This window comes from Diceros bicornis, chromosome 28, assembly GCF_020826845.1.
Source record: "Diceros bicornis minor isolate mBicDic1 chromosome 28, mDicBic1.mat.cur, whole genome shotgun sequence".
Lineage (NCBI taxonomy): Eukaryota > Metazoa > Chordata > Mammalia > Perissodactyla > Rhinocerotidae > Diceros > Diceros bicornis.
The window spans coordinates 30,007,011-30,079,099 of record NC_080767.1 but is presented as its reverse complement, the minus strand read 5'-3'; the positions used below and the strand labels follow the sequence as shown (position 1 = coordinate 30,079,099).

Sequence of the window (72,089 nt, the reverse complement as noted above, 5' to 3'; positions counted from 1 at the left end):
GGAAGGATATACACAAGTTCAAAGATTAGAACATGGACTATTTTAATGATGCTATTGTCTCCAAATTAAACTATAGATTCATTAAAATCCCATTCAAAACACAAGCCGGTGTTTTTGAAGGAGTTGGTAGGCTAATTCATAAACTTATATGGAAAGGAAAATGACCAAGATTAGCTAAAACTGACTTGAAAAAGAACAACAAGTTGGGAAACTTATTCCACAAGATATCAAGGGTTATTATAAAATGACAATCAGTAAGTTAGAGTGATATTAGCTCAAAGGTAGTCAAATAGACCAAAGGAATAAAATAGAGACACCCCAAAACAGACCCTCACATATATAGATGTTTGATCATGACAAAGATGGCCCTGCAAATCAGTGGTTGTAGGATATCTTTCCAAGAAGTGTTTTTGTGTTATTTGGATATCCATGTAGGGGGGAAGCCCCTATCTCACACTATATAAAATAATTAATTCACACTTGTAAACCTAAGTGTAAAAGGTAAAACAACAAATTGTCTAGAAAATATAATAAACAAATATCTTTATGCCCTGGGAATAGGAAAAAAATTTCTTAAATAAGATACAAAATGGAGTGACCACAAAGGGGGAAAAAAGGATAAATTACATTAAAGTTGATAACTTCTATTCATCAAAAGATATCACTGAGAAAATGAAAAATGAAGCCACAGAGTGGAATAAATTATTTCTGCTACACACAACTACAATAGGGATACAGATATATTTTATCCATGATATGTTAAAAAAAAAAAACCTTAAATCAGTAGGAAAAAGATAGCCCACTCAGTACAAAAGTGGGCAAGGAACTTGAACAGGCACTTCACAAAAGAGGATTTGCAAATGGCCAAGAAACAAATGAAAAGGGGCTCAATATCATTAGTCCTCAGAGAAACTGAAAATAAAGCCACATGTGTTGGTGAAGAGAGAGCACTAGAACTCATATGCTACTGACTGAAGGCAAATTGCAACAAGCACAAAGGAAAAACGATTTGGCACTGTCTCTTCTAATTGCATACATCCCTATCCTATGACCCTGGTAGATACCCAACACAAAGCCATAAATGTGTTCCAAACAGTTACAAGACAGTTTATAGCAGCATTAGTAAGAACCAACAACTGAAAACAATCCAAATGTCTATTTACGATGAAATCATTAATTATATTGAAATACAGCAATACAGGAGAATACTATAAAACAATGAAAATGAACTAGCGACAGCTACACAAAGCAAAAAAACGAATCTCTGAAAAAATAATTTTTACTAAAATCTCTAAAGCATAATCTTGAAAAAAAGAGGGTAGGCAGAAAAGAATGCACATGATATCATTTCATTTATATGAAGATCAAAAATAGAAAAACCTAATCTACAGTGTTAGAAGTCAGGAGAGGAGAGGGAGAGTCAAGATGGCGGTGTAGGCAGACTCTGAACTCACCTCCTCCCATTGACACAGCCAATTTACTACTACTCATGGAAAAATTAGACCTGAGACAGAACTGAAAACTGGATAAGAGGAACTCCTGCAACAACGGATAATCCTAACTGAGGTAGAAGAGGCAGAAACTCCCTTCTGGAAAGGAAAAACGCCACCTTCACAAGCCGCAACGCCTCACTGCCGCCGGGAGCAGCCCAAAGGTATGCAACCTCCATGGAGGCGCAGGACCCTGAGCCGGGGAGTGCCCCCGCTGTGGGCATTTTGTGGACCCAGCACAATCCAGACGAGTGGCAGAATAACTGACTTTGCCTGCTACTAAAACATTGGGGAGTACCCCAAGAAAGGCTGGTTCACACAGAAATGAAAACTGGCCCTTAAAGGGCCCACGCACAAACTCACCAATTTCAGAAAGCAACCTAAAAACACCAGAAAGAAAGGTGCACAGTGCTTTGGTGAAAGGGGACTAACCTGATAGGCCCTGAGTGCATCTCAGTGAGAGGTGAGACCTCTCCAGGGAATGGGACATTGGCGGTGGCCATTGTTGTGACCTGGTGTGGGGGTGCTGACACAGACGCCTTTGGAGTTCTCCTTGGGGCCTGCTAGCCCAGGGTCTGCCCTACCCACTAGAGCACCAATTTAATCCAGCTCAGCCAGGGCAGGCAGCCCACCCTAGAGACTGGCCCCACCCAACAACAAGCCCTCAGGCGACTTGTGGGCCTGCATAGATTTGGTGACTGGATTCTCTGTAGCCTGGCAACTGAGCCAACTTCAGTGGGGCAGGGTGTGCACAAGGAGCTGGTGGAGAGTGTGGGGCAGTGGTGGAGTGTGTGGGGCTCCCGCCGTGGAGAGACTGGGTCTGCTTCAGGAGGTCTGGGAGCGCACACGGGGTAGGACTGTGTTGACTGTGTGTGTGGACCGGTGGGCGGCAGGTCTTGTCAGCTGCAGAAGACTTGTGCTTCTCAAAGACACACATAGGGGTTTTGCCCCACCTTCCAAAGCCTGAAACAATTGGGTGCTCCCAAGCCTGAGGCCAGTACCACCCAACTGCAATCCTCAGAGATCTGACAAGTGACCTAAAGGTTGGAGGCTTATAGCAATTGTAAGGCCCTGAGCCTAACAACCTGCCACGCTGGGGGCCTACTTACTTAAAAGAAATACTGCAACACAAATGTGGTATTAGAACTTGCAGCCAACTGTGCTGGGGCTCCCCAAACCTGATAAAGAGACTGAAGGGCCCACAACAACTACAAACAGCTGAGCATTACAACAGCTGGCCAGGAGCATAACTGAGCCTCCCTGGGCACCTACAGGGACAGCAAACAGGCCACAACAGAACACATGTAGCCCACGTAGGGGTCACCCCTGGAACATTGAGAACTGAGGGAAGCACACTGCAGGCCTCCTAAGCCATCAATTACATAAGGTCACCTATCCAAGAGCAGGAGACGTAGCTGACCTACCTAATACGTAGACACAAACACAGGCAAAGAGGCAAAATGAGGAGGCAAAGGAATACATTTCAAGTAAGGGAACAGGACAAAACCCCAGAAAAGGAACTAAGTGAAACAGAAATGAGCAACCTACCCAACAGAGAGTTCAAGCAAAGAGTGTTAAGGATGCTCACTGATCTGGGGAGAAGAATAGATGAACTCAGTGAGAATGTCAACAAAGAAATGGAAGATATAAAAAAGAACCAACCAGAAATGAAGAATACAATATTGGAAATGAAAAATTCACTAGAGGAACTCAAAAGCAGAGTAGAGGATACAGAAGAACGGATCTGTGAGCTGGATGAAAGACTAGAAGAAATTACCCAAGGTGAACAGGTAAAAGAGAAAAGAATTAAAAAGAGTGAGGACAGTCTAAGGGACCTCTGGGACAACATAAAGCACACTAACATCCGTGTTACAGGTGTCCTGGAAGGAGAAGAGCGAGACAAAGGGGCAAATAATCTATTTCAAGAAATAATATATGAAAACTTCCCTAGCCTAAGGAAGGAAACAGACATCCACGTACAGGAAGCACAGAGAGTCCCAAACAAGATAAACACAAAGAGGCCCACACGAAGGCACATCATAATCAAAATGTCCAGAATTAAAGATAAAGAGAGAATCCTAAAAGCCGCAAGTGAAAGTCAAGTTACATACAAAGGAAACACCATAAGGCTATCAGCTGACTTCTCAGCAGAAACCTTACAGGCTAGAGGAGAGTGACACGATATATTTAAAGTGTTAAAAGGAAAAAACTTATAGCCAAGAATACTCTACCCAGCAGGGTTATCATTCAAAATGGAAGGAGAGATCGAAAATTTCTAAGACAAGCAAAAATTAAAGGAGTTTGTCACCAAGAAACCAGTGCTACAAGAAATGTTAAAGAAACTGATTTAAAGGGAGAAGAGAAGACCACAAATAGGAAAAATGATCTATTTCTATGATAAGAGGGTAATGGATACAAATGCACAAAAACGAGGTTAGATATGCTACCAAAAACATAAAAGGAGGGAGGAGGGGAGTTAAAGAGTAGAGCTTTCAGACAGAGGTCAAACTAAAGAGACCATCAATTCTGTACATAAGAAGAAAGGAAGAGAGAAGGACTAGTAAAACACTGAGGAATAAAAGTTAAAAATGGCAGTAAGTACATACTTATCAATAGCTACTTTAAACATCAATGGACTAAATGCTCCAATTAAAAGGCATAGGGTGGCTGATTGGATAAACAAAACAAGACCCATATATATGCTGCATACAAGAGAAACACTTCAGACCTAAAGACACTCACAAACTGAAAGTGGAGGGATGGAAAAAGATACTCCGTGCAAATGGCAATGAAAAGAAAGCTGGGGTAGCAGTACTCATATCAGACAAAATAGACTTGAAAACAAAAACTGTAAAAAGAGACAAGGAAGGGCATTACATAATGATCAAGGGAACAATCAAACAAGAGGATATAACACTTGTAAATATCTACGCACCCAAGGTAGGTGCACCTAAATATTAAAGCAATTATTAACAGACATAAAAACAGAAATAGACAGTAACACAATAATAGTTGGGGACTTGAACACTCCACTTACACCAATGGATAGATCATCCAAACAGAAGATCAATAGGGAATCATTGGCATTAAATGACACACTAGAACAGATGGGCCTCGTAGATATACACAGAGCATTCCATCCAAAAACCGAAGAATACACGTTCTTTTCAAATGCACATGGAACATTCTCCAGGATTGATCACATATTAGGCCACAAAACAAGTCTCCATAAATTTAAGAAGATTGAAATAAACCCAAGCATCTTTTCTGACCACAATGGTATGAAACTAGAAATCAACTATAGGAAGAAAATCAGAAAAGCCACAAATACGTGGAGATTAAACGAAATGCTATTGAACAACGACTGGGTCAATGAAGAAATCAAAGAAGAAATCAAAAAATACCTGGAGACAAATGAAAATGAAAATACGACATGCCAGAATTTATGGGATACAGCAAAAGCAGTTCTAAGAGGGAAGTTTATAGCTATACAGGCCTATCTCAACAAACAAGAAAAATCTCAAATAAACAATCTAAAAATGCACCTAAAGGAACTGGAAAAAGAAGAGCAAAGCAAGCCCAAAATCAGTAGAAGAAGGGAAATAATAAAAATCAGAACAGAAATAAATGAAATAGAGACCAACAAAACAATAGAAAAAATTAATAAAACCAAGAGTTGGTTCTTTGAAATGATAAACAAAATTGACAAACCTTTAGCTAGACTCACCAAGAATAAAGAGAGAAGGCACAAATAATTAAAATCAGAAATGAAAGAGGAGAACTTACAAAGAAAGAGCTGTACACGGAGGAGTATAAAACATTGCTGAAAGAAATTGAAGAAAACACAAAGAAATGGAAAGATATTGAGTGCTCTTGGATTGGAAAAATTAACGGAGTTAAGATGTCCATACTTCCTAAAGCAATCTATAGATTCAATGCAATCCCTATCAAAGTTCCAACAACACTTTTCACAGAAATAGAAAAAGAATCCTAAAATTTATTTGGAACAACGAAAGACCCCGAATAGATAAAGGAATCCTGAGAAAAAAGAACAAAGCTGGAGGTATCACACTCCCTGATTTCAAAATATACTACAAAGCTATAGTAACCAAAATAGCATTGTACTGGCACAAAAACACACACACAGATCAATGGCATAGAATAAAAAGCCCAGAAATAAACCCACACATCTATGGACAGTTAATCTTTGACAAAGGAGCCAAGAACATACAATGGAGAAAAGAAAGTCTCTTCAACCAATGGTGTTGGGAAAACTGGATAGCCACACGGAAAAAAAAATGAAAGTAGACCCTTACCTTACACCATACACAAAAATTAACTCCAAATGGATAAAATATTTGAATGTAAGACCTGAAACTATGAAACTTCTAGAAGCAAACACAGGCAGGACGCTCTTCGACATCGGTCTTAGCAACATATTTTCAAGCACCATGTCTGACTGGGCAAGACAAACAATAGAAAAAATAAACAAATGGGACTATATCAAACTAAAAAGCTTCTGCACAGCAAAGGAAACCATCAACAAAACGAAAAGACAACCTAACAATTGGGAGAAGATATTTGCACTTTATAAAACTGATAAGGGCTTAATTTCCAAAATGTATAAAGAACTCATGTATCTCAACAACAAAAAAACTAACAACCCAATTAAAAAATGGGCAAAAGACCTGAACAGACATTTCTCCAAAGAAGATATACAGATGGCCAACAGACACATGAAAAGATGTTCAAAATCATTAACTATCAGGGAAATGCAAATCAAAATTACAATGAGATATCACCTCACGCCCGTCAGAATGGCTATAATTAACAAGACAGGAAACAACATGTGTTGGAGAGGATGTGGAGAGAAGGGAACTCTCATACACTGCTGGTGGGAGTGCAAACTGGTCCAGCCACTATGGAAAACAGTATGGAGATTCCTCAAAAAATCAAGGATAAAACTACCATGAGATCCAGCTGTTCCACTGCTGGGTATTTATCCAAAGAACTTGAAAACACCAACGCATAAAGATACATGCACCCCTGTGTTCATTGCAGCGTTATTCACAATAGCCAAGTCTTGGAAGCAACCTAAGTGTCCATCAAGGGACGAATGGATAAAGAAGATGTGGTATATATACACAATGGAATACTACTCAGCCATAAGAAACGATGAAATCCAGCCATTTGTGACAACATGGATGGACGTTGAGGGTATTATGCAAAGTGAAATAAGTCAGAGGGAGAAGGTCAAATACCGTATGATTTCCTTCATTAAGTAGTAGATAATAACAACAATAAACAAACACATAGAGACAGAGATTGGATTGGTGGTTACTAGAGGGGAATGGGGGAGGGAGGAGGGCGAAAGGGATAATTCAGCACGTGTGTGGTGATGGGCTGTAATTAGTATTTGGGTGGTGAACATGATGTAATCTATGCAGAAATAGAAGTATAATGATGTACACCTGAAATTTTTGCAATGTTGTAAACCAATGTTACTGCAATAAACAAAAAATTAAAAAAAAAAGAAGTCAGGAGAGAGGGAGGAGGGAAGGATAGTGATGAGAAGGGGGCATGGGAAGGAGGGGCTTCTAAGGGGCTGGTTAGAATTCAGTCACGGTTAAATGAGTGTTTTCATTTTTTGGCAACTCAAATCTCTTGTGACTTGCATAATTTTCTGTGTGTGTATCACACTTTCATAAAATCTTTTTTAAATCAACAAATTATTTGGAAATTATTAAAATAATTTGACAAAGCATTTGCTTTTCAGCTTGTAATGATATGTTAAGCAACGCTATGATATTTATCAGGGTTCAGCAAACTTTTTCTGTAAAGGGCCAGATAGTAAATGCTTTGTAGGCCGTACAGCCTCTGTCACAATTACTCAACTCTGCCACTGTGGTGCAAGAGCAGTCATAGTCAATGCATAAGCTAATGAGTGTGCTGTGTTTCAATAAATTTTTTTATTATGGTAACATTGGTTTATAACATTATATAAATTTGGGGCATACATCATTATATTTTGATTTCTGTGTAGTTTACATCATGTTCACCACTCAAAGATTAAATGCAATCCATCACCATACACATGTCTCTAATCACCCCCTTCACCCTCCTCCCTTGCCCCTTCCCCTCTGGTAACCACTGATCCAATCTCTGTCTCTATGTGTTTGTTGTTATTTTTATCTTCTGTTTACAAGTTACATCGTATGGTATTTGACTTTCACCCTCTTACTTATCTCACTTAGCATAATACCCTCAAAGTCCATCCGTGTTGTCACAAATGGCCAGATTTCATACCTTTTTATGGCTGAATAGTTGTCCATTGCATATAAATACCACGTTTTCTTTATCCATTCCTCCCATGATGGACACCTAGGTGGTTACCAAGTCTTAGGTATTGTGAATAATGCTTCAATGAACATAGGGATGCATATCTTTAAGAATTTGTGTTTTCATGTTCTTTGGATAAACACCCAGCAGTGGAACCACTGGATCATATGGTAGTTCTATTCTTAATTTTTGAGGAATCTCTGTACTGTTTTCCATAGTGGCTGCACCAGTTTGTAATCCCAGTACCAGTGTATGAGTGTTCCCTTTTCTCCCCATCCTCTGCAAAACTGATTATTTCCTGTCTTGTTAATTATAGTCTTTCTGACAGACATGAAGTGATATTTCATTGTAGTTTTGATTTGCATTTCCCTGATAATTAGTGATGTTGAACATCTTTTCATGTGTCTGTTGGCCATCTGTATATCTTCTTTGGAGAAATGTCTATTTAGATATTTTGCCCTTTTTTAAATTGGGTTGCTATTTTTGTTGTTGTTGAGATGTATGAGTTCTTTTATATGTTGGATATTAACGCCTTATCAGATATATGGTTTGCAAATATATTCTCGCAATTGTTAGGATGTCTTTCCGTTTTGTTGATGGTTTCCTTTGCTGTGCAGAAGCTTTTTAGTTTGATGTAGTCCCATTTGTTTATTCTTTTCTATTGTTTCCCTTGCCCCATCAGACATGGTACTTGAAAATATGCTGCTAAGACTGATGTTGAAGAGCATATTTCCTATGTTTTCTTCTAGAAGTTTCATGGTTTCAGGTCTTATTCAAGTTTTTTAATCCATTTTGAGTTAATTTTTGTGTATGGTGTGAGATATGGTCTACTTTCATTCTTTTGCATGTGGCTGTCCAGTTTTCCCAACACCATTTATTGAAGAGATTTTCCTTCCTCCATTGTAAGTTTTTGGCTCTCTTGGTGAAAATTAGATGTCCATAGATGTGTAGGTTTATTTCTGGAATCTGGCTTCTGTTCCATTGATCTCTATGTCTATTTTTGTTCCAGTACCATGCTGTTTTGATTACTATAGCTTTGTAGTATATTTTGAAGTCAGGGAGTATGATGCCTCCAAGTTTGTTCTTCTTTCTCAAGATTTCTTTGGCTTTTGGGGGTTTTTTGTTGTTCCCTATAAATTTTAGGGTTCTTTGTTCTATTTCTGTGAAAATTGTCATTGGAACTTTCATATGGATCACATTGAATCTGTAGATTGCTTTAGAAAGTATGGGCACTTGCACTATGTTAATTCTTGCAATCCGTGAGCAGGGAATATCTTTCCATTTCTCTGTGCCTTCTACTTCCTTCACCAATGCTTTATAGTTTTCAGTGTATAGGTCTTTCACCCTTTTGGTTAAGTTTATTCCTAGCTATTTTATTCTTTTTTTGCGATTGTAAATGAGATTGTATTCTCAATTTCTCTTTCTGCTACTTCATTTTTAGTGTATGAAAACAACTTTTTTTGTATGTCGATTTTTTATCCTGCAACTTTACCATATTCATTTATTATTTCTAAAAGATTTTTGGTGGATTCTTTAGGGTTTTCTATATATAAAATCATGTCATCTGCAAATAGTGACAGTTTCACTTCTTCCTTTCCAATTTGGATCCCTTTTATTTCTTTCTCTTGCCTGATTGCTCTGGCTACGACTTCCAATACTATCATAAATAAGACTGGTGAAAGTGGGTATCCTTGTCTGGTTCCTGTTCTTAGAGGAATAGCTTTCAGAATTTCTTCAATGAGAACGATATTAATTGTGGGGTTGTCATATATGGCTTTATTATGTTGAGATAATTTCCTTCTATACCCATTTTATTCAGGGTTTATTATAAATGGATGCTATATCCTGTCAAATGCTTTCTCTGCATCTATTGAGATGATCATGTGATTTTTATTCTTCATTTTGTTAATGTGGTGTATCGTGTTGATGATTTGCAGATGTTGAACCATCCTTGCATCCCTGAAATAAATCCCACTTGATCATGGTGTATGATCTTTTAAACGTATTGTGTTTGATTTGCTAGTATTTGGTTGAGGATTTTTGCATCGACGTTCACCAGTGATATTGGCCTGTAATTTTCTTTTTTTGTTTTGTCCTTGTCTGGTTTTGGTATAAGAGTAATGTTGCCTTTGTAGAATGAGTTAGGAAGCTTCCTCTTCAATTTTTTGGAAAATTTGGAGAAGGATATGTATTAAGTCTTCTTTGAATGTTTGGTAGACTTCACCAAGGAAGCCATCTGGTCATGGACTTTTATTTTGGGGGAGTTTTTTGATTACTATTTTGATCTCCTTACTGGTGATTGGTCTATTCAAATTCTCTATTTCTTCCTGATTCAGTTTTGGAAGGTTGGATAACTCTAAGAATTTATCTATTTCTTCTAGATTATCCAGTTTGTTGGCATATAGCTTATAGTACATTAATTATATACAGCCTTTTGCATGTCAATCATACCTCAATAAAGTGGTTTACAGAAAACAAAATTGTGCTGGAGTCAATGAAATAATTGGTATATACAACTTTGTATATATCACTCATATATCAAAACAAGAATGTATAATATGTGTGCTAAAAGATATATTCAAGAATTTTCATATTCTTGTCACCATCCTGTCCTTCCCCCTGGCTTCCCTCTGGAATTCAAAGTGATCACCAAGATCAAGTTGCTCCAGTCAGTATGCAATAATTACAGCATCATGCCAGATGAGGGCTTTGGGGTCTGGTTCCAGGCACTGGAGCTGTTCAGGGAGACAGAAAGGTGAAGCCAGGGAAAGAATTGGGCATAGCAGGGGTGGGCTCTCCCTGGGGGCCAGCTTCAGAGATCTGTGTCTATGGCCCCTAGGTCAGTGTCCAATCCTGTTGCCTGGTGACAGCTGGTCACCTGGACACCAGCTTCTGGATAAGCAATGGGAGAGAGACTTGAGTGTGTCTACTGGTAGACTTGTAGCTGACCTTCTGTCCTGTAGCTACAACCTGTCATGCAAGCTGTAGCCCCCATCTGAGTTGGTGAGCAACATCTTTAAGGCCAAGAAAAACATGCCATCCTGAAGCTCTGGAGCAAGTGAGTATCCAGACCAGTGCTGGCAGGAGGGGCTCCTTGGTATTCAGAGACACTGTGTGTCTAAGTGCTGGCATGGGGTGTCAGACAGCCTGGAGCTGGGATCCCAGCTCCACTGCTGGCCAGCCCTGTAATGTGGTGAGTTACCTCACCTCTCTAGGCCTCATTTTCATTCCGTTTGAAATGGAGTAATGCTAAATGATCTATCAGAAGATTGGAGAGAAAGAGGCACTGGTGACCGACTACTTATCACCAGCTGGAACAGAGCACAGTGAGAGGCAGAGGTAGGCTGTGTCATTGGGAGAGACACCCCAAGTTAAGCTGGCCCTTTCATGGAGCAGCCAGGCCCCCAACAAGGAGCTCAGTATCTGTAGCAGTTCTCACTTAAGTCCTGTGACCAGCTCAGATGCAGTCCCTAGCTCAGCAGCAAGGACTTGACCAACACACCCAGTGTGTGCTTGGCAAGTTCTCCAGCTCCAATGTGGAGGAGGAGCCCAGTTGAGAACCATTAATGTCAAATGTCATGCAGCTGCAAGTGCCATTTGTCCAAGTCTGTGCTTTGGTTTTATCATTGGTGCATGAGCCTTTCCCATGGGGAGGGCTGAAGGATAAGGAATATGAAGGAGGAGGAGTGCCATCAAGACTGATAATCATGGACACCCATGGACACAGCCTTATCATTTACATATTGAAGCACGTCACATCCAGGTGGCAAACAGTCATTGAGCTCACCCAAGTGCCCTCCCTGAGTTTCCCCACGATCAGGGACTAAAAGATTAATGCCTGGCCCAGGAGGGAGCCGCTAGGACCATGCACAGCCTCCAGCCTGCACCTTGTTAAGTTATTTCAACTTCATCCCCCGGATACAACACATAAAGGCAAGAGCCAGATGAATTGCCGATGACACAAGTTATCTCCCCTACTTCCCGATGGCTGCAGGTGTCACACAGACACACAACAGGGATCACCTCTGCCAGGGAGGCCACCTCAGTGCAGTGCAGGGGCTGAGCATACGCCCAGATCCAAACAGCACTGGTCTTTGCTGATGTGGCATAGGTGTACAAGGATGTGATTTCCTGAATGACAGGCAGGCACATTACACCAATATGGCAGAGGAAGAGATAAATCGTTGCATCTTTGGGCTTCCATTGCCCAAGAAAGCAAGGACAGTAACCCAGAAGAGGCCTGCATTGGAGTGAGGGTCCATCTCACTCTGTCTTTGACAGGGGGTATTTTCTTTATGCCTGAACCCCTTGACCAAACCAGAAGGCCCGGGGCAGCCAAGATAGTCACAAGCTAGCCCAGGGTGTCATCTGCTTCTGTGGTGAGATGCTTTCTGCTGCTCACCTCTGCTGCAGGGGGCAGCAAGACTCCTTCTGTCCTTGATTCTCAATGGGAAGGTGTTCCATCGGGTCTGGTAAAAATATGGGTGTCCACACAGTGACTATTGGGCTGGAGGGAGAAAGGGGTAGTAGTGACTGGATGTCTCCTATGGAGGCCCCTCCTCAGGAAATGTCAACCCTCCATTTGAGGTGGATCTTAAGTCTCTAGCTATGGGAAGTGTGTACACTTCAGTCTGATTTCTGCACAAAAGTGTCTGTTTATTCTGATTTTTTCAGAATTCCATTCTGGGTACCCATTCCCCAAATAGTTCTGCACAAAGTGGAACATGAAGGCAAGGGTGAATCCAAAAGGCTTTACCAACATCTATCCTCTCCCATTTGCTTATAAATTGTACCTGCAGATATCTATGAACAGAACTGTGGATTGGAGGCCCTTTCTGCCTTGGCTACCTTTGGCTGGTGGCCCTGGGTCATTCTGTTGCATGGGCTTGCACCCCTGCATCCAGGATGGTCTTGTGACCAACATATGCACAAAATCAGCCTGAAATTTACAGAAAAACCTCGAGGGAGGAAGAGTTCCAAGTCAGTGTTTTCCTCCTGAGGGTGTGACCAGCATGGCAGCTCTTAAAGTGACTTCAATTACTCTGGAAAGATGTGGAGCAGAATAATCATGCATGGTGACTCCTGTAATCCCCTCTTTATTCCCTTGTTCTTTTCCATAGGTGAGACAAGCACAGGGGAGAGCAAACCTCTGCTGCTACCCACCCAGTCATGGTATCATTTCTACATTTAAATAAGGAAGATTTTCCATTTAATTACATTTAAATAAAGCAATCCAGTAGAGCCCTAGGTTTTGTTTTGCCTCTGTGCCTATGGAAGACAAGAGAAGCATTATCTTTCCAAAGCCAAGATGTTAATTTAAATATCATTACCTGGACTCAAGTTAACAAGTTCAGATTCTAGAATTCTGTATGAAGCAAAACTATCCTTTAAAAGTGAAAGAGAAATAAAACTCTCTCAGACAAATAAACACAGAGTGCATTTGTCACCAGTAGACTTACCTTGTAACAAATGTTAAAAGAAGTTCTTCAGAGAGAATGATATAGGTCAGAAACTAGAATCTACATAAAGAAAGGAAGAGTGTTAGACAAGAAATAAATAAAGAAAAAATCTTTTATTTGTTTTTAATTTATCTATTAACTGTTCAAAGTAATAACAGCAACAATGTAAAGAGAGATAAATAACTTATAGGTAAGTGAAATGAATGACAACAATGTTCTAAGTGATGGGAGGGAAAAATTGGGAATACTTGTTTATAAGGTACCTATACTCTGTATATTGTTATTTGAAAGTGGACCTAAATTAGTTGTAAACAAATATTGAAAACTCTAGGGTAAAAGTCAAAAACATATTTTAAAGAAGTATAATGGATATGCTAAGAGAAGAAACGGTGTAGAATCATATAAAATGCTCAATTAAAAACAGAGAAGACATAAAAATAGGAGAAGATAGAAAACAAATGCAACCAATAGAAAACAGGTACAATATGCTAGATACTAATCCAACTATATCAATAATGTTTTTAAAGGTCAATGCACTAAATACACCAATTAAAGTATAGAGGCCATCAGAGTGGATAAAAAGTCAAGACCCAACTGTATGTGCCTAAAAGAAAGCCACTTTAAATATAAAGACGCTACTAAATTAAAAGTACAAGGGTGGACACAGAGAATTATAGAAAATATATACAAATCACATATCTGACAAGAGATTGACACCCAGAATATAAAAAGAACGCCTAAAACTCAACAGTAAAAGCAACCACCCAATTAAAAAATGGGCAAAGTTCTTCAACGAAATTTCTCCAAAGAAGAAATACAAATGGCCAATAAACACATAAGAAGATGCTCAACATCACTATTCATTAGGGAAATGAAAACCAAAACCACAATGAGATACAACTTCATACCCATTAGAATGATTAGTATCAAAAAAACAGGAAACAACAGATGGCAAGGTTCTGGAGAATTTGGAACTTTTGTACTCTGCTAGTGGGAATGTAAAATGGTACAGCCACTATGGAAACATTATTTAGTTCCCCCAAAATGTTATAAATAGAATTACCATATTCACCAGCAATTCCAATTCTGGATGTATATACAAAAAAGTTGAAAGCAGGGAATCAGAGTGAGATTTGTACACTCATGTTCATAGCAGCATTGTTCACAATAGCCCAAATGTAGAAGCAAACCAAGCGTCCATCGACAGATGATTGGATACAGAAAATGTTGTGTATATGTATATGTATATTTATACATGTATATATAATGGAACATTATTCAGCCTTAAAAAAGGATGAAATTCTGATAGACTCTAAAACATGAATGAGCCTTAAAGATATTATGCTAAGTGAAATAAGCCAAAAGGACAAATATTGTATGATGTCACTTACACAAGGTACCTAGAATAAAGTGCAGAGAGATAGAAAGTAGAATAGTAGTTACCAGGAACTGGGGGAGTGAGAAATTGGTAGTTATTATTTAATAGGTACAAAGTTTCAGTATGGGATGATGAAAAAGTTCTGGAGATGTATAGTGGTGATAGTTTTCAAACAATGTGAGTATTAAAACCATTGAACCGTACGCTTAAAAATGATTCAAATGGTAAATTTTACATTATGTATACTTTACCACACACAGTAGTAAAGGGATAGAGAAAAATATACCATGCAAATACTAATCAAAAGAATGCTGGATGAGCCATATTAATGTCACACAAAGCTGACATCAGAACGAAAGATTATCAGTGATAAAGAAGCCATTGCATAATGATAAAAGAGTCAATTCAGCAAAAAGACACAACAATCATTAATGTATAGACACCTCACAACAGAGTGTAAAAAACTGATAGACTGGCAAGGAGAAATAGACAAATCCACGATTATAGTTGGAGATTTCAACACCCCTTTATCATGGAGCAACAGATCCAGCAGGCAGAAAATCAGTAAGGGTGTGATTGAACTGAATGGCACCGCCAATCAACTGGATCTAATTGACATTTCTACAACACTTTATCCAACACACATTTCATTCATAACACATTTTTCTCAAGCCCACATGGAATATTCACAAATATAGCCCACATTCTAGGTTATAAACACACCTTAACAAATTTAAAATAACAGAAATCATACAAATTATGCTCTTGGACCACAATGGAATTAAACTAGATATCGATAGCAGACACGTAGCTGGAAAATCTCAAAATATTTAGAGATGAAAAAACATATATATAAATACCACATGGGTCAACAAGAAGTCACAAGACAAATTTTAAAATATTTTAAACGAAATGAAAATGAAAACAGAACTCATAAAAAGTTATGGGATACAGCAGAGGCAGTGCTTAGAGGGAAATTTATAGCATCAAATGCATATAGTAGAAAATAAGAAATATCTAAATCTTGTCATCTAATTTTCCATCTTAGGTGACTAGAGAAAGAAGACAATATAAAAGCAACAGAAGAAAAGAAATAATAAAATTTGGAGCAGAAATCAGTGAAATTGAAAACAGGAAATCAATAGAGAAAATCAATGAAACCAAAAATTGGTTACCTCTAGCCAGGCTAACTAAGAAAAGAGAGACCTTTACAAAGCACAGTGGTTGGCTCAAGGAAGCTACAGGAAGGTCAGAGCATCTGGCTGGGGGCCTTGGAGCTGGGACACACCCAAAATATTCCAGTCTCATAAGCTACAGGTTGAGGTGCCACAAAGACCTTGTGAAGCTTTGGCAGGGACATAGACTCTGTTCCCTCATCTGTCAGATATTCATGGAGCACCTACTGTCTGCCAGCACAGTGCAGTGAACAGAACAGACACCACGCTCCCCGTTCTCATGTAATTTATGTTTTAGTGGTGAGCAGGGGCAGGGAAGACCTACAGAGAATTATGTCAGCCTTACAGAAGAAGGGGAGGGGTGATCAGACCATTTACTAAGGGCTCCTTCTGATGGAGGCTCTTTGTCACCCTCTGCCAAGTGACCAGGCCTGCTATTGCCAGGACAGACAGACTCAGGATGGGGGAATGGGCCTGGCCTCTGGACAGGCAGGGGACAGCATAGGAACCCAGCCCCCCACAGAGGTGCAGTGGGAGAGTGATGTGGAAGGAAATGCCAGGCCTTTGACTCTGTTGCACATCCACCTACCCCCACTACCATTTCCTCCATCCTAGGCACCTGGCTGGACCAGTACTAGGAGGATTTCTGTCAGTCCCTGGACTTCATTGACCTAAAGCAGTTGATGGCCTCTGTGCAGCTCATCATGCCCAGATTGGACCCAGAGCATCAGGCCCACCTTCTCCCAGCCCAGATGCAGCATCCAGAGCCTACTGGGACAGAGCCTGATGGAGAGGAATACTAGGGCACATGTGCACATTCAAGGAGGGGTGTGGGGTTGGGCCACCCTAGGGGAAGCCTCCAGAGGATTTTTTGGGCTAGGAACAAAACGTAGCCTCAGGGGGCCGGCCCCGTGGCTTAGCGGTTAAGTGCGCGCGCTCCGCTGCTGGCGGCCTAGGTTCGGATCCCGGGCAAGCACCGACGCACCGCTTCTCCGGCCATGCTGAGGCCGCGTCCCACATACAGCAACTAGAATGGATGTGCAACTACGACATACAACTATCTACCGGGGCTTTGGGGGAAAAATAAATAAAATAAATATTAAAAAAAAAAAAAAACATAGCCTCAGACCACTCATCCGGTAGACTGCAATCTGAGAAGACTTCCCAGGGTGGAGTCTGGACTGAGACTTCTCTTAAAGGCAGTGTGATGTTTTCTGTCTTTGGAAAGGCAATGAAAAGCCATTCATGTTGGTGAACATATCTCCTCTTTAACTTCTAGTTCCAGCTCCAGGGTTTGGTCTGTTACCAGCTACAGAGCTAAAGCCAGCTACAGTGCCAGTTCCAGCATCAGCACCAGAACTAGAATCAGTCCAGAGCTGGAGCCAGCTCCAGATCTAGAGTCAGATTCAGTACCAGCTCTGCTGCCAGCTTGAGTTGGAGCCAGCACCAGTTTTAAGCTAGAGCCAGTCTCAGAGCCAGAGCTAGCTCCATCACCATCTCTAGCACCATCTCTACAGCTAGAGCCAGCTCCAGTGTCAATTCTGTCTTCAGTGCCAGAGCCGAAGCCAATTCAGAACTGTTTTAACCTATTGTGAAAGCAAAGAGATTAATAGTTGCTTTTGGAGGATATTGACTCGGAAGGAGCTCAAAGGAACCCTCTGGAGTGACGTCAATGCTTTGTGTATTGATACGTATTTGTCAAAATGAATTGACCAGTTCAATAATATCTGAGCATCATTGCATCAAAGTATATATTATAGTAAAATATACAAATAATACAAACTGTTCTATTTCTTTTCATCTTTATGAAGTAAAAAACAGCCAAGAGTAGTATATGGTGATAAAAATAAGAATAAGATTTACCTTTGGAGGGAATAACCTGGAGGGGCATGATGGAGGATTATTTCTTTATCTGGCTGATAATTTCATGTGTGTTTCTTTTGTGATAATTCATCAAACTGTGCACTTAATGCATGTTAATTTTTTGCTACGTATGTTACACGTCCATTAAGAAATACTTATTTTTTAAAAAGCATCATTTGAATCTACCCATGGTCTCCTCCAAATTCTAAGTCCCTCTCTCCTCTCAAGAGGAAATGAATAGCCTGAATTTTATGTTTATGATTCCATTAAATTTCTACAGTTTTATTTCTATGTGTATGTATCTCTCTTTCTCTGTCTCTGTCTCTCCCTTTTTCTCTCTCTATGTGTGTGTAGAGATATTTACATATGTATGCATGTGTGTATAGACACATATATACATATAGACACATGCCTACATATACATATACACATATACATACATATACATGTCTTAAGTCTGCTTGTGCTGGTAAAACAAAATACCATAGACTGGGTGGCTTCCATAGACTGGGTGGCTTAGAAAACAAATTTATTTTCTCACAGTTGCAGAGGCTAGAAGATTCTGGCAGATTTGGGTTTTGGTGAGAGCTCTCTTCCTGGCTTGCAGATGGCTGCCTTTTCTTGGTGTCTGTGCATGGAAAGAGAGAGCGAGCTCTCTTGTGTCTCTTCTTATGAGGACACTAATCCTGTTGAATCAGGACCCATCCTTATGATCTCATTTAACCTTAATTATGTTCTTAGATGCACCCCCCCATTTCCAGACACAGCCACACTGGGGGTTAGGGCTTCAATATATGAATTTTAGAGAGACACAAACATCAGCCCATAACAATACATATACATATAAAATCTCTGTTTGTTTCTGCATTTTGTCATATTGTTGGAGTCTGGCTTTTTTCTCTCAACATTTCATTTCTATAATCCACTGATATGGCTCTGCAATATTCCTTATGTAAAAATACCATAATTTATTTGTTGTTGAACTTTTTTTCCTGCTATTATGAACAATGTTGATATGAACTTGCTTATTTATGTCTCCAGTTGTACACGTGCAAAACTTCTTTAATATATAAACATGAGAGTGGAATTGCATGGTTCAAGGCAATGCACACTTTCCAATGTAAACCATAACAGTGTGCTGTTTCTCTAGCAGAGGTGAATAGGCTTCCAATAAATACACACTGTTGTCAACAAAGAGCAGCTTCTAACTTAAGTTTTCCAATCTATTAACATAAAATGGAACCTTATTGAGGTTTTATTTGTCTTTTCCTGATTATTATTGAGGTCGACTATCTTTTCATATGTTTATTAGCCCATTTGAGTTTCTTTTCTCTGAAATATCTATTAATCTCATTTTGCCTATGTTTCAATTTTGCTGTATGTGTAGTGTATTTTTCTGATTAAATTGTAAGCTATTCCAAGGGATATGTTTTGAATAGAGTTCAGAAAGATGATTGGGATCAGAATAACAGAGGATAGAGATGAAGATCGTCTAGGAAATGTTATCTGGTACCTGGGGAAATGGTAATGTAATTTCTTAATTCAAAGAGACACTTTTCTTCTCATATTATTTAATCAAATAGAAACTCTAAAGAGTCTTTGATTTTATTTTTATCTCCATGCATGTAGGGAAAGAGGGAGGTGCTCACCATGTTCTTCTGGTTTGAGAAGGAAGTCTTGTAGACTCTTGACTTTTAGGAACACAGGCATGTCAATTGTAGAATTATAATCAGAGCAACAGATTATCAATCATGATCCACAGGACCTAGAGACAATTTCTGAAGTCTAAACACCTTACAAGACTCTTCATTCAAATAGCAGTTCCAAGTACAGATTGATTTTAATACAAAACAGAACAAATTAACAACACATGAATATTCACACTTCTTTGCTTCAAATAAAAAGCATGTGGTATTCCTCTCCTACCTGGCTTTGAAGAAATGGAGCTGGAGATGTATGCAATATATTTGGAATCAATTTTGTAAGGAGTTATTGAAAGACATTTCTTGAATGGTTATTCAATGATATTGTGATAAACTTGCACCAAGAGAATGCTGACTCCACAGCTTTTGGGAAGGAGACAAGTATTTATAGAAACTGTGGTCCATTCCCCAGGGTCCAGTTGTGGTGATGGGGTATAAAGTCCCTCAGTCTTTTGCTCAGAGAGTGAAAGTATGAGAGTGTTTCTGGTGTTCTTGCAATGGCATGGAGTTCAGAAACAAGAGACTTTGGTTAATACACTTGATCTTTAGCTTGGTTTATTAGAGACTCTGAATCACATTTTCTCCAATGTCCACCAAGAAGGCAAAAACTTCGTGAATCACCAAGTTCCTAGTAGCTGCCTTGTGGTTATTATCATTATTCCTCCAGGTGTGAACTCTCCTGTTGCCTGCTATCAACAAACAGCTCTTCCCTCAAGGGAACCAAAGATAAGGAAGCAATTATTTCCTGCTTGTCTCTAATCTGTAGCTGGGGGTGGAGCCCCCCTCTTCACCCCCAGTAATCCTCTCCATGACTGGTAAAGTTAGAATCTACACCCATCACTCAGGATTTGTAAACAGGTGTGTCTCCATATACCTATCTTGTTTGGTTTTGAACTGATAATGCTTCTCCCTGTTGCAGTGCATCTTTGAGACCTTTAGAGACTCCACCTGATTCATTGTGTCCTGTGTCTTCTAGAGAGAAATGGAAGAGCCTTCCTTGGCCTTGTCGCTGAAGGTATATGTGCTCATCATCTAAGAGGCAATGTCAGAGCAGGAGTAGAATTCATATTCAGTTGTGTGATTGCATGTGTTTATGTGTTTATGTCTGTGTGTGTGTATTCAGTCTGTGCTACTGATCACAAGCTCGACTCTACCACTCCTCACACCAGGGTATAACAGACTGCTCCATGTAGAATAATTTATCTCAAACTGACATTCTATCTAATTTTTGAGAGAATAAAAATCCTATCGCTTCTTGCTTATCTTTCATCCCCTGTTAAATATTGTTGGTTTTTCCTCCAAATTTTATCCCAAATTGTAATTATCTTCATCTTTGCTGCTATGATCTGGGTGTAAGCAAGTACCATTTTGTACCTGAACTACTGCAATAGCCTGCAGTTAAGATTCGTGCTGACACTCTTGCCTGTAATCTGTTCTCTACACAGTAGCCGGCATATTGTTTAAAATTTTTCATTCACTCCTTTACTTACAACTTTTCATGAGTGTTCTATTGCTCTGAGAATAGAATCAAAACTTTCCATTATAGCAGAAAACAATTTACATAATCTGGCTTATTAATTAACTTTCCCATGCTGACGTTGCTCCTGAATTTTCTCTGTTCCTCAAATACCATAGCTCTGTTCTCTGCAAACAACTAGAATGCCCATTTTTATAATCTTCACACAGCCGGCTTTTATTATTCACGACTCATTGTAAAGAACCCATAAGAAAAGGCTTCCTCACTACCTTAGCCTCTTGTAATTTGACAATATCTATCAAAATTGTGAGTATACATATCCTCCAATTCCATTTTTGGAATTTGTCCTACATATATATGTGCTAATGTGAAAAATGGCATATAGACGATATTATTAATGAAATATTGCAAGAAATAGAAAGATATTAGAAACAACCTAAATGTCCATCAGAGAGCTAGTTAGCACTTTCATTGTGACAAACTGGTTATTATTAACATGGTAATGACTAGCAACACTGATTGTGTAATTTATCTCAGGTAACAATATTAAATTAACAGGATTTTTAATGTAGTGGACTGAAGAATGTAAGAACTGTAGAGATAATTTCAGTCAAATTGGGAGGATTGGTACATAATGTAAACTTCAGTTAACCCCAAGATGAATGATGAGTCCTACAATGAAGACAGTTTCTCAGCTTTCAAAAAGAAAATCCTTTAGACTGAATGTCTTTATATAGTGTGTGGATTCTATTTTTTAGTAGATAGACCAACATGTTCTCTTTTCCTATCATTTTGTGAATGTTCACATGGGCAAGTCTAAGATTAATTGGCCTGAAGAAGAAAGAAGGAGAAATGATAGTATTAGCAAAGTATAAGAAGTATTAGAATATAACAAGAAAAATATCAGTTATGAATCATTGGCATAAAACTTAGGTTAGGAACTGTGAAATAGGAGATATTATTAGGTAAACTATGCCGGACAGACACTTACAAAGAGCTTATTCTTTTGCAGATCCAGGATATGAGTGGAGAACCCGAAGTATTTCCTGGTGTTCTGAGAACTTGAATAAGAGTGATCTGGTTAGAACTGAGGGAATGAGGTGAGAATTTGGAAGAGAAGCAGACTGTTTTTCTTCACATTCCATGAAAATGCCTTTAGAAAGAGTGATGGTAGACTGAAAATGTTGAGGAGTAGGAAGAAATTTTCTAAAAGGAAGGACTGATGACTATATTACAAGTTATGTCACTAGATCTTTTATGTTATTGACATATATTCTTGCCCTTATGCTCCTGTCTAGACCAGTTACATATGATGTTTCCAGCAAGTCTCCAAATCCTGATTTCTATGAGATCCGGAGCAGCCCACTGGGTTATCTGACCTTGATCCAAACCATGTAAATAAAGCATTAGCCAAAATATTTGTGAGAGTCATGGGGAAAGTTAAGAAAGGCCAACACACCAATTGGAGAGCCTCTACTAGTGTTTCTTAGCCTTGCACCACAATTTCCTAAGCTCATATTTCTGTCATGAACTCCTGGACTCCTCAAGTTTGAACTTGATCTGATCTCATCACCATTCTCATGTTTCACGGTTTCTCCAAAAGAGACTGTGCTGGTTTCTAGGTGAATGCATAATAATCTGATGTCAGATCATCATTAGCCCATTAGTGGGGCAAAAAGCATGAGCTATTCAGGTTAAAATTCATGTACTGGCTAGTCAAAAACCATGTTTCCATTATGTAATAGTCATAATCACTTCTCATTCTTTCACATTTTCATCTCTTTTTATACCTCTAGCAAAAGAGAAGAACATGAGGAGGGATAATCAGAGCAGTGTGTCTGAATTCCTCCTCCTGGGGCTCCCCGTCTGGACAAAGAAGCAAGGCATGTACTACACTCTTTTCCTGGGCATGTACCTGACGACAGTGCTGGGGAACCTGCTCATCATCCTGCTTATCAGGCTGGACTCTCACCTCCACACTCCCATGTACTTCTTCCTCAGCCACTTGGCCTTCACTGATGTCTCTTTCTCATCAGTCACAGCTCCAAAGATGCTCATGAATATGCAGACAGAGAGTCAATCCATCTCATATGCTGGGTGCATTTCCCAGGTGTGTTTCTTCTTGTTGTTTGGGGGTCTTGACAGCTTCCTTCTCACATCAATGGCCTATGACAGGTATGTGGCCATCTGTCACCCCCTCCACTACACCACCACCATGAGTCAGAAACTGTGTTTCCTGCTAGTAACTGTGTCCTGGGTCCTATCCTGCACCAGTGCCCTTTTGCACACCCTCCTCCTGGCCCGTCTCTCTTTCTGTGGAGACAACACTCTCCCCCACTTCTTCTGTGACCTTTCTACCTTACTTAAGCTGTCCAGCTCAGACACCACAGTCAATGAGCTGGTTATCCTCACTGTGGGAGTGGTGGTCATTACCCTGCCATTAATGTGTATCTTGGTCTCCTATGGCCAAATTGGGGCCACCACTCGTAGAGTCCCCTCCACTAAGGGAATCTGCAAAGCCTTGTCCACATGTGGCTCTCACCTCTCTGTGGTGTCTCTGTACTATGGAGCAATTATTGGACTGTATTTTTTCCCCTCATCCAGTAACTCCAATGACAAGGATGTCATTGTATCTGTATTGTACACTCTGGTCACTCCCATGCTAAATCCCTTTATCTACAGTCTGAGGAATCGGGATATGAAAGGAGCTCTGAGGAATATACTCAGTAAAAGAAAATTTTCACCATGCTGAGCATTGTTTTTCCTAAAAGTGGATATAAGACCTGCTCCATCCTGCACATGCAACGTGAGCATCCTTTCCTCTCCGAATAGCTGCTTTTTAGTGAACCTTGATGTGGTACTCTCTCTTCAGTCTCTGTTTCAGCTTGGACTTAGCTTTCTTAGCTTTCTTCTCCGTTTAGTTTTTGTTATTATTGTTGTTCATTTTAAAGGGTCATGGGAAAGGTTTATCAAAAACATACCTGCACAACTGTCCTTTCCTAATTATTTTTTTCCTTTTCATATGTTATCTCTTGTCCTACAAACATTTAAAATTTTTATGCAGTCACAGCTTTGTCTTTTTATTTTATTTTATTTGTAGTTTACAACTTTTATATAGCAAAGCTTTTCCCTTCTCAAGATAATAAAAAATATTCCTCCTGGCAGTTTTATGATTTTATTTTTGTGTTTAATTTAGTAATACATTTGAAACTTATTTTTATGAATGACATAAATTAGATATTGAGTTTTATTTTTGTTTTTAATTTCTGATTAGTTGTCCAAATTTTGGTGTCAGCTATGTTTATAGAGTTATGATAACTTTGTATGTCATTTTTTTTTACCTTATATTGAGCGGACATGGTCACAAATTGACCTGAGACGGTTTTCTGTAAAAGTCCAGGAAAACTGTCAAGACAGGACTGGTACTGGCCCGCGGTGGTGAACTCAAACTGACCATAGCCCTCTGTGTCTTAGGGTGGCCAATTGGGTGCGAAGCATGGTAGTGACAGTAGAGATTTTAAAGTGGCTTTGCAAGTGATGATGTGATTTTGGGTGATCAGTTCAATCTGCTAAGGGGATTCAGCCTTTCAGGGTATGAGACTAAGAATGGCTATTAAGAATATCTGGAAATATGGGCAACCTGAATTGAACTCAGGCAGGACTACAGTGTAGTTTAATCCAAATGTATTTGATTTTTTAAAATAGTACTTCCCTGCCCTAAGTACATAAATATAGTGTCCTATGTTTCCATCTGAAATAGTAAAGTTTTGTTGTCATTCCTTGAGAATCTACCTCTGCTCAATGCAAATGTAGCTAATTGCATGGCTATGGCTGATCTCTGTGACAAATATTTCTGTATCCATTATTTCACTGGATCCTAATAATTGGTATAAAGGCGGGAATTCATATTAAGAGAGGTTTAGTAAGTTGCCCAGCGCCACTAAACTGGCAATATTCAGTGGAGGTAGTACTCAAACTACTCTATGTGTGAGGCCTTATCTTGAGTCCTTTAAATAATTTGATTATATGTCAAACTTGAGCAATATTTTTACCCATTTTATTTGGAAATTTTATTTAAACTTTAAAAAATATTGAAATAGTATACAAACAAAAAAGCATATATGATGTGTATACAGTTTAAATATATACATGTCTCTATATATATAGTATGTTGTGTGTGTATATATGTGTATGTGTTTTTATATATATGTGACATATAATCACACTTTAAAGAATACTATGCAAAGAAACACTCATTTAACAATCTCTAGGCTTAGCTAGTAGAAAACTGAGAATGTTGTTAAGGCCCTTGTGTCTCCTCCTCAATTGTATCTTTCACTTCTCTTGAAAGTACCCAGTATCTTTAATATTTTAATTATTTATTTACTTTTCCTTAAAGTTTTAACATTTCTGTGTTGAGCCTTCAATTTCTCTAGAACTGCATATAAATATAATAATACTATATTTATTCTTCTAGGCTTTGCTTTTGCTCTCTAATACTGTCCTTGTGAAATTCATACATATTGTATAATATTCCGCTGTGAGGCTACAATGCACTATCTGTTCTATTTTCTATGGCTATCTTGTTTGTTTTCAGTATTTTGCTACTACAAACAATGCTACTAAAAAATTCTTTTACATGCACCTAGTGCATATATGCAAGAGATTCTATAAATTCTATACCCAGAAGAAGAACTACTGGATTGTAGGCACGTGTATGTTCGACTTAACTATCACTTCTAAACTCTCCTATAAAATAGCTATACCAAGCAGCCAGTCTGAAAAGGCTACTTAGCGTATGATTCCAATGGCATGACATTCTGGAGAAGGCAAAACATAGAGACAGCAAAAGGATCAGTGGTTACCAGGGGTTCAGGGCTTGAGGGGGAGGAGGGTAAATTTTTAAGCAAAGGGGATTTTTAAGACAGTGAACTGTTCTCTATGATGCTGTAACAATGGATACATGTCATTATGTATTTGTCAAAAATTTAAAAAATGTACAACATAAAGTGTGAATTCTAATGCCAACTATGGACTTGAGTTCTGATATATCAATGTTAGTTTAATCATAACAAATAAACCACAGGGATGCAAGATAATAATAGAGGAACTGGGTAGGGGTGGGGGAGAAATATATGGAAACTTTCTGCTTAATTTTTCTGTAAACCTAAAACTTCTCTAAGAAATAGTCTATTAATTTTTTAAAAGTTATACTAATTTACATCTCCATCACCCAAGGATGAGAATTCCTATTACATTACTTCTTCAACAACATTAGGTATTGAAAAATTTCTTTTTTTTTTAAATTTTTTGTTTATTGCAGTAACATTGGTTTATAACATTGTAAAAGTTTCAGGTGTACATCATTGTACTTCTATTTCTGCATAGATTACATCATGTTCACCACCAAAATACTAATTACAACCCATCACCACACACATGTACCGAATTATCCCTTACACCCTCCTCCCTCCCCCCTTCCCCTCTGGTAACCACCAAGCCAATCTCTGTCCCTATGTGTTTGTTTATTGTTATTATTATCTACTACTTAATGAAGGAAATCATACGGTATTTGACCTTCTCCCTCTGACTTATTTCACTTTGCGTTATACCCTCAATGTCCATCCATGTTGTCACAAATGGCTGGATTTCATCGTTTCTTATGGCTGAGTAGTATTCCATTGTGTATATATACCACAGCTTCTTTATCCATTCGTCCCTTGATGGGCACTTAGGTTGCTTCCAAGTCTTGGCTATTGTGAATAACGCTGCAATGAACACAGGGGTGCATGTACCTTTACAAATTGGTGTTTTCAAGTTCTTTGGATAAATACCCAACAGTGGAATAGCTGGATCATATGGTAGTTCTATCCTTGATTTTTTGAGGAATCTCCATACTGTTTTCCATAGTGGCTGGACCAGTTGGCACTCCCACCAGCAGTGTATGAGAGTTCCCTTCTCTCCACATCCTCTCCAACACATGTTGTTTCCTGTCTTGTTAATTATAGCCATTCTGACGGGCGTGAGGTGATATCTCATTGTAGTTTTGATTTGCATTTCCCTGATAGTTAGTGATTTTGAACATCTTTTCATGTGTCTGTTGGCCATCTGTATATCTTCTTTGGAGAAATGTCTGTTCAGGTCTTTTGCCCATTTTTTAATTGGGTTGTTAGTTTTTTTGTTGTTGAGATGCATGAGTTCTTTATATATTTTGGAGATTAAGCCCTTATCAGATGTATGGTTTGCAAATATCTTCTCCCAATTGTTAGGTTGTCTTTTCGTTTTGTTGATGGTGTCCTTTGCTGTGCAGAAGGTTTTTAGTTTGATGTAGTTCCATTTGTTTATTTTTTCTATTGTTTCTCTTGCCCGGTCAGATGTGGTGTTTGAAAAGATGTTGCTAAGACCGATGTCGAAGAGCGTACTGCCTATGTTTTCTTCTAGAAGTTTCATAGTTTCAGGTCTTACATTCAAGTCTTTAATCCATTTGGAGTTAATTTTTGTGTATGGTGTAAGGTAAGGGTTTACTTTCATTTTTTTGCATGTGGCTATCCAGTTTTCCCAACACCATTTGTTGAAGAGACTTTCTTTTCCCCATTGTATGTTCTTGGCTCCTTTGTCAAAGATTAGCTGTCCTTAGATGTGTGGGTTTATTTCTGGGTTTTCGATTCTATTCCATTCATCTGTGTGTCTGTTTTTGTGTCAGCACCATGCTGTTTTGGTTACTATAGCTTTGTAGTATATTTTGAAATCAGGGAGTGTGATACCTCCAGCTTTGTTCTTTTTTCTCAGGATTCCTTTAGCTATTCGGGGTCTTTTGTTGTTCCATATAAATTTTAGGATTCTTTGTTCTATTTCTGTGAAAAATGTTGTTGGAACTTTGATAGGGATTGCATTGAATCTATAGATGGCTTTAGGAAGTATGGACAACTTAACTATGTTAATTCTTCCAATCGAAGAGCACGGAATATCTTTCCATTTCTTTGTGTCTTCTTCAATTTCTTTCAGAAATATTTTATAGTTTTCAGTGTACAGATCTTTCACCTCTTTGGTTAAGTTTATTCCTAGGTATTTTATTCTTTTTGTTGCAACTGTAAAAGGGATGGTATTCTTAATTTCTCTTTCTGCTACTTCGTTGTTAGTGTACAGAAATGCAACTGATTTTTGTATGTTGATTTTGTATCCTGCAACTTTACCATATTCGTTTATTACTTCTAAAAGTTTTCTGGTGGATTCTTTAGGGTGTTCTATATATAAAATCATGTCATCTGCAAATAGTGACAGTTTCACTTCTTCCTTTCCAATTTGGATCCCTTTTATTTCTTTCTCTTGCCTGATTGCTCTGGCTAGGACTTCCAATACTATGATAAATAGGAGTGGTGAGAGTGGGCATCCTTGTCTGGTTCCTGTTCTTAGAGGGATACTGTTCAGTTTTTCACCATTGAGGATGATATTAGCTGTGGGTTTCTCATATATGGTCTTTATTACGTTGTGGTACTTTCCTTCTATACCCATTTTATTCAGAGTTTTTATCATAAATGGATGCTGTATCTTGTCAAATGCTTTCTCTGCATCTATTGAGATGATCATGTGATTTTTGTTCTTGATTTTATTAATGTGGTGTATTACGTTGATTGATTTGCGAATGTTAAACCATCCCTGCATACCTGGAATAAATCCCACTTGATCATGGTGTATAATCTTCTTAACGTATTGTTGTATGCGATTTGCTAGTATTTTGTTGAGGAATTTTGCATCGATGTTCATCAGTGATATTGGCCTGTAATTTTCTTTTATTCGTGTTGTCCTTGTCTGGTTTTGGTATCAGGGTAATGTCAGCTTCGTAGAATGAGTTAGAGAGCTTCCTCCCCGCCTCAATTTTTTGGAAGAGTTTGAGAAGCATAGGTATTAAGTCTTCTTTGAATGTTTGGTAGAATTCCCCAGGGAAGCCGTCTGGTCCTGGGCTTTTATTTTTGGGGAGGTTTGTGATTACTGTTTCGATCTCCTTACTGGTGATTGCTCTATTCAAATTCTCTACTTCTTCTTGATCCAGTTTTGGAAGGTTGTATGATTCTAAGAATTTATCCATTTCTTCCAGATTGTCAAATTGGTTGGCATATAGCTTTTCATAGTATTCTCTTATAATCTTTTGTATTTCTGAGGTGTGTGTTGTAACCTCTCCTCTTTCATTTCTGATTTTACTTATTTGTGCCTTCTCTCTTTTTTTCTTAGTGAGTCTAGCTAAAGGTTTGTCAATTTTGTTGATCTTTTCAAAGAACCAGCTCTTGGTTTTATTAATTTTTTCTTTTATTTTTTTTGGTCTCTATTTCATTTATTTCTGCTCTGATTTTTATTATTTCCCTTCTTCTACTGATTTTGGGCTTTGTTTGTTCTTCTTTGTCCACTTCCTTTAGGTGCATTGTTAGATTGTTTATTTGAGATTTTTCTTGTTTGTTGAGATAGGCCTGTATCGCTATAAACTTCCCTCTTAGAACCGCTTTTGCTATATCCCATAAATTCTGGCATGTCGTATTTTCATTTTCATTTGTCTCCAGGTATTTTTTGATTTCTTCTTTGATTTCTTCATTGACCCAGTCGTTGTTCAGTAGCATTTTGTTTAATCTCCACGTATTTGTGGCTTTTCTGATTTTCTTCCTATAGTTGATTTCTAGTTTCATACCGTTGTGGTTAGAAAAGATGCTTGATATTATTTCAATCTTCTTAAATTTATGGAGACTTGTTTTGTGGCCTAATATGTGATCAATCCTGGAGAATGTTCCATGTGCATTTGAAAAGAACGTGTATTCTTCGGTTTTTGGATGTATATATCCACTAGGTCCATCTGTTCTAGTGTGTCGTTTAAGGTCAATGTTTCCTTATTGATCTTCTGTTTGGATGATCTATCCGTTGGTGTAAGTGGAGTGTTAAAGTCCCCTACTATTATTGTGTTACTGTCTATTTCTGTTTTTATGTCTGTTAATAATTGCTTTATATATTTGGGTGCACCTACATTGAGTGTGTAGATATTTAGAAGTGTTACATCCTCTTGTTGGATTGTTCCCTTGATCAATATGTAATGCCCTTCTTTGTCTCTTTTTACAGTTTTTGTTTGAAAGTCTATTTTGTCTGATATGAGTACTGCTACCCCAGCTTTCTTTTCATTGCCATTTGCATGGAGTATCTTTTTCCAACCCTTCACTTTCAGTTTGTGAGTGTCTTTAGGTCTGAAGTGTGTCTCTTGTATGCATCATATATATGGGTCTTGTTTTTTTATCCAGTCAGCCACCTTATGCTTTTTAATTGGAGCATTTAGTCCATTGACATTTAAAGTAGCTATTGATAAGTATGTACTTACTGCTATTTTTAAACTTTTTTTTTTCTCAGCGTTTTAGTAGTCCTTCTCTGTTCCTTTCTTCTTCTATACAGAATTGATGGTCACTTTAGTTTGACCTCTGTCTGAAAGCTCTACTCTTTAACTCTCCTCGTCCCTCCTTTTATGTTATTAATATCATATCTAACCTCTTTTTTGTGCATTTGTATCGATTACGTTCTAATCATGGAAATAGATAATTTTTCCTATTTGTGGTCTTCTCTTTTCCCCTTAAATCAGTCCCTTTAACATTTCTTGTAGCACTGGTTTCTTGGTGACTAACTCCTTTAATTTTTGCTTATCTGGGAAAATTTTGATCTCTCCTTCCATTTTGAATGATAACCTTGCTGGGTAGAGTATTCTTGGCTGTAAGTTTTTTCCTTTTAGCACTTTAAATATATTGTGTCACTCTCCTCTAGTCTGTAAGGTTTCTGCTAAGAAGTCAGCTGATAGCCTTATGGGGTTTCCTTTGTATGTAACTTGACATTCTCTTGCGGCTTTTAGGATTCTCTCTTTATCTTTAATTCTGGACATTTTGATTATGATGTGTCTTGGTGTGTGCCTCTTTGGGTTTATCTTGTTTGGGGCTCTCTGTGCTTCCTGTACCTGGATGTCTGTTTCCTTCCTTAGGTTAGGGAAGTTTTCATCTATTATTTCTTGAAATAGATTCTCTGCCCCCTTATCTCACTCTTCTCCTTCCGAGACACCTATAACACGGATGTTAGTGCGCTTGATGTTGTCCTAGAGGTCCCTTAGACTGTCCTCACTCTTTTTAATTCTTTTCTCTTTTACCTGTTCACCTTGGGTAATTTCTTCTAGTCTTTCATCCAGCTCACAGATCCGTTCTTCTGTATCCTCTACTCTGCTTTTGAGTCCCTCTAATGAATTTTTCATTTCCAGTATTGTATTCTTCATTTCTGATTGGTTCTTTTTTATATCTTCCATTTCTTTGTTGACATTCTCACTGAGTTCATCTATTGTTCTCCCCAGATCAGTGAGCATCCTTAACACTCTTATTTGGAACTCTCTGTCGGGTAGGTTGCTCATTTCTGTTTCACTTAGTTCCTTTTCTGGGGTTTTGTCCTGGTCCCTTACTTGGAATGTATTCTTTTGCCTCCTCATTTTGCCTCTTTCCCTGTGCTTGTGTCTACGTATTAGGTAGGTCAGCTACGTCTCCTGCTCTTGGATAGGTGACCTTATGTAACTGATGCCTTAGGAAGCTTCCAGTGTGCTTCCCTCAGTTCTCAATGTTCCAGGTGTGGCCCCTATGTGGGCTACGTGTGTCCTTCTATTGTGGCCTGTTAGCTCTCCCTATAGGCGCCCAGGGAGGCTGAGTTATGCTCCTGGCCAGCTGTTGTAATGCTCTGCTGCTTGTAGTTGTTGTGGGCCCTTCAGTCTCTTTATCAGGTGTGGGGCACCCCAGCACAGTTGGCTGCAAGTTCTAATACCACATTTGTGTTGCAGTATTTCTTTTAAGTGAGTAGGCCCCCAGTGTGGCAGGTTGTTAGGCTCAGGGCCTTACAATTGCTGCAAGCCTCTAGCCTATTATGTCTCTTGTCAGCTCTCTGAGGATTGCAGCTGGGTGGGGCTGGCCTCAGGCACAGGAACACCCAATTGTTTCAGGCCTTAGAAGGTGGGGCAAACCCCCTATGTGGGTCTTTGAGAAGCACAAGTCTTCTGCAGCTGACAAGCCCTGTTGCCCACAGGTCCACACACACAGTCAAAACAGTCCTGCCCCGTGTGAGCGCCCCAACCTCCCCAAGCGGACCCAGTCTCTCCACGGTGGGAGCCCCACACACTCCGCCACCGACCCACACTCTCCACCAGCTCTTTGTGCACACCCTGCCCCGCTCAAGTCGGCTCAGTTGCCAGGCTGCAGAGAATCCAGTCACCAATCTATGCAGGCCCACACGTTGCCTGAGGGCTTGCTGTTGGGTGGGGCCAGTCTCTAGGGTGGGCTGCCTGCCCTGGCTGAGCTGGATTAAATTGGTGCTCTAGGGGGTGGAGCAGACCCTGGGCTAGCTGACCTCAGGGAGGACTCCAATGGCGTCTGTGTCAGCACGCTCACACCAGGCCACAACAATGGCTGCCGCCAATGTCCCATTCCCTGGAGAGGTCTCACACCTCACCGAGATGCACTCAGGGCCTATTAGGTGAGTCTCTTGTCACCAAAGCACTGTGCACCTTTCTTTCTGGTGATTTTAGGATGCTTTCTGGAACAGGTGAGTTTGTGTGCGGGCCCTTTAAGAGCCAGTTTTAGTTTCTTTGTGAACCGGGTTTTCTGGGGGTACTCCCCAATGTTTTAGTAGCAGGCAAAGTCAGATATTATGCCGCTGGTCTCCATTGTGCTGGGTCCACAAAATGCCCACAGCGGGGGCGCTCCCCGGCTCAGGACCCCGCGCCTCCAGGGTGGGTGCATACCTGTGAGCTGCTCCCGGCGGCCGTGAAGCTTGCGGCTTGTGAAGGCGGCGTTTTTCCTCTCCGGAAGGGAGTCTCTGCCTCTTCCACCTCAGTTAGGATTGTCCGTTGTTGCAGGAGTTCCTCTTATGCAGTTTTCAGTTCTGTCTTAGGGGTAATTTTTCCACGAGTAGTTGTAAATTGGCTGTGTCCACGGGAGGAGGTGAGTTCAGAGTCTGCCTATGCCGCCATCTTGACTCCACCTCCTCTAGAATTCAAAAAATTTCTTAGTTTTTACAATTATGATGAAAAGAAAATTATATATCATTGTGGTTTTACTTCCTATTTCCCTAATTGTTAATGAGATGGAGCATCTTAGCCTATTCTTATTAGATGTTTGTGGCAGAGGTGGTTGGCTGTCCACCAAAATTGCACGACTTCCGTCCCATGTGTGAAGTTGTCACTGGGAGGCAGCTGCCACACTTCCTACTAATCTGGGTGTAGGTACATGACAGATTCTCCACAATGGAAGAGAATGTGTCTTATTTCCTGTCTAGAATTTTAAAGAAGAGGGTGTGTCTTCTACTCTATTGTCTATAAGCAAATTACCGGCTTCCCTGAGAGATAATTGAACCTGGTCCCTGAATTACCACGTAGTGAAATGCTGTCAACCTACTAGAAGACCCACTCTGGGCTATTAAAGCAGCCATCACTATCCTTATTGATCGTCACTATCTTTATTGGTACAAATTTTTTTTTTGTAAAATACATGATTATTTCCTTTCCCTGCTTTTTTATTGGGTTTTTTCTCTTTTATTTATCACATTGTAAGACAGACTTCATATAATTTGGAAGTAAATCCCTTGTCAGTTTTATATATTGCAAATTCCTTCCATTATTGGAAACTTGTTACTTTTTTTCTGTACTATTAGTGTCTTGATTTTAATGATTACATTTATTAATGCATTATTTTATGATTTGTGTTCTTTTTAATTTTTTTTCCCCAAAGCCCCAGTAGATAGTTGTATGTCATAGTTGCACATCCTTCTAGTTGCTGTATGTGGGATGCGGCCTCAGCATGGCCGGAGAAGCAGTGCATCAGTGCGCGCCCGGGTTCCGAACCCGGGCCGCCAGTAGTGGAAAGAGCTCACTTAACCGCTAAGCCACGGGGCCGGCCCTGATTTGTGTTCTTGACTTTAATATACTTCCTTCAGAAAGTCACCTTGAAAAGGGCAACCATTTTGTTTTGTAGACAACAATGAAAGGACGTGGCATCAGGAAAAAGGCAGAGGCTGAGGAAGGGTCGACTCAAATTTCTTATCAGAAGGAGCATCTTGAATTTGCATAAATAGTAAGAATACCCCAGTGGAATCTCATCTAGCACAGTTTGCTACAGATAACTCAGCATTAGGTGGGTCCACCCTGTACTCTTGCTCAAAGGATAGAGTTGTTGAGCAAAGTAACCTACAAGACTGATATAGTACTATAGTGTCTGTGTCAGAGTAAATGTTCTTTAAACTAAGAGATATTAATATCAATTCAACACACACACACAAACACATTATTACTAACAGCTCATATGTTCGAGGCATTGTCCTGGGGGAAGTTTGTGACCTTGGAAAATAGAAGCCAATTAGCTCTGGAGTGAAACCTGTGCCTCTGCTCTAATTAACACTGTGTGATAAGAAGCTGAGCTAGATGTCATCAGAATAGAATAATAGAATATCAATAGTTTATGCTTTGATAACTCAACAATACGGCACTTTGAACATTTCTATCCCCTAATAGGGTTTGTACTGACATTAGCTAGTAAATCATATGCTTTTCAGTGTGGTTTCAACCAAATACACCTGAATTTTTATAAAGAGAAAAAAAGAACATCCCTGTCTCATGTATATAAAGATAGTGTGCTATATTTTTAGTAAAATTTTAAAACTTTGCCTTCATTCCTTGAAAGTCTTTCAAATACACGGATTTGATTGTTTTTTAATGTAGTATGAGGTAGAGATGCATTTTAATGTTTCTTCGTATTAAAAATGAAGTTTTTAAATTAATTAATTTTAAAGAGTTTATTTTTTCCTCCACTACTCTGTAATAAATGTCCTTGACTGAAAATGAAAGTATCAATCAGGTAATTTTATCTGTACTCCAAAAAATAGATGCAGATAAATGATGGGTAATCTTTAAGTGGAAGTGTATCAGTAAGGATTTCCTCAGGAGAGTAGAACAAAGGTGCTCGTTTATACATCTGTTGCAAGAACTGGAGAGCAGAGGTCAGGGAAGATTAAAAAAGCTAAAATTAAAGATTTCAGCCTAAAGTGTAAAATAGATAGTTTCAAAGGTTAATGGGTAGTAGCTGCAAATCTCAAAAATCACTGAAAAACTCCTCCAGTGTCTCAGCCTGCAGCAGTAATGTAGGCAGCCCTTAGGAGCTCAATGGGAAACTACTGTGAATCTCACACCTGCCTATATTTCTGGCTGTAATTACCTCCAAAAAGTAATAGCTTCTCCACTTCTGCCTTCTAAATCTCTCATGAGTTGCTCTCCTTGGAAAGCATTAGAAATGAAAAATACATAAAAGAAAAATCTGGAAAATGTAGTTTCCAGCCCCACCACTGCAATGCAACAGAATTCACAGAGGTGAGTGATGGTGATGCTAAGTTAACAACAGACAACCTAGTATAGGGCAAAAGGACAAGAAAGGGGATTGGGTAGGAGGCTGACAAAGTACCCATACGGAAGTCCCAGGAACTGGATGAGAGATGCATGGGACAAAGCCACCCCAGATGAGCCCGCTTTAGATCAGCTAACCTGCAGCTGGCCACAGAAGCATAAGTGAGACTAGCCAAGACCAGAACAACCACCAGCCCAAGTTAGATCAGCCAACCCTCAGATTCATAAGTAATGTAAATGCTTATTGTTGAATGCTGCTGAGAATTTGTGATTATTTCTTATCCAGCATTTTTAAGGCTAGAGCTAACTGATACACAGGGATATGAAAAAGCCCTTATGTCACAAGGACAAGCCTAAAATCAAAGGAGTGGAAAAGTATATTCCTGCCCTGTAAATGAGAAGGAAGGAGTAAAATTTTTTTTAAAACAATAATCCAATTTGCTGCACTTAATACCTGGAGTGTTGAACAAGTACTTCTCAGGGGACGTAATATTTTCCTGCTATTCTTTCAAAATTTATTTGGTTGAAGATTGTTTTCTTCTGCTGCTGAATAAAAACTCTTACGGACCCCATAAATTCTCTTTTAACCCTTAGGTATTAGAAAGTGTAAAGATATCTTTCTATCACAAACACTGCCTCAATTCTGTAGTTAAACTTCCTTTTCCCTTGTTGGATCCAGCTGCAGGCAAGAATCTGAGGTCCTGAAAGGAGTCATAACGGTATATTATCTATTTTCCCTCATTTTTCTCTAGTTGCGGTTGCTCTATCCACCTTCTTGGGATGGAGCATGGAAGGAAGAATGAGAAAGGGGCAACAATCAAGCAAGCTTATTTGATTGCTACTGTATTAAGGAGGTTTTTACTTCTCTTGACCTGGGTGATGATTGAAACTGACTCATTCCTTTGTTGTCATTTCCAGGCCAGGGGGCATTCGGAGACTTCCGGGCTGCCTTCCCACACACCCTCTGTGATATAACTGGAGTATATTTCATCCTGTGAATGCTTCCCCTCATAACTCCTGGTTGTGGTGCTTCATTCCCTTCAGATCTTATTCTCTCTTGGAGATTCCTAGGCTTACTAACAGGTCTTCTTGGGAAGAATGGAAAATGGCTTCATACCACGTTTCTCTCTCACATAAGCTACCTGTGGTCCAGAGGAAACATTTTTGCTTTTATTGCCCCACCATACAAATAAATGAAAGTATTTCACAAACATAATTCTATTCCGTAATTCCAGTTCCCTCTCTCTCCCCTCCCATTTCATCTTTTCTATAGCTCTCACTCTCATAAAAGCAAAGGGCATATATCAAACTCTTTAAATGGTTGTTCTGAAGGCTCTCTCACTAAGTTTGAGGTGAGAAGGAAAGTACTCCCCTCTCCTTTGGGAGGATTTGGGGTTCACTGTGCAGTTTTCTCAAAGAGAATCTTCTTTACAAGAACGTCCCATCTCCAGCTCTTTGCACTTTTTAGATTCACATCTAGGTTCAAAGTCTCAAGAGTTATGAAATTGATTACTGGACATTTCTCATAAATATCTTCATTTTGTGTCTTACAACTCACTTTGGTATCTGCTCTCTATCAAATCTTGGTGTCGCAGTTGAAACTTCCACTGTAACACCCTGACACATGATATTCCCTGTTCCTGCGGTCATCTGGACAAGAAAGAACTTTGTGTGTCTGTATAATTCAGATCTGTTAACTCTCAGGTAAAGCAACATCTTCTCTGGGAAGTTTTTCATATCCTCTACCACTACACTGAGCTAATTATTCCTCCTTAGGACACAGCATTCCATACAAACAATTATGGTCCTTGGCTGAATCACTCCGGAGTCAGACAGCCAAGGTTGAAATCCTCCTTTCACTAACTGCGATTTTAAAGTAGTCTTCAGCTTTTTGAGTCTGAGTTTTTCCAACATATTTTTCGAGTTGCTGTCAGGATTAAAGTGGATGATTTTACTGCATATTAAGCTCTTTGACCAGTACCTGAGACAAGGGGGGTGACATATATTTTGTTGCTGAATATCTATATGTGTTTCGGGAGAAAGAAAGTGTGTGCTGTATTCCTGAAGGAAAGAAAGCAGTGCATTAATTATTATGTAAGGAGAGTAAAATGTAATACGTTCTCCCTGGAAGTTCTAAAAGGGCTCAGGATGTCTGCATGCCTGGGTGCTCGGGTGAAGGAGAAGCCATATTTTCACCAAAATAGAAAATTCTTTAGAAATGGTGATGGGAAATGTCAAACACATTTCATAACCAATTTAATATTTGAGGAAGGGCCAGCCCTGATGGCTTCCATTTAATGATACCAACCAGAGTGTCATAGCATCCTTAAAGTATTTTACAATCCCCATTACCCAAGAAAGGGGCAAATTAACTCCTATCAAGTATGTCCCCTTATAGTCCTACAAAGCTATAGTAACCAAAACAGATGGTACTGTAGTATATTTTGAATTCAGGGAGTGTGATACCTCCAGCTTTGTTCTTTTTTCTCAGGATTTCTTTGGCTATTTGTGGTCTTTTGTAGTTCCAGACAAATTTTAGGATTCTTTGCTCAATTTCTGTGAATAATGTCATTGGAATTCTAATTGGGATTGCACTGAACCTGTAGATTACTTTAGGTAGTATGGACATTTTGACTATGTTGATTCTTCCAACCCATGAGCATGGAATATTTTTACATTTCTTTCTGTTTTCTTCAATTTCTTTCAATAATGTCTTCTAGTTTTCAGTGTATAGTTCTCTCGCCTCTTTGATTAAGTTTATTCCTAAATACTTTTTCTTTTTGTTGTGATTGTTGATGGGATTGTACTCTTGATTTCTCTTTCTGCTAGTTCAATGTTAATGCATAGAAAGGTGACTGATTTTTGTAAGTTGATTTTGTATCCTGCAACTTTGCTGTAGTTTTTGATTATTTCTAATAGTTTTCTGATGGATTCTTTAGTGTTTTCTATATACAGGATCATATCTGCAAACCGTGAGAGTTTCACTTCTTCCTTGCAAATTTGGATTCCATTTATTTCTTATTCTTGCCTATTTGCTCTGGCCAAAACGTCCAGTACTATGTTGAATAGGAGTGGTGAGAGTAGGCACCCTTTTCTTGTTACTGTTCTCAGAGGGATGGCTTTCAGTTTTTCACCGTTAAGAATAATGTTGGATGTGGGTTTGTCATATATGGCCTTTATTATGTTGAGGTAGTTTCCTTTTATACCCATTTTGTTGAGAGTTTTTACCATAAATTGATGTTGGATCTTGTCAAATGCTTTCTCTGCATCTATTGAGATGATCATGTGGTTCTTATTCTTCATTTTGTTAATGTGGTGTATCACATTGATTGATTTGCAGAAGTTGAACCATCCATGTGCCCCTGGAATAAATCCCACCTGATCATGGTGTATGATCCTTTTAATGAATTGCTGTATTTAGTTTGCTAATATTTTATTGAGGATTTTCTGCATCTATGTTCATTAGCTGTATTGGCCTGTAATTTTCCTTCTTTGTGTTGTCCTTGACTGGTTTTGGTATCAGGGTAATGTAGGCCTCATAGAATGAGTTAGGAAGCATTCCATCTTCTTCAAATTTCTGGAATAGTTTGAGAAGGATGGGTCTTATATCTTCTTCTAATATTCGGTAAAATTCTCCAGAGAAGCCATCTGGTCCTGGACACATGTTTTTTTGGAGATTTTTGATTACTGTTTCAATCTCTTTACTTGTGACTGATCTATTCATATTTTCTCTTTCTTTCTTGATTCAGTTTTGGAGGTTGTATGAGTCTAAGAATTTATCCATTTCTTCTAGATTATCCAATTTGTTGGTGTATAGTTTTTCATAGTATTCTCTTATAATCCTTTGTATTTCTGAAAAGTCTGTTGTAATTTCTTCTCTTTCGTTTCTGATTTTATTTATTTAAGACTTCTCTCTTTTTTTTTGTCGATGAGTCTAGCTAAAATGTTATCAATTTGTTTATCTTTTCAAAGAACCAACTCTTAGTTTTATTGATTTTTTTCCAATTATTTTAGTGTCTATTTCATTAATTTCTGGTCTGATTTTTATTATTTCCCTCTTCTACTGATTTTGGGCAATGTTTATTCTTCTTTTTCCAGTTCCTTTAGGTGCATTGTTAGATTGTACATTTGAGATTTTTCTTATTGTTGAAGTAGACCTGTATTGCTGTAAATTTCCATCTTACAACCACTTTTGCTGTATCTCCTAAATTTTGGTACATTGTATTCTCATTTTCATTTGTCTCCAGGTATTTTTTTATTTCTCCTTTGATTTCTTAATTCACTCAATCGTTGTTCAGTAGCATTTTGTTTAATCTCTACATATATGTGGATTTTCCAATTTTCTTCCTATAGTTAATTTCTAGTTTTATACTGTTGTGGTCAGAAAAGAAGCTTGGCATTATTTCAATCTTCTTAAATTTATTGATATTTGTTTTGTGGCCTAATATGTGATCTATCCTGGAGAATATTCCACGTGCATTTGAAAAGAATGTGTATTCTTTGATTTTTGGGTGAAATGTTTTGTATGTATGTACTAAAGTCCATCTGGTCAAATGTGTAATTTAAGACCAATGTTTCCTTATTGATCTTCTGTTTGGATGATCTATCCATTGGTGTAAGTGGAGTGTTAAAGTCCCATACCATTATTGTGTTGCTGTCTAGCTCTCCTTTTATGTCTGTTAATAATTGCTTCATATATTTAGGTGCTCCTATGTTGGGTGCATAGATTTTTACAAGTGTTATATTCTCTTGTTGGATTGTTCCCTGTTATCACTATGTAGTGTCTTTCTTTATCTTGTTACAGTTTTTTTTTAAGTCTATTTTGTCTGATATAAGTATTGCTACCCCAGCTTTCTTTTCATTGCCATTTGCATGGAGGATCTTTTTCCATCTCTTCACTCTCACTTTGCGAGTGTCTTTAAGTCTGAAGTGTGTCTCTTGTATGTAGCAAAAATATGGTTCTTGTTTTTTTTTTTTTTTTTATCCAATTGGCCACCCTATCCCTTTTGATTGGAGCATTTAGTCCAGTGACATTTGAAGTAATTATTGATAAGAATGTACTTATTGCCATTTTGTTACTTTTTTCTGGGTGGTTTGATAGTTCTCTTTTCCTTTCTTCTTCTCTTGCTCTCTTCTCTTGTGTTTTGATAGAATTCTTTAGTATTATGTTTGGATTCCTTTCTCTTAAATTTTGGTGTATGTATTATAGGTTTCTGGTTTGTGATTACCATGAGGTTCATGTATAATAACCTACGTATACAGCAATCTATATTAAGTTGATGGTCTCTTTAGTTTGACATCTTGCTAAAAGCTCTACTCTTTTACTCTCCCCTCCCACATTTTATCTCTTTGATATCACATCTAACTTCTTTTTTTGTGCATGTGTATCCATTAACCTCTTATCATGGAAATAGATAATTTAAGTACTTTTGTCTTTTGACCTTCATATTTGCTTCATAGTTAGTTGATCTACAACCTTTATTGTATATTTGTCTTTATCAGTGACTTTATTGCTTTGTTTTGATAATTTTCTTATTCCTATTTGTGGTCTTCCCTTTTCCACTTAAATAAGTTCCTTTAGCATTTCTTATGAGGTTCATTTCTTTGTTATAAACTGCTTTAGTTTATGCTGTCTGGGAAACTTTATTTCTCTTTCCATTCTGAGTGATAACATTGTCAGATAGAGTATTCCTGGGTGTAGGTTTTTTCTTTTCAGCACTTTAAATATATTGTGCCACTCCTTTCTAGCCTGTAAGGTTTCTGTGGAGAAGTCAGCTGATAGTCAGTTTCCTTTGTGTGTAAATTGTTGCCTTTCTCTTGTGGCTTTTAGGATTCTCTCTTTATCTTTAATTCTTGACATTTTAATTATAACGTGTCTTGGTGTGGGCCTTTTTGTGTTGATCTTGTTTGGTGTTCTCTGTGCTTCCTGTACCTGGTTGTCTGTTTCCCTCCTTAGGTTAGGAAATTTTTCAGCTACTATTTCTTCAAATAGATTATCTGCCTATTTGTCTCTCTCTTTTCCGTCTGGGATACCTATAACATGGATGGTAGTATACTTGATGTTGTCCCAGAGATCCCTTAGATGGTCCTCATTCTTTTTAATTCTTTTTTCTTTTATCTGTTCAACTTGGGTGATTTCCTCTAGTCTTTAGTTCACCTCACTGATCCATTCTTTTGTATCATCTACTCTGCTATTGAGCCCCTCTAGTGAATTTTTCATTTCCAGTATTGTATGCTTCATTTCTGATTGATTATTTTTTATATTTTCCAATTCTTTGCTGATGTTCCCACTGAGTTCATCCATTATTCTCCCAAGATCAGTGAGCATCCCTATGACTCTTAGTTTGTACTCTTTGTCAGGTAGATTGTTTATCTCTGTTTCACTTAGTTTTTTTTCTGTGGTTTTGTCCTGTTCCCTTACTTGGACCATATTCCTTTTTTTTTTTTTTTTTTTTTTTTTTTGTGAGGAGATCAGCCCTGTGCTAACATCCGCCAATCCTCCTCTTTTTTTGCCGAGGAAGACGGCCCTGGGCTAACATCCGTACCCATCCTCCTCCACTTTATATGGGATGCCGCCACAGCATGGCTTGCCAAAGCAGTGTGTCGGTGCGCGCCCAGGATCCGAACCAGCGAACCCCAGGCCGCCGCAGCAGAGCGTGCGCACCCAACCGCTCGCGCCACCGGGCCGGCCCTTGGACCATATTCCTTTTTCTCCTCATTTTGCCTCTTTCTCTGTGCTTATATCTATGTATTAGGTAGGTCAGCTACATCTCCTGAATTTGAAGATGTGGCCTTATTTAAGAGATCCCTTATAAGGCCTGCAGTTAGCTTCCTATCATCACCAGTTCCAGATGTTACAAGAGTGTCCCCTGTGTGAGCTACATGTGTCCTTCTGTTACGGCAGTGTTTGCCCTTGCTGCAGGTGCCTGGAGAGGCTACCTGTCCCCGTGGCTGACTGGTTGTAATACAGAGCTGAGTTTGGCTGCTATGGATCCTTCACACACTTTATCAGGTGTGGGAAACCCCAGCACAGTGGGCTGCAAAGTCTAATAACACACTCTTTTTGAAGTTTTTCTGTTAAGTGAGTAGGCCCCCAGAGTGGCTGGTTGCTTAGCTCAGGGACTTATAATTGCTGTAGGCCCCCATGCTACAAGGCTGCTGTCCGCTCTCTCAGGATTGCAGCTGAATGGGCCAGCACCAGGCTTGGGAGCACTCAGTTGTTTCAGGCTTTGGAAGGTGAGGCCAATCCCCTATGTGGCTGTTTGAGAAGTACAAGTCTGCTTCAGCTGACAAGCCCCACTGCCTGTAGGGCCACACACCCTGTCAACACAGTCCTGCCCAGTGTATGTACCCTGACCCACCGAAGGGGACCCAGTCACGCCACTGCAGAGGCTACACACACTCCACCAACACAGGCCCACCCCTTGTGCACACCTTAAATGGACCCACTCGCCATGCTGCAGAGTTTCCAGGCACCCCACCTATGGGGGCCCACAAGTTGTCTGAGGGCTTGCTGTTGAGTTGGGCCAGTCCATAGGGCAGGCTGTCAGCCCTGGCTGAGCTGGATTAAATCAGTGCTCTAGTGGGTGGGGCAGAGCCCTGTGCTAACATGCCAGGGGAAGAACTTCAATGGCATCTGCCAGCCTCTGTGTCAGCACACCTGTACGAGGTCACGATAATAGCTGCTGCTAATGTCTCAGTCCCTGGGGAGATCTCGTCTCTCACTGAGATGCGCTCAGAGCATATCAGGTGAGTCTCTTTTCACCAAAGAACTGTGCAACTTTCTTGATGGTGATTTTAGCTTGCTTTCTGAAATGGGTGAATTTGTGTATGGGCCCTTTAAGACCAGGCTTTTTTTTTCCCCTCTTAACTCTGATAACTTTTCTGGGGGTTTTCTCTGTTGTAGTTAATAGCCAGCAAAGCCAGATATTGTGACAATCGTCTCAGTTGTGCTGAATCCAAGAGTTGCTTATTGTGATAACGCTTCCCCAGTCAAATCCCCTACTCTTCCAGGGAAGGCTTCATACCTTAACATTGCTCCCAGTCAGCAGTGAGCTGTCACAGCTTGAAGGTGGCTTTTTTCTCTCCAGGAAGGAATTTCTGCCTCTTCCACCTCAGCCAGCACCTTCTCTTGTTGTGGGGGTTCATTTTATCCAGTTTTCAGGTCTCTCTTAGGGGTAACTGTTCCAAGAGTAGTTGTAAATTTGTTGTGTCCACGGGGGAAAGTGAGTTCAGAGTCCACCTACCCATCATGTTGACACCATAGGCTCAAGAGTTTTATTTATTTATTTTTTAATTTTTTGTTTATTGCAGTAACATTGGTTTATGACATTGTAAAAATTTCAGATGTACATCATTATCCTTCTATTTCTGCATAGATTACATGATGTTCACAACAAAAAAAACTAATTAAAACCCATCACCACACACATGTACCGAATTATGCCTTTCACCCTCCTCCCTCCCCCCTTCCCCTATGGTAACCACCAATCCAATCTCTGTCCCTATGTGTTTGTTTATTGTTATTATTATCTACTACTTAATGAAGGAAATCATATGGTATTTGACCTTCTCCCTCTGACTTATTTCACTTTGCATTATACCCTCAATGTCCATCCATGTTGTGACAAATGGCTGGATTTCATCGTTTCTTATGGCTGAGTAGTATTCCATTGTGTATATATACCACAGCTTCTTTATCCATTTGTCCCTTGATGGGCACTTAGGTTGCTTCCAAGTCTTGGCTATTGTGAATAACGCTGCAATGAACACAGGGGTGCATGTACCTTTACAAATTGGTGTTTTCAAGTTCTTTGGATAAATACCCAACAGTGGAATAGCTGGATCATATGGTAGTTCTATCCTTGATTTTTTGAGAAATCTCCACACTGTTTTCCATAGTGGCTGCACCAGTTTGCACTCCCACCAGCAGTGTATGAGAGTTCCTTCTCTCCACATCCTCTCCAACACATGTTGTTTCCTGTCTTGTTAATTATAGCCATTCTGACGGGCATGAGGTGATATCTCATTGTAGTTTTGATTTGCATTTCCCTGATAGTTAGTGATTTTGAACATCTTTTCATGTGTCTGTTGGCCATCTGTATATCTTCTTTGGAGAAATGTCTATTCAGGTCTTTTGCCCACTTTTTAATTGGGTTGGTAGTTTTTTTGCTGTTGAGATGCATGAGTTCTTTATATATTTTGGAGATTAAGCCCTTATCAGAAGTATGGTTTGCAAATATCTTCTCCCAATTGTTAGGTTGTCTTTTCATTTTGTTGTTGGTTTTCTTTGCTGTGCAGAAGCTTTTTAGTTTGAAGTAGTTCCATTTGTTTATTTTTTCTATTGTTTCCCTTGCCCGGTCAGACATGGTGTTTGAAAAGATGTTGCTAAGACCGATGTCAAAGAGCATACTGCCTATGTTTTCTTCTAGAAGTTTCACAGTTTCAGGTCTTACATTCAAGTCTTTAATGCATTTGGAGTTAATTTTTGTGTATGGTGTAAGGTAAGGGTCTACTTTCATTGTTTTGCATATGGCTATCCAGTTTTCCCAACACCATTTGTTGAAGAGACTTTCTTTTCCCCATTGTATGTTCTTGGCTCCTTTGTCAAAGATTAGCTGTCCATAGATGTGTGGGTTTATTTCTGGGCTTTCGATTCTATTCCATTCATCTGTGTGTCTGTTTTTGTGTCAGCACCATGCTGTTTTGGTTACTATAGCTTTGTAGTATATTTTGAAATCAGGGAATGTGATACCTCCAGCTTTGTTCTTTTTTCTCAGGATTCCTTTAGCTATTCGGGGTCTTTTGTTGTTCCATATAAATTTTAGGATTCTTTGTTCTATTTCTGTGAAAAATGTTGTTGGAACTTTGATAGGGATTGCATTGAATCTATAGATGGCTTTAGGAAGAATGGACATCTTAACTATGTTAATTCTTCCAATCCAAGAGCACGGAATATCTTTCTATTTCTTTATGTCTTCTTCAATTTCTTTCAGAAATGTTTTGTAGTTTTCCGTGTACAGATCTTTCACCTCTTTGGTTAAGTTTATTCCTAGGTATTTTATTCTTTTTGTTGCAACTGTAAAAGGGATGGTATTCTTAATTTCTCTTTCTGCTACTTCGTTGTTAGTGTACAGAAATGCAACTGATTTTTGTATGTTGATTTTGCATCCTGCAACTTTACCATATTCGTTTATTACTTCTAAAAGTTTTCTGGTGGATTCTTTAGGGTTTTCTATATATAAAATCATGCATCTGCAAATAGTGACAGTTTCACTTCTTCCTTTCCAATTTGGATCCCTTTTATTTCTTTCTCTTGCCTGATTGCTCTGGCTAGGACTTCCAATACTATGTTAAATAGGAGTGGTGACAGTGGGCATCCTTGTCTGGTTCCTGTTCTTAGAGGGATACTGTTCAGTTTTTCACCATTGAGGATGATATTAGCTGTGGGTTTCTCATATATGGTCTTTATTATGTTGAGGTACTTTCCTTCTATACCCATTTTATTCAGAGTTTTTATCATAAATGGATGCTGTATCTTGTCAAATGCTTTCTCTGCATCTATTGAGATGATCATGTGATTTTTATTCTTCATTTTATTAATGTGGTGTATTACGTTGATTGATTTGTGAATGTTGAACCATCCCTGCATACCTGGAATAAATCCCACTTGATCATGGTGTATAATCTTTTTAATGTGTTGTTGTATGCGATTTCCTAGTATTTTGTTGAGGATTTTTGCATCGATGTTCATCAGTGATATTGGCCTGTAATTTTCTTTTTTTGTGTGTTGTCCTTGTCTGGTTTTGGTATCAGGGTAATGTCAGCTTCGTAGAATGAGTTAGGGAGCTTTCCCACCCCCCTCAATATTTTGGAAGAGTTTGAGGATAGGTATTAAGTCTTCTTTGAATGTTTGGTAGAATTCACCAGGGAAGCCGTCTGGTCCTGGACTTTTATTTTTGGGGAGGTTTGTGATTTCTGTTTCGATCTCCTTACTGGTGATTGCTCTATTCAAATTCTCTACTTCTTCTTGATCCAGTTTTGGAAGGTTGTATGATTCTAAGAATTTATCCATTTCTTCCAGACTGTCGAATTTGTTGGCATATAGCTTTTCATAGTATTCTCTTATAATCTTTTGTATTTCCAAGGTGTCTGTTGTAACCTCTCCTCTTTCATTTCTGATTTTACTTATTTGTGCGATCTCTCTTTTTTTCTTGGTGAGTCTAGCTAAAGGTTTGTCAATTTTGTTGATCTTTTCAAAGAACCAGCTCTTGGTTTTATTAATTTTTTCTTTTATTTTTTTTGGTCTCTATTTCATTTATTTCTGCTCTGATTTTTATTATTTCCCTTCTTCTACTGATTTTGGGCTTTGTTTGTTCTTCTTTGTCCACTTCCTTTAGGTGCATTGTTAGATTGTTTATTTGAGATTTTTCTTGTTTGTTGAGCTAGGCCTGTATCGTTATAAACTTCCCTGTTAGAACCGCTTTTGCTGTATCTCATAAATTCTGGCTTGTCGTATTTTCATTTTCATTTGTCTCCAGGTATTTTTTGATTTCTTCTTTGATTTCTTCATTGACCCAGTCGTTGTTCAGTAGCATTTTGTTTAATATCCACGTATTTGTGGCTTTTCTGATTTTCTTCCTATAGTTGATTTCTAGTTTCATACAGTTGTGGTCAGAAAAGATGCTTGGTATTATTTCAATCTTCTTAAATTTATGGAGACTTGTTTTGTGGCCTAATATGTGATCAATCCTGGAGAATGTTCCATGTGCATTTGAAAAGAACGTGTATTCTTCGGTTTTTGGATGGAATGCTCTGTATATATCTACTAGGTCCATCTGTTCTAGTGTGTCGTTTAAGGCCAATGTTTCCTTATTGATCTTCTGTTTGGATGATCTATCCGTTGGTGTAAGTGGAGTGTTAAAGTCCCCTACTATTATTGTGTTACTGTCTATTTCTGTTTTTATGTCTGTTAATAATTGCTTTATATATTTATGTGCACCTACATTGGGTGCGTAGATATTTACAAGTGTTATATCCTCTTGTTGGATTGTTCCCTTGATCAATATGTAATGCCCTTGTCTCTTTTTACAGTTTTTGTTTGAAAGTCTATTTTGTCTGATATGAGTACTGCTACCCCAGCTTTCTTTTCATTGCCATTTGCGTGGAGTATCTTTTTCCATCCCTTCACTTTCAGTTTTTGAGTGTCTTTAGGTCTGAAGTGTGTCTCTTGTATGCAGCATATATATGGTTCTTGTTTTTTTATCCAGTCAGCCACCTTATGTCTTTTAATTGGAGCATTTAGTCCATTGACGTTTAAAGTAGCTATTGATAAGTATGTACTTACTGCCATTTTTTAACTTTTTTTTTTTCTCAGTGTTTTAGTAGTCCTTCTCTGTTCCTTTCTTCTTCTATACAGAATTGATGGTCACTTTAGTTTGACCTCTGTCTGAAAGCTCTACTCTTAACTCCCCTCCTCCCTCCTTTTATGTTTTTGATATCAGATCTAACCTCTCTTTTTGTGCATTTGTATCCATTACGTTCTAATCATGGAAGTAGATAATTTTTCCTATTTGTGGTCTTCTCTTTTCCCCTTAAATCAGTCCCTTTAACATTTCTTGTAGCACTGGTTTCTTGGTGACTAACTCCTTTAATTTTTGCTTATCTGGGAAAATTTTGATCTCTCCTTCCATCTTGAATGATAACCTTGCTGGGTAGAGTATTCTTGGCTGTAAGTTTTTTCCTTTTAGCACTTTAAATATATCATGCCATTCTCTTCTAGCCTGTAAATTTTCTGTTGAGAAGTCAGCTGATAGCCTTATGGGGTTTCCTTTGTATGTAACATGATATTCTCTTGCGGCTTTTAGGATTCTCTCTTTATCTTTAATTCTGGACATTTTGATTATGATGTGTGTTGGTGTGGGCCTCTTTCGGTTTATCTTTTTGGGACTCTCTGTGCTTCCTGTACCTGGATGTCTGTTTCCTTCCTTAGGTTAGGGAAGTTTTCATCTATTATTTCTTGAAATAGATTCTCTGCCCCCTTATCTCACTCTTCTCCTTCCGAGACACCTATAACACGGATGTTAGTGCGCTTGATGTTGTCCTAGAGGTCCCTTAGACTGTCCTCACTCTTTTTAATTCTTTTCTCTTTTACCTGTTCACCTTGGGTAATTTCTTCTAGTCTTTCATCCAGCTCACAATTCCGTTCTTCTGTATCCTCTCCTCTGCTTTTGAGTCCCTCTAATGAATTTTTCATTTCCAGTATTGTATTCTTCATTTCTGGTTGATTCCTTTTTATATCTTCCATTTCTTTGTTGACATTCTCACTGAGTTCATCTATTCTTTTCCCCAGATCAGTGAGCATCCTTAGCACTCTTAGTTTGAACTCTCTGTCGGGTAGGTTGCTCATTTCTGTTTCACTTAGTTCCTTTTCTGGGGTTTTGTCCTATTCCCTTACTTGGAATGTATTCTTTTGCCTCCTCATTTTGCCTCTTTCCCTGTGCTTGTGTCTACGTATTAGGTAGGTCAGCTACGTCTCCTGCTCTTGGATAGGTGACCTTATGTAAGTGATGCCTTAGGAGGCTTCCAGTGTGCTTCCCTCAGTTCTCAATGTTCCAGGGGTGACCCCTATGTGGGCTACGTGTGTCCTTCTGTTGTGGCCCGTTTGCTCTCCCTGTAGGCGCCCAGGGAGGCTGAGTTATGCTCCTGGCCAGCTGTTGTAATGCTCAGCTGCTTGTAGTTGTTGTGGGCCCTTCAGTCTCTTTATCAGGTGTGGGGAGCCCCAGTACAGTTGGCTGCAAGTTCTAATACCACCTTTGTGTTGCAGTATTTCTTTTAAGTGAGTAGGCCCCCAGCATGGCAGGTTGTTAGGCTCAGGGCCTTACAATCGCTGTAAGCCTCTAGCCTATTATGTCTCTTGTCAGCTCTCTGAGGATTGCAGCTGGGTGGTGCTGGCCTCAGGCACAGGAGCACCCAATCATTTCAGGCTCTGGAACGTGGGGCAAACCCCCTATGTGGGTCTTTGAGAAGCACAAGTCTTCTGCAGCTGACAAACCCTGCTGCCCACAGGTCCACACACACAGTCAACACAGTCCTGCCCCATGTGAGTGCCCCAACCTCCCCAAGCAGACCCAGTCTCTCCACGGTGGGAGCCCCACACACTCCGTCACTGCCCCACACTCTCCACCTGCACCTTGTGCACACCCTGCCCCGCTCAAGTCGGCTCAGTTGCCAGGCTGCAGAGAATCCAGTCACCAATCTATGCAGGCCCACAAGTTGCCTGAGGGCTTGTTGTTGGGTGGGGCCAGTCTCTAGGGTGGGCTGGCTGCCCTGGCTGAGCTGGATTCAATCGGTGCTCTAGCGGGTGGGGCATATCCTGGGCTAGCTGGCTTCAGGGAGAACTCCCACGGCGTCTGTGTCAGTATGCCCACACCAGGCCACAACAATGGCCGCTGCCCATGTCCCCGTTCCTGGAGAGGTCTCACCCCTCACCAAGATGCACTCAGGGCCTATTAGGTGAGTCTCTTTTCACCACAGCCCTGTGCACCTTTCTTTCTGGTGATTTGAGGATGTTTTCTGAAATGGGTGAGTTTGTGCGTGGGCCCTTTAAGAGCCAGTTTTAGTTTCTTTGTGAACTGGGTTTTCTGGGGGTACTCCCCAGTGTTTTAGTAGCAGGCAAAGTCAGATATTATGCCACTGGTGTCGATTGTGCTGGGTCCACAAAATGCTCACAGCGGGGGCGCTCACTGCCTCAGGGCCCCATGCCTCCAGGGAGGGCTGTGTACCTGTGAGCTGCTCCCAGCGGCGGTGAAGCTGGCGGCTTGTGAAGGCGGCGTTTTTCCTCTCCAGAAGGGAGTCTCTGCCTCCTCTACCTCAGTTAGGATTGTCCGTTGTTGCAGGAGTTCCTCTTATGCAGTTTTCAGTTCTGTCTTAGGGGTAATTTTTCCACGAGTAGTTGTAAATTGGCTGTGTCCACGGGAGGAGGTGAGTTCTGAGTCTGCTTACACTGCCATCTTGACTCCGCCTCTGCTCAAGAGTTTTAAACATGTGAAGTCATTTAGGTTTTATAAAAGAAATATAGATTTTTTTAAAACATTTTTTTAATTTTATTTATTTATTTTTTCCCCAAAAGCCTCAGTAGATAGTTGTATGTCATAGCTGCACATCCTTCTAGTTGCTGTATGTGGGACGCACCCTCAGCATGGCCGGAGAAGCGGTGCATTGGTGCACGCCCGGGAACCGAACTCCGGCCACCAGCAATGGAGCGCACGCACTTAACCGCTAAGCCATGGGGCCGGCCCAGAAATATAGATTTTTTAAAGAAAATTTATCTTTGGCTGTAGTGGTGAGAATGCATTAACATCATTCAGAGTTTCTTAAGGATCCTCTACCAAATTGAAATAAACAAAATATATGTATGTTCATGAGGGTTCTTTAACAAATTAAATAACATTTTTTCATCCTTTTATTTGAAAATTCTGCCTCCCATCTAAATTTAACAATTTAGAAGTCAAATCTTCTAACAGTTGCTGTGCCGTGGTTGACGGTTTGGTATACTCACCACAGAGCATTCTAGGGGCAATAACATGGCTGAGACATCATTTTCCGTGGTCTGTTCCTCAGTGCCACAAATGCAAGAATTCTTTTTTCTCAGTGAACCAAGAAAAGCTGGCTCTCATTGACATTTCCTCATCGACAATTTTTTAATTCCCCCAATGTACCAACATATAAGGAACATATGAGAAACAGGTTAAGTTTCCCACTTTCCAAAAAAAAAAAAAATACATATTTTTCATATGACTATTAAAAATGGTTATTTCAGAGTCGTTAATATTCTCAACCATTCTTCATTTCCAGCAGACCAAAGAGGAGCATGAGGAGGGAGAACCAGAGCAGCATGTCTGAGTTCCTCCTCCTGGGGCTCCCCATCTAGCCAGAGCAACAGGGCATGTTCTTTGCCCTGTTCCTGGGCACGTACCTGACCACGGTGCTGGGGAACCTGCTCATCTTCCTGCTCATCAGTCTGGACTCTTGCCTTCACCCCCACGTACTTCTTCCTCGGCCACTTGGCCTTCTCTGATGTCTCCTTCTCATCTGTCACCGTCCCTAAGATGCTGATGGATATGCACACTAAGTACAAATCCATCACCTAAGCAGGGATGCATTTCACATATGAATTTTTTTCTTAATTTTTACTGACCTGGACAGCTTCCTTTTTACATCAATGGCGTATGATCACTACGTTGTCATATGTCACCCTCTTCACTACACCACCATCATGAGAGAAGAGCTGTGTGCCTTACTAGTGGCTACATCCTGGATCCTGTCCTGTGCCAGCTCACTTTCCCACACGCTTCTCCTGACACTGTTATCCTTCTGTGCTGTTAACACTGTTCTCATTTCTTCTGTGACCTTGGTGCCATGCTCAAGCTGTCCTGCTCAGACATCTTCCTTAATAAGCTGATCATGTTCACAGTAGGGGTGGTAGTTATTATGCTGCCATTCATATGTATCCTGGTATCTTATGGCTACAATGGGGCCACCATCCTGAAAGTCCCTTCAACCAAGGGGATCTGCAAAGCATTGTCCACATGTGGCTCCCATCTCTTTGTGGTGTCTCCACATTATGGGGCAATATTTAGGCAGTACCTTTTCCCAACATTGAGAAATTCCATTGAAAAGGACATCATTGTGGCTTTTGTGTACACAGTGGTCACACCTATGTTGAACCCCTTTATCTACAGCCTTAGGAACAGGGACATGAAAGAGGCCCTTGAGAAACTCTTCAGTAGAGCAATACTTTTCTCGCAGTGGTGTGATCTTTTATATAAATCAGAACCTCATTTTGATTGATCTCATGTATTTGATTTTCCATCTGAATATGTCTCAAAACTTTTCTCTCTCCAAGCCCTAAGACAAATGATGTCATGCTGGATGTAGTTGGCAAATATTTGTTGACAAGAATTTCATTGTCTTATTAAAAATACTCTCCTTTATAAATAATTTCTGAACAGCAAAAGCTAAATTAACTTTCTTATTTCAGCAACTTGGGGGCATAAATAATACCATAATATACAGTTTTGTTATCCCTTGTTTGAAGAGATTTTTGGAGACTTTTATAATTTTGGCCCATAATCTCAGGCTTTAATTACTGTCCAGAATCTAAAGAACTAGCTATATTATTTCACTACACACTCATATGCAGACTAAATGAGTTTTCTCTTTGTTTTCATGGCCTATTGAAATCAAAGAACCCAAACTACCTGTCACTTAAACAAGAGGAAATGTATTTCTCTCTGCTCGTGGTATAAAGTGTAACAACAACAACTCTGAGGATGAGGGGTCCTGTTGGAGATCAAGATTTCCCTTGGGAATACACCATTGCAAACACTGTATGGTTGATATTGCTTATCCCCCATACACAATTGTTAATGAAAGCATACTTCATGCTAGCCTCTTCTGTAAATATTACCAAATTATAGTGCAAACTCGCTGAAACTACCATTGCTTTCCTACAAATGCCACTCCAGATTCAGCCCTGACTATCCTTTTTGGACATCCTGCCTTCCCAAATGAAGACTGAAAGCAAAGCTTCTCAAACTTTAATGAGCATAAGAATTTCTGGAGAGCTTTCTAACACACGGATTTCTGGAATCTACCACGACAAATTTTGATTCAGTACTTCTGGGCTGGGACCCAGGAATTTGCATTTCTAGCCAGATCCCACTTGATGCTGATGCTGCAAATATGTGAACTATAATTTGAAGAGCACTGGTGTAAAGAATTAAATCATGGAATTTGTGGGATGCACATTTATAACACCTTATGTGAATTCTGGAAGTAGGTAGAGTTAAACAAGAGAATGCTTAAATTATCTGAGTAGGAGAGAATTCTGTGGTTCATGTTGATTAATTATGGCTGCAGTAAACCATTTTTTTCAATCTCTAATATAAGAGGTTCTTTCCTGAGCTATCAGATTTTCTTTTCTCTTCCATATATAATATGGATATACAGATAATACATTTCATGCTTTGTATCATCACATCAGATTATATGTTCAATGAAAATGAAGCCAAAGCTTTGAAAAAATTACATCCTATGTCCATTAGTGGCTTCTTCTTACCATTAAGCCTTGTGCTATTTCAGTACAATGTGTAACTTTGCTAATGTCACTCAAAAATATATTTTTATAGTTTTAAATGAAAAATTTTTCACACATGATACACAATAAAATGTACATTTTTTGTAAAGCATTAGTTGATTGCAGAGTAGCTGTACCTCCACAAAGGGACACTTGAGTTCTTGACAAGATGTTGAAAAATTTTATGTTATAGGATGTCATTTGTTTCTAAAGGGCCTCATTTAACTTGTCATGTTTCTTGATATAGCCTGTAAGATAGCATTTGTCTTGAATCCATTTCTACTTTTTTGTGTGTGAGGAAGATCAGCCCTGAGCTAACATCCATGCTAATCCTCCTCTTGTTGCTGAGGAAGACTGGCCCTGGGCTAACATCTGTGCCCATCTTCCTCCACATTTGTATGGAACGCCGCCACAGTATGGCTTGACATGTGGTGCATCGGTGCTTGCCCGGGATCTGAACCCGGGCCGCCAGCAGCGGAGCACACGCATTTAACTGCTACGCCATGGGGCCGGCCCCTTGAATCCATTTCTTATTATTGTTATTATGTGCATCAATATTTTTGCCCCAGTATTTTCATCTCCTCTTTTATTTGTGCATCTGCCCTATGCAAAATGCAATATGTCTGCCCACCTTTACATATAAACACAATTAGTGTGTAACCAGCAGCCGGAGGGACATTTAAGGCTGTGATGATGCTCCAAATTCTCATTTGTTTGGGGTGTAAAGCCGGAAATCAAAACATTTTGAAGCAGTCAGTATTTGATATATGTGTAGAATATTGCAATAGCAACTTCCTTTTATTATTCATTTAATTTCATTCCACAAGCTTTGACTTAGGCCATGGGTGACTGAAAATAATCTGACATTGTTGTCTCTCTTTCCACAGGGTTCAACCTGGACTTCCATTCTTCATGTACTTTCATGGGCATTTTCAAAGTTAGGTTCTTCTCTTTTCAAAGGACTAAGCCACAGGCACCAAGGAACTAAGACAATGGAACCCACTAAAATTGATGCTTTTGGAGATATTAAAGTAGCCTTGATCAGAAAACTGACAAATGAGATGATTTCAAGGCATAGTATAATCTTTAATAAAGTTTCACAGTGAATTTTTGTGTTAATTCAACAAGAGATTGATTAAAAATTTTAAGTAAGTTGATTGACATTGCATGTATTCTATGTATTGATATGCATAGAAGTAGAAATGAAAATACTACAATAAATTATTATAGAAAAGAAAGCTATGAAATACTGTATAAAATATATCCAATTTATGTAAACATGAAATTTTGTGAATAAAAATGATTTTAGAAGGATAAAAAGTGAATAATTGAAGGGTGAAGTAATTTGACTTTCTCCTCTGTGTTTATGTCTATATTATTTGGATTTCCATCATGAAGAAGAATAAGTTTTATAAGCAGGAAGCCAAAAAGCAATTTCCACTTGGGAGAAATATCCCACTTCTCATCCCAAGCTATGGCCTACCTAGGGGAAACTTAAATTTGGTAGGAAAGGGACAGTAAGGAGGTCTTTCGACATCATCTTTTGGGTAAGACTAACAGGGCATCCACTTCCATGTTCTGCCTAAGGACAATCAAAGTCTTCCCTTAGAACCATCTGCCTCAAAATTACCTTGCCCCAGATCTCATGAATGAGCATCTTTGGAGGTAGAGTGGGGATTTGCATCTTTAACAATCTCCCCAGGTGATTCTGCTGAACATCAAAGTTTAGAGACCACTACCCTAGGACATCTGTCCTGGAGGGAGTAAGAAGAAAACTGAGCAATTATTACATGTTTAATGCATGTCTCTCACCAAGAGTTTGGTGCCCTGACCCCTTGGATCCTCTCTCTGGTGGGCAGAGTGGAGTTCACATATTCATTTCTGAAGCTGATGGATTGAGAATAGTAACCTCCAGGCATGACTTTTCTCTCTAATGTCAGTGAGAGGTTTAGGGCCACAGAAGGTTTAGGCTGAATCTGGTCTCTGGGTCTCCTACAAAGAAGCTGAAAAACCAGTCCATGCTCTCAGGAGCTAGCTGACCTGAGCAGAAAGTTCAGAGCAGAACTGGGTGTCCTTCGTCAGAAGCAGGTGTGTGTGTGTGTGTATGTGTGTGTGTGTGTATGCATGTACACAGGCTCTAATCACTCCTCTGTGCTCTTGCTTAAGTCACTGCTTATTACCAGTTCCTAAATACAGGGATATTGCAATCACCACTGGCCAATGACTCACATAACTTTAACCTAGAGCTTTTGGGAGATGAGGAATAGAGCCAGTTGGCCACAGAAATTAGTGGGCACATCCCCAAATCCAGCCTGGGGGCCCTGTCTCATCATTTACTTTCTAGGTGTCAGAATATGTGCTTGTTTAGTGCATGAAGTATGAACCAACCCTTCTCTCCCAGATCCCTGATGATTCCCTCCCCTTTCGATGGCACTGCCACTTTCACCTGAAAGTATGCTTGACGGACTTCTACCTAGAGAGCTCGGTTCCCATTTTCCTTTATATAGCACCTATATTGCAGCTCCTTGTTAGAATGTGATTGGCTATTTCCTGCCTGTAATCCATAATATATTCTCATGCCTTCATCGAAGGCATCAAACCTTGGCCCAAGAATCTACTACCCCAACTACATTTGTCTGGGTTCCATTGAAGATAAGACACTGAGTTTCTTCACTAAAAATCTTTGCATTTTATATGTAATGAAAGCAATGCAACCACATATAGGACACCTCCTAGGAGTGAAGTGTTTTACATACATTACCTTATTTAATTCTTACTGTGATTCAGGTAGCAGTATTCCAATTTTAGAGAGGAAACCCTGGGGCTCCAAGAGGTGCAATATTTTTCCCGAAGATGTAGATCTGACAAACGGTGGAGAGGTGATTTGAGTTTATTCCGTCCGACTCCAAAGCCCTTGTTTTGCCTTCTCCAGCACACAGCCTCACTGTCAAGGAAATGTCAGTTATCAGTAAGCAGCAGTTGAGGTATTTTTGACCAGAAGGCTAGATGTGGTGTGGCGAGAGCCTGCATACGGTCTTTACATCAGGCTTCTGCAGAAGAACGAGGTATGGTCAAATTGGATCCAGTGGAGTTTATTCAAATCCTAAGTCCCATTGACTAGATAAGTTTACAAGTTCCAGAAAAAGTAATCCTATTTATAAAGCATGAGGGAAACCAGAGAGAATGGAGAAGGAGAGGGAGAAATCGAGAACAGTGAGATATTGGAGTTGGCATTCTCTACCAGGGAAGATGTGGTGGGACTCTGCCTGTACTCCCAACTTCATCATTGCTGTCTATGGCCTTTACCTGCATCAAGTCATAATCCCACAATGACGTGGCTTTGTGGTACCTGAAGCTCAATATCTGCCTGTTGAAAAGAGTGGGTGGTCAGGAGGGAAAAATAAAGTGGGCTTATGAAATGAAGCACAGGAAACTAATGTTAATTTGTGCCAACTATCTGAAATAGTGTTTCACTAATGTTATCTTATTAATATTCACAATTTTCTCCTGACAGAGGGTCATAGTCTTTTCTCCAGTTTCGATATAAGAAAACTGAGGCCCAGACAAACTCGGTCACTTGCCCAGAACTCACAAATGCAAAGTGGTATTGCCGGAATTTGAGTCTATACCTAATTGCAGTGCTTGTTCCAATTCACCACACTGCCCTCAGACGTGAGGCTCTATCCTTAAGTTCACAGCCACGAGCCCCAAAATGTTTGAGTGAGCAAACACAGACTGAGAACCTGGGGGCATTCATGAACTTCTTCTTTACTGGCTCATCCAGAACTCTGTTGTGTTGGCTGGTTTTCAGTAAGTTTAAAAAGAAGGATGGTTATATCCATATGGAATAGTAGTATGCTCAATTCATCACCATAGAGAAGCAAAGGATTTTAAGCCTACCTTTAACCTGTATAAAGATCTTCTGAATTTTTCTACCGATAAGAGCTACTATAATGAAATCTTAGCATCCTGCATTTACCTACTATGCTTAGGCATATGTAGGCATTTGACATTAAATCTGGCATGAAAGGGAACTTTTAAATTATGACAAAGTGAGATCATAAACTTCTTTTCCTACTTACCTTGCAAGATTTGGTAACTTAGGCTTCAGAATATTTTAATGGATAGTTAGTGGCTGTTGGGTGAGGAAACAAATAGATTTTGTAAGATATAAAATCTTGATGACCAGGGGCACCTGGCTGTATCTTGAATTTCTATGGGGCTGGTTAGCAGGTACTGTGGTTCAAGATGCAGGAGCCCAAATGAGGAAGCTAAAAAAGTGGGAGAGGGTATATCAATGGCCCCTCTCTTTGGCCTCTCATTCTATTATGGATTGTGGATTTTCATGGTGTCATGAGAGCTTGTTGAATCAGGAGATTGGAGAATGAACTAAAAGAGTCTGATTAACATAATTACTAGTAATAAATATATAACTGTCAGTAATATTTTTACTTTTTATAGCAGTGATATTGCAAGATTGAGCTCTGAGAAACCCTGAGTTCAATAAACAGATGTATTTCTTTGCTCTGAATGCATAATGTAAACTTTGGCTATTACTTTTTGATCCACTTTCCTTTGAGTATATGTTGTTGAAACTTTCTATATTTTACTTATTAATGGATTTTGAAGTCAGATTTCAAAATTTCAATATGTTATAACTTGGAAGATGAGCCTAGCTAGATGATGATTTTAAAAATTACAGAAATAGAGTAGCAATTAGGGGGATTTTAGCTAACATACCTCTGTTAAAACACTGGGAAGCTCTCTCTCTTATTGACTAGACATAGCTGCAAATTATAGCGTAGAGTCTGCCTCTCCCTTAGATGGTGGAAAAATGCCAACTGAGCCAATTTCTCTTCTATATCAAAGTCTCTTCTCTATTGGTGAACTCTCATTTTACATGATAATCCCATGCACTTTAAAGGATATTTGTAGGGACAGAGAAATGCAGACATTGGCATATTTACCAGTAGAAAGGATCTCATTATTATCTGCCTGCTATAAATCAAAATTTGTTGGTTTCTGATTCCTTAACTGTCCTTTCATCCACAGCAGAGAGAAGATGAGCATGAGGAGAGAGAACCAGAGCAGAATGTCTGAAGCTCTTCCTTCTGGGACTTCCCATCCTGCCAGAGCAGAAGGGTGTGTTCTTTGCCTTGTTCCTGGGCATGTACCTGACAACGGTGCTGGGGAACCTGCTCATCATCCTGCTCATCGGGCTGGACTCTCCACACCCCCACGTACTTCTTCCTCAGCCTCTTGGCCCTCATTGACATCTCCTTTTCATCTGTCACTGTCCCAAAGATGTTAATGAGCATGCAAACTCAGGATTGATCCATCCCCTATGTGGAGTGCATAATACAGACTTATTTTTTCATATTTTTTACTGTCCTGGACAATTTCCTTCTCACCTCAATGGCATATGATCAGTGTGTGGCCATCTTTCAACCCTTCCACTACACCACCATCATGAGAGAGGGGCTGTGTATCTTATTAGTAGCTGTATCCTGGATCCTTTCCTGTGCCAATGCCCTGTCTCACACCCTCCTCCTGTCCAAGCTGTACTTTTGTGATGACAACACTACCCCCCATTTCTTCTGTGACCTTTGTGCGCTGCTCAAGCTCTCTTGCTCAGACACCTCCCTCAATGAGCTGGTCATTTTCACAGCAGGAGCGGCAGTCATCACTCTCCCACTAATATGCATCTTGATCTCCTATGGCCACACTGGTGCCACAATCCTGAAGGTTCCGTCTACCAAGGAGGTGTGCAAAGCCTTGTCCCCATGTGGCTCCCACCTCTCTGTGGTATTTCTGTATTATAGAACAATTATTGGGCTGTATTTTTTCCCTTCATCCAGCACCTCCAGTGACAAGGACATAATTGCCAGTGTGACATACACAGTGGTCACTCCATTACTGAACCCTTTCATTCATAGCCTGAGGAACAGACACATGAAGGGGGCCCTGAAGAAACTCTTCCTAAGAGCAACAGTTTTGTCTCAATGACATTTGCTCATCTTTATAATAGCCAAATGTATTTACATATCCCCAGATGCTAGACCCTAATCTTGAGCCCAGCATGGAATAAGTGCTCAGTAAATATTTGATGACTTGAATTGCATTCTGTTAGTTATTCTCTTTTCCCAGCATTTTTTTAGTATTGATTGTGAATTATTAGTTGATATTATTGATTATTGCTCTTGTCTATTAGATTGAGAAATTACATAGCTAATTAGAACTTATATCTTTCCCGAGATTTCCTGGGACTTTATTAGTTCTTTCTTTTAACAGCTTTACTGATGTATAATTGACATATAAACACTGTATATATTTAAAGTGTAACTTGATGTTTTGATGTACACATTGCAAAATGATAACCACAATCAAGCTAATTAAAATATCCATCACCACCACACAGTTACCATTTTATTTTATTTTTGTGTGTGTGGTAAGAAGACTTAATTTAAGATTCACCCTCTTAGCAAATATCAAGCATACAATACAGTGTTGTTAACTATAGTCATTTTGCTGTACTTTAAATCTCAAAAACTTACTCATCTTGGATAACTAAAACTTTATACATTAAGCTAGATGAAATAAGTCAGACTCAGAAAGACAAACACTGCATGATCTCACGTGTATGTGGAATCTAAAATGGTCAAATTAATAGAAGAAGTGAATAGAATGGTGGTTTCCAGGGGCTGGAGGGAAGAGAGAAATGGAGTGATTTGGGGAATTTATTAATTCTTATGAACTGTTGGAAGATATTGGCTAACAGGGCTCCCTTGGCATAGAAAGGTCGCAGAATTGGGAATTTGTAAAGCACCTCTTTTCCTTTCCTCACTTCCCAATTCAGTTCTTTTCTCAGTCTTTGGCTATTAGTAGTGATGAGAATGGATCAGTAGTAGAAGAAAATGCAGAGTACCCTTTACAGCTCCAGGAAACTATCCACTCTTATGACATCAGCCACTCGACTTAAGGACTTGAGGATTCTTCTAGATTTTTGGAACACTGATCACTCTTATAGACTACAGTGACCTTCACTCAGCAGTTCACTCTCAGATCAGTTGTCTATGAAGCTTTCTGACTGCATGTGTTAGTTTCAGTCAAGACACAGGCTCAGTCCAGGTAAGAAATGAGCAAGATAAAGACAGCATCCATAGTCCAGAGTCTTTTGTTGTCCTCACTGAATTTGGTGCCTTTCTTATTTAATTTCTTCATCATCTGTCTCCCTGAAAATCATTTCTACTCTGCTTAGTGATCCCAGGTTTGTATTGTGAGACTAAGTAATCTATCTTCTTCGGAATCCAATGAAGGACCACATATGTCTCTTCATTCAGGCTGTACTTAGTTAGGCATAAACAGGATCACAAATGTTTCTGAGACTCAGCACCACATAGCTGCAAGAGAAAAGTATTTGGGAAAGACAGATCTCAATTGCAAGCTGTATCTGCCAGAGTGTGTGGACCCAGGCAATATATTTAACTCCTCTGAACCTCAATTTCTTCTTTTGTGTAAATGGAAACGTTATAAAATATCTAATATATTTTTGATATGAACTACCAGATTTGGCTTAGCATTACAACTAAGCAAGAATAATGATTATTAGCTTTCCTTACCTAGGCATCAGAGATGAATTTTGGAGCAGAAGTTACACAGATGCTCTGAATTATGGTGATGGTGGGAGCATGGCATGTAGATTATATTCCCAATTTAAAGGCAATCAGGGGGTCCTAGGATACAGCAACATATCTTCTCTCGCTTGAGCTAGAACCGAATGACTAAGGAGCAAGGGATGAGAGGGTTGGTGGGTGGGTAAATGAGGAAAGACAGATCAGAAGCATATCTTACTCTCTGCTTATTTAATATTCACTCAAAGAGTGACCCTTGACCTGGAGCTGATGAAGCTGCCATTTATCATCCCAGCTTTTCTTTGTGTAAGGACAAGCAGTGCCGCCTACCCTCACTCTGCACAATTAAGCTTCAGGCATGGAGTCATTTTGTCTGCAGACTCAGTCTCAACCAGTTCCAGAGCCAAAACCTGAAGAGGACTGGAGCCTTTCTTGTTGCTCTAAATAAAGTACACCTTGGTTGACCCAAACACACCCATGAACTTCTGTGCACTTTGACCCCTGCTGTGGCGGTGTCATCTGTAGGATTGAGTACTTGGCTCAGTTTCCCTGTTTGCACTTCAGTTCCGATGGTTGGTCTCCCGAACATCTGCCTAACTCTGTCAGACTCATCCTCCAAACAGATCAATGCTATCATTCATATTACTAGCCAAGGGCTGGTGACACTTCTCTGAATGGATTTTTCTCAAGAAATGTCAAATACCTTTGCCTGTTGGGAAGTGTTTTATCACCCCTTGTCCTGCTAGATTGGCTTTCCTTGGTTGTGGACAGCCCAAAGCACACTGGTATGTGCCATATTGATTTGGAGATGCATCTGGAACTTCTGGAAATTGCTTTGGAAGTATGAGCTTTATTTGGGACATTTCCCCTCAGCCATGCCAGGGCTATTTCATGACCTTCCCCAGTAATGGATCTTATTGAGTTTAGAACAAAGTTTGCTATACTTTTTAAAATTGTGAATGTGGGATGTGATCACAATTTTATAAATAGTTCTGGAAGTTAGCCATTTCTGACACTTCAACTGACCATTTTATATCCTTCTCAAAGGTTAAAGTTAATAACGTTAATGCTTTCAAAGTGTAACAATTGACAGACCTTTCTCAGAGGAGAGGAATCATAACGTCCCAAAGAGCTCCAGCTCTTAAATTTTAGCTTATATATATGTATATAAAATTTCAATTCTGACATATGTAGATGTAAGAGTAAAAAAAAATAGTACTTTGTCACAGATGGAAAGTGGATGAAAGGATATACTAAAGAATTAGAATCACTTAGCTTTTGAAGGAAAAAAAAATCATGAGTGTTGGATTGGTTATTATCTTTAAATCCAAGAAGGATTTTAAGGAAGAAGCCATAAATTAAATCAAGAAGGAACTTAAGCATACATAAAATTTAATTTATTTGTCATTAAGGATAAAAAGTAAGAGCTAATACCAGAAAAAATAGTGAGGCTTTCCTTATCTTATGGAATCTGTCATTCAATAGCCATTTAGCAAGTTATTACTCTATGCGATGCAGTCCCTAGCCCTGGTCATACAGAGCTGGATAAAGACATGACCTCCATGCTAAAGAAGTGAACACTCTAGTAGTGCAGCTACAAGTAAACTATAAAATATGTAAGAGTATAAAAAGTGATTTAATATAATAATATTGCTGATTGTGTTTATTATGCATGATTACTGTGTGCCAGGCACTCTATCAAAAGCTTTATCTGTATTATCTCTTTTAATCCTCACAACAATCCTATAAAGCATATACTCTTCTTATATGTGTTTTTCAGTGGAGTGAACTGAGACTTAGAGACAATGACATAAGTATAATAAACAGCATTAGCACAAGGGAGGATGCTTTTAATGTTGCCTGAATACAAGCATAAGTTTTACTTCCTGTTTATAAGGGGAAGTAGGTCTGCAGATGAGTGTTGATGGATGTTCAGGATTATAACACATAAAGGGAGTAACAGTAGTCTAGGCAGTTCTAGGCAGAGATAACAGAGTTAACCAGGGTATTGAAATAGCATGGTAAGTGCAGGGAAATGTAAAAAAAAATGGTACTGCTAAAGCATATGTCTGTTTGAGTTGAGGGATCATCAAGAGATAAGTCTAGACAGACAGACAAGGACTATATTGTGAAGGGATTAGGTTGCCCAGTTATGGAGTTTAGACATTGCTTTGCAAGTGATAGGGTGCCATTGGCTGGGGGTGGGGTGGAGTATGGATTAAACCTGGGGAAGTTTATGTTTGTGTTTTAGAAAGGTTACTCAAGTGACCACATATGCACAATGGATTGGAGAGCCTAGAAACAGGAGCTCAATTAGAAGGTCATTGTACAATCAAGTAACAGATGATGTGTGCCTGAATGTAGACAAGGGCACAGGGATAGAGAAGAGAATAGCTTTGAAGGTGGACTGGACAGGTCTTGGTAATGGATGGGAAGTAGAGAGGTCTTGGTAATTAATGGGAAGTAGACAGGTCTTGGTAAATGATGGGAAGTAGACGGGAAAATGAAGGATTGTTCTTGATGTCTGGCTCTGTGAACTGATCTTTAGAACTGTATGGCTGAAATTTATACAATGTTACACACCAATGTTACTGCAATAAAAAAAATTAATTAAAAATTAAAAAAAAAACTGCGTGGAAGACTAGGCACTATTAATAATTTTGATTTGGTTTATCTGTTTTAAGGAAGTGAGAAAACAAGTTTCTGACTACCTGGTTTTTAAAAAAGGGTTCCAAGCAAGAGGTAGGCAAATACCCTAAATAGACAAGGGACACCAGGAAGCTCTTCATCATCCCCCTGCACTGGTTCCAATTAAAACTACATGCTACTGACATTACACTACTGAAGTGAAGATTTATAAATAATTTGTACTTCACTGTGAATTATTTTAATGTCAACATCATATGAACCTTATCTGAAATGTGTGACCTTCAAGGAATAGAAGTTTGAACTTAGGGATTTGGGGTGGGTGTAATAGGACCTATTATGGGAGGAATAAATTTGAAACTTTGAATACAGTGGTAACTATTTTGGCTGGGTGTGCTCTAAGAATGTTACCTACTGAACAGTGATGGGCAACAGTGTCCCTTAGTGGATCTTTGCATGCTCTGTGCTGACCTAATTCCAAACCGCCCCTGGACAATATTGGGGAAACCAAAACGGACAACCAGTCTCATCTCCTAGTCTGCTTGGCCTATGAGAAAGAATTTAAATCTCGACCCACACAGGATTCATACATGTACTGCACTGCTGATGGATTAAGATTCTCTGAGGGTCAGAATCTAGAAAGAAACTGGAAGGCCATCTAGAGAAAGCACCATCTAGAGAAACCAGAAGGTGAAGCTTATTGGGCCAGTTTGAGCAGCAGGTTCAAGATATCAGAAGAGACAAGGATTGCAGAGATGATGTGAGACTGTATCCAATAAACTCACATCTCAGCCTCCCTCATGTCCACCAACTGCACCATCAGGGGCCTTAGAACCCTGCCAAGAGACCCTCTCCTAAAAGAGCTGATCATGAGAAGTAGAGGATATTTTCTTGCCAGTTCAAAGGACAGAAGTAAGCTAGAGGTCAGTGGCTCAGAGGAGACTGTCAGTGGCCCATAGTCTGTAGGACAGTAGATGTCAGGAGAAGGAAAGAGAGTTGCAGACTAAGGAAATGAGAGCAGAGGACTCCAGGTTTGCAAACAGCTCCTACTCAGGTTATTTGAGAACACTATCCTCACTCCATTAAAGGACTCCTAGAAAGACTATCTGCAAAGGAGATCTAGACAGAAGATCAGAAGTGCCTTTCCAGGTCATCAAACAAATGGAATTCTCAAGTACTAAGATGAGCCATGGCGCTCAAAATGATTCCCATTTGTACTCATCAAATGCTGAAGCCTGGGAAAGTTTGATTCCATGAAAGATGCTCAATAATTATTTGTTGAAAACATATAAGAATCGTGAAACATTTTAAGATATGTTGAGTCTAAGAAACAAACTGCAATGGGAAGGGAGATTTAGGCAGCCAGAGGACACTTGGTCATACCAGAGAGATGTAAGGGATCAGAATATTATGGCCCTTATTTTAAAAATAATATTTTTTTATATTTCTAAGATTCTTGTAGGCAGAAGAAAACACATATGCCTTTAAGCATAATTTTTCTATCTCTGCAAGGCAAATAAGATCTGAAGGCAAATAAGGAAAGAGAGTTGCAGTGTTCACATCATCTAGTCACAAAAAAGATGCTGCCATTGAACATTTGTGACCAGCATGGGAAAGAGTCAGCACAAGGAGCTCTTACATCCTTCCTGGTGAAATCTTGGCAAACCATGGGAAATGGGGAAACTAGTCTGGAAATTTAAACATTGAATTTCAATCTTCTGATGGGGAGCTCTTGTCCTATTTTGCACCTCCTGGAATGTAACCTCCATCCATTGTTTCTTTTGTCTTAACCTCCATTTAGTGCTATAAAAAACTCAGATGGTCTCCATTTTTTTATGACTGGCAAATTAATAATCTAGAATGAAAGTGTCATGAAAACAGGGACTTTGTCTTGTTCAGTGCTATATCTCTGGCACTTATAGCAGGTGCCAGCACACCATAGGTGTCTGGTAAATATTTTCTGAAAGAATGAATCTCAGAGAAAAGATTTTTTGACATTGTGAGTGGGGAGGGCACAATGAAAAGTGATAACAATAATAATAATAGTAGCTGTCACTTATTGGAAACCTACGATTACAGCCATGCATTGCTTAACGATGGGGATACATTCTGAGAAATGCAACAGAGGGCGATTTCGTCTTTGTGTGAACATCATAAAGTATACTTACACAAACCTAGATGGTATAGCCTGCTACACAATTAGGCTATATGGTAGTAATCTTATCGGACCACCATCATATATGTGATCCGTCATTGACCAAAACATTGTTATGTGGTGCATGACTGTATTAGCCACTATACTAGACGCATTCCATAGTTTATATCAGTTAATCCTCCAAGCTATCTTATTAGATACAGATTACTATCTCAGTTTTATAGATGAGAAGGCCAAGGCTCAGAGACATTAGGTAACAGCACTACAATCTTTTGGCTAGTATGTGACAGACCCAAAACTGAAGCCAAGTCTGTCTGACTCCAAGACTATGTCTTTTCATTAGGCATTGCTATAACTATAGCAATGATATTGCTAATGATATAGCAATTTTTCAAGAGGAAAAAAATGTTCCTGTGACTGAGGAGCCTCTTAAAGGTCCCCTTCATGTCCATGATCCTTAGGCTGTAGATAAAGGGCTTCAATGTGGGGGTCACCACAGTGTACATGGAAACTTTCTGCAATGTTCTTCTCTTCAGAGGCAACAGAAGGAGGACGCAGGTAGGCACTGAAAAGGGTCCCATAGAACACACAGACAACACAGAGATGTGAACTGCAGGGGGAAAGGCCTTGGATCCCCGACCAGGGGTTCAGACCCTCAGGATGGCTGATACAACATGGATGCAGGAGATGACACCGCCTATAAAAGGGACAATGAGTACCATGCTTCCTAATGCAAAAAGCATCAACTGATGTGGGTGTCAGAACATGACAGCTTCAGAACAGGAGTTATGTCACAGAAATGTGAGCTATTTCCCCAATAACACAGATGACCACTGAGCCATGAGGAAGTCATGAGTCACAGCAACAATGTGGGTGAGGACTTAGCACAGCGCCAGCAGCAGGGAACAGACTCAGGGTCTCATGACTGTGGAGTAGTGGAGAGGGTGGCAAATGGCCACATATTGGTCATAAGCCATTATATATAGGAATAAGCTGTCCAGATGACCAAGCATCAGAACGAAATACATTTGTGTGAGGCAACCAGCATAGGAGATGTCACGAAGCTGGGTTTGTATCTTGGTAACTGCGGAAAAATTTAAATCCATGTCAAGAGAAGACACGTTGGCCAAAAAGAAACACATGGGTGTGTGGTGGTGTGGGTCAGAGCCAATGGCCAGGATTACAAGCACATTCCCAGTCAAGGTGACAAGATACATACACAGGAAAATTCCAAAGAATAACTGCTGTTGCTCTGGTGACTCAGATATTCCTCAAAGAAAAAATTCAGAGATGCTGGATTGGTTTTCCATGACTCTGTAGCAACTGGAAGCTAAAAAGTTCAGTTAGAATGCCAGATTTCAAAGTTAATCTAACAACTGCAAGCAGATAGTTGCAAATCACATACCTGATAAGGGGTTCATATCCAAAATATATAAAGAACTCACACAACTCAACAACAACAAGAAACAAACAACCAAATTAAAAAATGGGCACAGGATCTGAATAGACATTTTTCCAAAGAAGATATACAGATGGCCAACAGGCACATGAAAAGATATTCAATATCACTAATTATTGGGGAAATTAAAATAAAACCTACAAGGAGATATGACCTCATGCCCATCAGAATAGCTATTATTAAAAAGACAAGGACCAGTCCCAGGGCTTAGCGGTTAAGTGTACGCGCTCCGCTACTGGCGGCCCGGGTTCAGATCCCGGGCGCACACCAACGCACTGCTTCTCCGGCCATGCTGAGTCCGCGTCCCACATGCAGCAACTAGAAGGATGTGCAACTATCACACGTAACTATCTACTTTGGGGGAGAAAAAAAGGAGGAGGATTGGCAATAGATGTTAGCTCAGAGCTGGTCTTCCTCAGCAAAAAGAGGAGGATTAGCATGGATGTTAGCTCAGGGCTGATCTTCCTCACAAAAAAAAAAAAAAGACGCTTAAAAAAAAAAAGACAAGAAATAACAAGTGTTGGAGAGCATGTGCAGAAAAGGGAATACTCAGACATTGCTGGTGGGAACATAAACTGGTGCAGCCACTATGGAAAACAGTATGGAGATTCCTCAAAAAATTAAGAATAGAACTACCTTATGATCCAGCTATTCCACTGCTGGATATTTATCCAAAGAACATGAAAACACTAATTTGAAAAGACGCATGCACCCCTACGTCCATTGCAGCATTATTCACAACAGCCAAGATTTGGAAACAATCTAAGTGCCCTTTAACAGATGAATGGATCAAGAAGAGCGGTATATAGACACAACTGAACACTACTCATCCATAAAAAGGATGAAATCTTGCCATTTGCAACACATGGATGGACCTTAGGGGTATTATGCTATGTGAATTAAGTCAGACAGAGAAAGCCAAATACTGTACGATTTCACTTATATGTGGAACATAAACAAACACATAGATAAGGAGAACAGATTAGTGGTTACCAGAAGAGGTTGGGGAAGAGTGAAATGGGTAAACAAGCACACATGGAAGGTGACGGATAAAAACTCAACTATTGGTGTTGAACACAATGCAGTCTATACACAAACTGAAATATAATAATGTACACCTGAAATTTACACAATGTTACGAGCCAGTATGATCTCAATTGAAAAAATCCTCACAATATCTCATTTTTGAGTGAAGAGCACATGAAGGACCCGTGCCCCTTTATTTCCTTATTGTTTCTTCTAAAATAGGGAACATGGAGTTCTGCATTTTTTCCCTATGTTTGGGTATTTGTCATTGGCATCATCATCATCCAGTATGAACATTCACTAACAAATCTTATATGTCAGGCACTCTACTAAGCACTTCATACGGATTGTCTCCTTTAATCCTTAAACACACGAGGAAGGAGAGATTATTATTCTTACCATTGTATAGAGAAGAAAACTGAGGCTCAGGATGTTTCAGTAATTTGCACAAGGACCCACAGCTTGTAAATATTAGAGGCAGAATTCAAACCCATAGCACTGAATGCCTGTGACTGAATCATCATCAATCAATACAGATAGAAATAGATTTTCTATCACCACATTTATATCTAACCTCTCAATACTCCTAGTTGAATATCTTTAACCTCACTTGCCATTCCTATCTTGTATACTTTCTTTTATGGAAGAACAATGAAGTTTAAGAACTAGTAGAACCTACAAGATTATCTGGTCCATAGCTCCGGAAACATTGGTCTATGTACCAATTTATCATAATCAAGTGAGATGATTGTTAAAAATCCTCAGACCTGTTGAGGTAATTCTCTAGGATACAGTCTGGCTACATGTATTTAAAAACTAAAACTAAACCCTCCTCAGGCATTTTGATGCTCAATAGAAATTAAGAAAAATTCATTTAGTTCAATTCTTCCATTTGATTCAGAGATAAATAAGTTAAGGTTCAGAAAAGTAAAGGGATTGAAAAAATTTACATTGTGCCTTAGGGGAAGATCTGATACAAATCCAGGGTATCCAGGCTCTTCAACTAGCACCCTTTTCTGCTGTCAGCTATCTTTCCTTTTGTTATTATTTTTTATCAATATTTTACATATGTAGATACATTCCTATTCCTGATTTCTATTCAAACTCCATACCTAAAGAAAAACTTACCTCCAAATCAATAGAAGATTTACTGAAGCATTGTTCACATTTTGAAGTTAATACTTCAAAATTTAGCAAGAGCAATATCTGAGAATTATTGTATGTTTATCTACCCCTGAACTCTACATCTATTGCAGAACATATCTTAGAACTACATAACTTTTTCTGACAGATCAGGAAGTCACAAGCTAAGTTATTTTCTCCCCTACTCCATCTCTTGGTGGGGAATATGATGCCTCACAAAGATTAGATTCTTCTGACTGGGCATATTCTAATAACCACATCCTGGACGTCAAGAGAGTCTCTTAAGATTCAACTAATTGTTTATATCTTCAAGAGGAGGGTGACACAGACTGGTAAAGAACTCCATACTTTCCCAACATCCAGATCCTGCCTTCAGCGAGTAAGTTTATTCACTTCCTTTAGGCTCTCAAGAGTACTGTAAGTTATTTTAGGACATAGCTGCATCTCTTTCACCATCTCTGTTGGTATATAATGCCTTGATCAGACTATTCATGCAGAGGTCCCTCAGTCTATGGCACTGACTAGCTAACATGATAAAATTCTCTAAATCTTCAAAAAAGTTTCTAAAACTCTCCATTATAAGCCCAGTTTTTACCTTTTGTCCTTTTTTTCTCTACTCAAATGTCCTGTGCTAATATCACTTGCCCCATCATCTGATTCTTCCTTTCTCTAAAAGGGTTTCTCATCCTTAATCCTGTCTGTAGCCTCAGAAAACTCTGTATATCCTAGATACAACAATGAGGTGCTTCCAGAACCTTGGGGCAACCTCTGCCTCTGTCATCTCAGGGTGATGAGGTCCCTTTACTTAACTCTGCTGCTTCCTCATCTATTGTGCCTGCCAACAGATAAGAGCTGGCTTGGACACAATGGAAAGAGTATTTCAAAGGCAGGACCTGCCAGCCTAGAACTGTTTGGCTGAAATTTATCTTCTTACTGTTACTCAGGTAACTGAGAAGAAGACATTGCAGATGACCTTAATTTTGGAAGAAAGAGGGAAGAGCTCAGCTTCTTCCTGACAACCTTTGTGATGACGTTAACTGGAATCAGGGTTCAGAGTCGAGAATAATAAATACAAAAATTCTGTAACTATGCATTGTGATGGATGTTAACTAGACCTATCGTGGTGATCATTTTGCAATATATACAAATATTGAATCATGTTGTACACCTGAAACTAATATAATGTATGTCAATTATACCTCAATTAAAAAAGTAATAATAAATACAGATGGCAAATAAATAGAAGCAAAACTCAGATTGCTAAACTGAGGTTATAAACAAGTTTAAGTGGGGAAAGAGGGGGAGAGAGAGAGAGAGAGAGAGAGAGAGAGAGACTAGTATTCCAGAAGAAGAGCACAAGAGATCAATAACAGATTGGAAAGCCAAGCCCAGGCCAGTTCTGAAGGGGTGGTTGGAGTATCATAGTTACATTCATTGGCGGGAACAGAGAAAACCAGAAAGAAGAGGGTCTGTACTGAGTATTTAAGATGATTGAGGACACAAGATATTCTGCCCCACTCAACCCAGGTCACCTCAAAATACAAAATTTTGAAGTATTTTATATTTGTATTTTGAAACCTGGGCAGAGAGACTCAGAAACAGGGCGCTGTTGGCTCTGAGGAGCCTGAACAGGGCTCTACTTTGGGAATCTACAGACAGGGAGTCATTGGACAGAGTTCCCTAGAGCCTTGTTAGTGCTAACACTCATAATTGCCCAATTTCCTCTCTGTATCTCTCATAGCAGACCAAATTAGTACAGTGGTGGCTTCATTAAAAAAATTTTGGAAGCTTCACTTTTTTCTATCAATAGATTAAGGGTTCCCAAACTATAACCCATAGCCCAAATCTGGTTCTTTCCTATTTTTGTACAGTCTACAAGCTAAGAATAAGAATAGTTTTTAAATTTTTAAAAGGTTAAAAAAATCAAAAGGAAAATAATACTTTGTAACACATGAAGATTGTATAAAATTCAAATTTCAGTATCCATGAAGTTTTACTGGGACACAGTCAAGCTCATTTGTTTATGTATTTTCTAGGGCTGCTTTTGTGCTATAATGACAGGATTGAGTAGCTGTGACAAAAACCATATGGCCCATAAAGCTTAAGATATTTATTCTATAATTTTCCACAGAAAAACAAATTGCTGATTCTTGCAATGGATCAAATAGAGGATAATTGAACTCTTAACAATATTGAGTATTACAATCTATCAACATGGAATATCTCTATATTTTTCAGAGTTCTCCAGAGAAACAAAACCAATAGGATGCATATATATATATATATATATATATATATATATATATATATATATATACATACATACGAAAGAGAGAGAGAGACATTTAAGAGAGATTTGTTTATTTTAAGCAATTGGCTCACATGATTGTGGAGGCTTGATGAGTCCAAAATCTGCAGGGTAGATAGGCAGGCAGGAGGCTAAGGGAAGAGTTGCACTTCTAGTCCAAAGGCAGTCTGCTGACAGAATTTATTCTTGCTCTAGGGAGGTCAGTCTGTTCTATTAAGACCTTCAAATGATTTGATGAGACCCACCCGTATTATGGAGGTT

General features: G+C 39.3%; 1 protein-coding gene and 2 pseudogenes across 1 annotated transcript; all 3 read left to right on the top strand.

Moving 5' to 3' along the window:
• The first annotated feature begins 22,640 nt into the window (after positions 1 to 22,640).
• LOC131393715 (olfactory receptor 1J21-like) lies at positions 22,641 to 23,636 on the top strand. Its single transcript, XM_058524756.1, has one exon. It carries the CDS (start codon positions 22,695 to 22,697, stop codon positions 23,634 to 23,636), a length of 942 nt encoding a protein of 313 aa, XP_058380739.1. The 5' UTR covers positions 22,641 to 22,694.
• A 19,294-nt stretch (positions 23,637 to 42,930) lies between these two features.
• On the top strand, positions 42,931 to 52,172 carry LOC131393822 (olfactory receptor 1J2-like; annotated as a pseudogene).
• Positions 52,173 to 58,528: 6,356 nt separating this feature from the next.
• On the top strand, positions 58,529 to 59,466 carry LOC131393714 (olfactory receptor 1J4-like; annotated as a pseudogene).
• Positions 59,467 to 72,089: the final 12,623 nt, after the last annotated feature.

Bases quoted from the DNA above. Each gene is read 5' to 3' on its own strand.
- LOC131393715 (XM_058524756.1), top strand. From the start codon at position 22,695: ATGAGGAGGGATAATCAGAGCAGTGTGTCTGAATTCCTCCTCCTGGGG.